Genomic DNA, 70756 nt, shown 5'->3' with positions numbered 1-70756 from the left:
TCGTGTTAATCACAAAGGCTACTTCCTTCATTCTCCTCTCTCTGCCCACCAAGGTCGTGGCACTTCCCCTATCGCCTACTTGCTGAGCCTCAGTTTTCCCAGCTGCACAATGGGGATGAGAATTCTCCGTGTCTAAATGGGCTCTCAGGAGGATGAAATGAGTGGGTGAGTGGAAACGCTCACCCAGAGCCCGCCCGAAGTCCGTGGGAGCCTCCCCGAGTGTGAGTGAGGCTCAGAACTAGTCGGCCACCTGCTCTATCAGAACTAGTCACCTGCTCTGTCTAGGAGCCCTGAGACCCGAGACTAGGCTGACCGGCAGGTGGACTTGAATTTATAGCCACACTCTGCAAGGACTGTGCCCTGGCCAGGGTGTCCGATGTGTCCTGATTCCCCCCGCTGGACCGCAGGAGCCTGGTGCGGGGCTCCAAGCAGGTGTTTGGGCACCAGGCAGTGTCTGGGTAATGGGACTGGGTGGCATTGGGTCCACAGGATGTGTTCACAGAGAGGACACTTGGGTGCAGAATCACCCAGTCTCTCTCTCTCTTTCTCTCTCTCTCTCACACATACTACACACACACAGACACACACACACACACACGCACGCACACACACAGCTAAGAAGCCAAGGTCAGTGTTGGCATCAATCTTCACGGGCTGGCCAAATCTGAGCACCAAACTCTCCGACCCTCTTACATCCATGCAGTGTCAGGACTGGAATCCACTGAGGGCCGGGGTCTTTCCTGGCCCGCCCTGCGTTTCTGCAGTGAGTTTAGCAGAAAGAATCCCCATCTAGAGTCTGCTGACTCCAGGTTGATCTCAGCACGGCATTAGCCAGCCGTGTGATGGTGGGAAACTCACGTCACCTCTCTGGGCTTCCATTTTACCACCTGTGAAATGGAGAGAGAGAGCTACCTGGGTCGGGTCTCTCCCCACCAGGGTCTTTGAGACAAACTGCAGCCCAGGAGAGGTGGGAAAGGCCCAGCACATCGCCGAACCTAACGCCTTTCAAACGTTGATTTCAGCAGATGAAGCTTTAATTATTTTTACTCTGGACCCCAACTTCTTTTCTTTTTTTTTCAATATATGAAATTTATTGTCAACTTGGTTTCCATACAACAGCCAGTGCTCATCCCAAAAGGTGCCCTCCTCAATACCCATCACCCACCCTCCCCTCCCTCCCACCCCTCATCAACCCTCAGTTTGTTCTCAGTTTTTAAGAGTCTCTTATGCTTTGGCTCTCTCCCACTCTAACCTCTTTTTTTTTTTTTTCCTTCCCCTCCCCCATGGGTTTCTGTTAAGTTTCTCAGGATCCACATAACAGTGAAACCATAGGGTATCTGTCTTTCTCTGTATGGCTTATTTCACTTAGCATCACACTCTCCAGTTCCATCCACGTTGCTACAAAGGGCCATATTTCGTTCTTTCTCATTGCCACGTAGTACTCCATTGTGTATATAAACCACAACTTCTTTTTTTTTTTTAATTTTTTTTCAACGTTTTTTATTTATTTTTGGGACAGAGAGAGACAGAGCATGAACGAGGGAGGGGCAGAGAGAGAGGGAGACACGGAATCGGAAACAGGCTCCAGGCTCCGAGCCATCAGCCCAGAGCCTGACGCGGGGCTCGAACTCACGGACCGCGAGATCGTGACCTGGCTGAAGTCGGACGCTTAACCGACTGCGCCACCCAGGCGCCCCTAAACCACAACTTCTTTATCCATTCATCCGTTGATGGACATGTAGGCTCTTTCCATAATTTGGCTATTGTTGAGAGTGCTGCTATAAACATTGGGGTACAAGTGCCCCTATGCATCAGCACTCCTGTATCCCTTGGGTAAATTCCTAGCAGTGCTATTGCTGTGGACCCCAACTTCTAAGACAGAGAAGAACCGAGCTGCTCAGGCTGAGTTGGAGATGGGGGGCAGGGCGGGGAGAGTGGCCGCTGGCCTTTAGGAAGGATGCCTCCTTTTGAGTGAAACCCTGATTATAGAACAGCTGCCTCTTTTTAGAGGTGAGGAAACTGAGGAAACCAATAAAGACCCCCCCCTCCCCCGCTCAAAGTCACATGTGTCCACAGAATCCTAAATCCTCGGAGGCTCCGAGTTCCGGGGTGGGAACGCCCACTTCCGCGCCGCCCCTGTGAGCCCCGGCGTCACCTGAGGCCCCTAACAGCGCCCGGGTTACCAGGCAACCGGCCTTGTTGCCCAGCGCTGCCCGTTAGCGCCTCCCAGCTGCCCTCCCAGCCAGAAGTGGTCCAGCCAAGGCTGCCCGGCTGGCAGGTAGGGACAAAGGGATTAGGCCCCATTTGACAGACAGTGTTCCTCCCATTTGCATGTCATTAAGCTGCAGGCTAGTTAGCAGAGGGGGACACATAGCTTCAGATTCCCTGCCAAGCCGGGGCACAGAGGCGCTGGGCTTCATTTGCATTTTGGACACCTGCCCTGAGCCGCGGGAGGGGATTTGGGGGGGGGGAAGAGTTTTCTTGAAGAGCTGACTGGGGGGAGGGGGGGGGCTGGGGTGGCCTGGGAGGCTGTGCTCATCTCGTGCTCACCCCAACCTTTCTCTGTCTCCCTCCCAAACTGACACAATCTGGAACAGACCTTTCTGGGGTGGGGGGGGGGGGGGGGAGGAGGGTCGTTATTGTCCCTGGGCTTCAAACGTGCCACCAGAAAGCATCTCGGGGGAAGACAGGTACCTTCTAACAACCAGGCTGCACCCCCACCCCCAGCCAGCATCCCCATGCCACACACACACACACACACACACACACACACACCCCAGCCCAGCCAGGGGAAAAGGAAGGAAGAAAGGAACACAGGCTGCATTTTCTCTGCACTCCCCTTCAGAGGCCTCCTGGGGCGCTCCTGATTGACAGGATGCTAAATGCAAGAGGTTTCCTGCGATAGAGAAAGAGATTTTCTTGAAGCATTCAACTCCTGACCTTTAAGAGCTTGGGGAGCAAAATGATTTTCAGTCACTTGGGCCTGAGTGAAAGGTATGTGAATTGATCAACCGCAGGGCTCGGGCCTCCCGAGGTCTCAATGTTATGTCATTAAAATCTTACAATCGAGTTATCCTAATGCATCCGAGCAGCCACCTTCTCGGAGGCGATTAGTAAATAGACTCAAAGTTACATGGTACCGAACGCTTTCTCCCAGGGCCGCTCCAGCTCCAGGAAGGTCAGCAGTGAGTTAGGGGCTTAGAGCCGAAATCTGACCTGGGCTGTTTGGGGCTTTCTTTTTGACACTCCACTAGACTGTGGTAGCGATTGTTGGCTTCCTCTCGCATTTTTTCTTCTGGCTTTCTTTCCCTTGTGGAGCTGCCCACCGCTGTGGCCACAAAGCTGGCTACGGATGTAGACCTGACTACTCACCCGATGCCTCCTTCCCCGGCAGCTGTGGTTGGTCTGGGGTACACCTGACCTGGCTGGACCAATCAGAATCTTCCTTGGGATCACTCTCTCTTTCCTGCCGAGGCTGAGCGGGGAGAGTGTGAAGGTGGGTTGGTGGCAGCCATTTTGCCTGCCGTGTGTGCTCTGTCTGCGGCAGGTGGTCAAGTGCAAGGAGCAGAGGTGACAGGATAGAGTGAGAGAGGGCGGGTTCCTAGATCCTCTGAGCTACCCTCATAGCTTTCTTAGCTCCATGAACCTCGAAACTCCTCCTTGGCTTAAGTTGGCCAAAGTTCATTTCTATGGCTGGAGACCAAAAGCCTGCTGGGCAGAGGGAGCTGGTGGTCCCAAAGTACAGTTGTCTGGGGCTTGGGGAAAATGAAATTGATAGGGAATGGTATCAGGTGTGACGGTGCAAGTCGCAGGTGCCACAGCAGCGCCTCAGGGATGGCCCACTAAGAAGGGAAGCTGCAGGAGGAGAGGGACTTTTGTCTCTTTTCCAGCTTCCAGAACGATGCCTGGCAATAGCTCCCCTCCTCCCTCCTCTCCTTGGCTGCAGGATCTTGACTGAAGGATCACATGGCACCTCTGCTTTCTCTTGATCCGTCCCCTGTCTTTTTGACTCTCTGCTCTTTCCTAACTTCGGTTTGTACCTGGCCACCATGACCCAGCTCTCCTCCACAGCCTCTGCTGGTAATCGCTTCATTCTTGGCATCAGATCCAAGTGCGTTTCCAAGGTCAGAGAAACAGCATCGGACTGGCTTGGCTCATCTTTTTGTACCAGGTTAACTCACAGGTCAGCAGGGTGTCCATGCCTGAGCTCATCAGCTGAGGGGGTGGGGCAGGGAATCACGTGGTATAAAACATGGCCACCAGGGCAGTAGAGATTACAGGTCAACCAGTTCTCCCTGGGAAGAGTCACAGCGTCTCTAGCACAGAATCTTCTGTTCAGACTAGACTGAAGGAAGCCAAGGACTGTCTACACTTCCCCTTCCTGGTTCCAGAAACTTCACCTGAGGCACAGAATTTTTGGTCGGCGGTGGGAACCCTTCCCCCATTCCAAGGCGTTTGCTCCCAGGTGCCTCTCTGGTGTGTTTCTTGCTTGAATTGCAAATGGAATCAGTGCATAAACCCTACATCACTCAGAGCCCCATGTTGGCAGTATCTTATTTTTCAATTTCTTTTTTTTTTTTAATTGAATGAACATATTCTTTGCAAGCCGTTCTACCTTGGTGAAGGCTGTTCCCCTGTGATTCATCAGAGTAATAACTAGAAACACCGTTATTTGGCTCTATTCTCCTGCTGAGAACATCACATAACTGAGAAATGTTCATGCATTTCACAGAGTTGCAGGGAGAGGAAAAGGGAGGCAGCGGGAGGAGGAGGAGAGGGAGGAAGGAAGGAAGGAACAAATGATAATGTACACGCACGGATAGGCATCCAGAGCCGTGGCGAGACATGGAGAGGAAAATGCAGACCCACACGTGGTTGCTGATCACACACACACACACACACACGCACACACACACTTGAAGGCACAGAATGAACCATACATATTTCTCTACTCAGGTTATCTCACACTTCAAAACAATTTTTTTTTTTAATAAACTCAAAGAATTTCAAAGTGAGAAGAGATGTTGGAGAGCTGGTCCAATCCCCTCATGTAACATGCAAGAGAAATTAAGCTCAGAAAGACAGCGGATAGCCCCACGTGTCCCATTTGCAGACACCCACGTTCCTGGATTTCCATCTAGAAACGTATAAATCAACTAGTCTGAGATACGGGGCGCATCTTTATTTATGTTTATTGGGCTCTCGTTCCGGAGTTAATGATTTTGAGACATCCTCATCACTTCGATCGAAGGTGTGCCTAAAATATTCTTGCTCTTGGTGTTTGTTTTGTTTTTGTTAATGACCTCGGTTAGGTTGGCTGAGCACCTGGCCGTATTTTCAAAAGGCTCTTCTCTGAACAGGGAGGCCCCACAATAAATGTCATATAAACTCTAGCATGTTCTCGGGGGCTGTGTGAAGGAAGGCTTTTAGGGTCAGACAAGTCAAACGTTCAACTCAGTCTTCTGGGAACACTCCCATTTCTTCTCCAGTTGTATTGGACGCTTCCTTAGTCCAGCTCTCCTCACCTCCTGCCCGAATGATTGCCTGGTCCACTGACTCATTCCAACGTCTCCTAAAACATGGCTCTCACTTTGCCCTTCTTCGAGTGACCAGCACCCCAAGCTGCACGTGTCCACTTTTGCATCGATCAGTCATCTTCTGGCTGCAAGGGAAAACACCCAACTCAAGCAAGGTGGCAAGCTTGCGGAAGGACTGGGATATTTATGGGTTCACCTAACTGGATGTTCAAGGGGGAAAGACTGGATTCTGAGGTCTTATTGGTGCCATCAAGAACATCTCTTTTCCTCTCTTTCCTTCATTGTAACTTTTCCTCTTGTTTTCAACTTTTCAGTGTCTTCATGATGGATGTGCGTCATATAAACAATCTAGAGCTGAAAAATTGCAATCCAATCTGATAATTTCTATTTTAACCAGAAATCTAAATCCACTGAAATATGTTGTGATTAGTACTCTGTATGGATTTACATGCACTGTTTTATTTTTTGCAATCTTTTTTACTCTGCTTTTTCTATATTTCTTTTTCTTCCATCTATTTGTTGGAGTGATCTTTTTCCTTATTTCTCTTCTTTTCCTTTACTGGTTTGGAGCCTGTACATGTTTTTAGTGGCTGTCTTTAATTTTTTAAACACCTTAGGATACTTTAACCACTATTGGCCCCTTACCGTCTTTTTTCTAAAGGTATTTGGAGATTTTTTTTAGGCCCCTTCCTATCTTACATGCTATTCTTACCCAGTACTTTAGTTTCACATTGTTTTATATTTAATAAAATTATTTAATGTCATCACTGTAGTTCTATACAGGAAATATTTGATTGGATTCTTCCACATGTGTATCATTTTATTTGTTTAACAATTCTCTTTGCACCTCAGTTCTTGCGTCTAGGTAAAATTTCCTTCTTTCTAGGATCATCCTGCCATAAGTCCTTCACAGAAGACCTGTTAATAGAAAACCCAGGGGCACCTGGGTGGCTCGATCAGTTAAGCGTCCGACTTCAGCTCCGGTCATGATCTCACGGTCTGTGAGTTCGAGCCCCGCATCAGGCTCTGTGCTGACAGCTCAGAGCCTGGAGCCTGCTGCGGATTCTGTGTCTCCCTCTCTCTCTGAACCTCCCCTGCTCGAACTCTCTTTCTCTCTCTCTCTCTCTCTCTCTCTCAAAACTAAATAAATAAACATTAAAAAAAAGAAAACTCTGTGTTTCTTTGAAGTGGCTTTCCTTTTTTCTGCCTCTTAATTAGAATTCTAATCTGGCAGGGTTTTTCCTCTCAACTCTTTGAAGATGTTATTCCATTTCCTTCTTGTTTCTATAGATGCTATTAATGTTGATATTGCTCTAGAGTTGCTAATTCCTTTATAATAATCTCTATCTTTTCTCTGTTCTCTCTCTGAAGACCTCTGTGTCTTTGGGGCTCTGAGGTTTTAGTACAATGTGTGGTATTCAAAGGGTGGATTTGTTTTTATTCATCCTGATTGAGACTATCTGTGATTCCCGAGTCTGAGGATTAATGCTTATCAGGAATTCTGAAATATTGTTAGACATTATGTTGTCTAATGTTGGCTTTCTCTCATTCTCTCTACTCTCCTTCTGTAACCCCAATTAGATGTACATGGTGTCTTCTCATCTTGCCGTCCATATCTCCTAACTACTTGTCCGTATTTCTATCTCTAACTCTCTGCATGCTGGGTATTTTCCTCACACATATTTTCAAGTTCACTAATCCTCTCTCCAATTGTATCTAATCCACTCTTTAACTCATCCCCTTTTTTATATCAATGAGTATGGTGTTTTCACTTCTAAAGATTCTATTGGGTTCTTTTGCAGCATGAAAATTATTTTCCCATATTGCCATGATCTTGTTATAGGGTCAAGTCCTCCTTTTACATATGTATTCATTTCAAGCATGCTCATTTTGAGGGACTCAAAATGTTCTGCTACCTAGAGTTTTTGGGGTGGAAGATATTAGGGTCTAATATTGTTCTTTGTTGGGTTTCCTGATTCTCATTCAAGGTGGATATAGATTCCTTGTGTGTTTTGTTAAGTAGGGTTAGGAGACTACTGTCAATGAAGCTTTATCTGTGGAGAATAATTTGGGTTGATGGCATGTTGCCAGGGTCTGAGTTTGCTTCTGTTCAATACCCCACGGGCATTCCTTTTCCATTTTAGCACCATTTTTATGTTCGCTGTAGATTTGGGTATTCCCAGACAATGCAGGTTGTACCACGACATAGCTTAACCCCTCGCACGATACACGCTTGAATTATAAATAATCGGGGAGGGGGGGACGCTCCCCACTTCAGAGCTCAGGTCAAGACACAAAACAGCTTTCCTCTTTTTCCCTTGTGTAAAATGCTATGTTCAGGCTGTATCCAAGTTCAGTGGTTATCTTCGGTGTGGTTCCAGATCCCAAAACAGATATTCCCGCGCACCTCCTTTAGGGAGGGAGTGGTCTCCAGAGAAACCTGTTAGAAAGTGAGGGATGAAGGAGAAGAAGCTGAACCAAGACATGGTTTCAGCTAACGCCTAATCTACGGGGAGCACTGGCATGGAAATGGTACCACAGGGCTGTTTGCCAATGAGGCAAGACCTTTGACGTATCCCTGTGTCAGTCAGTGGCTGGCCATGGCTGACTCTGAAGGTAGGTGGGGAGAGACCGTGACCTCCCGGTATCCCCCCCCCCCCCCCGAAGAGGAGATTCCCAGCTGCTGAGGGACATGTTCCGGAGAAGAGTGCAGCTGGGAGCTATTAGGATCCCAAACTCACAACAGCTGGGAGTTGGAAGAACTGGCCAGGCAAAGAGGATCTGGGCAGGGCACCAAGGGCATCTAAGACAGTGGGAAAGAGTGTTATAATTGATTAACAACAACAACAAGTTATGCAAGCTGTTCTTTGTTGAGCACTTATGTGCCAGACATCATCCTTAGTGCTTTACATGTGTTCTCATTTAATCCTGATAATAACCACAGAGCTAAGTGCTGTTATTTCCCAAGATTCTGGCTAAGGAAACTGAGTGAACCACAGAGAGTCTAATTAGTCAAGGTCACACAGGAGACAGGGTTCACGTTGCACCCTAGAACGAGGACGCATCACCAGTCAGTGACGCCCGGTGTGAGCATGAGGCACAGGAGTAGCCACGCTGGTGGCAGAAATATACCATTTTGAAGACATGGGACTGCCTTGGGCAGGAGTCATCTCCTCCCAGGTGCCTCTGACCTTCACCTGGGTGCTCTATAGCTCACCAGCTCGCACTGTCCAGGACACAGCAGGAAGACGGTGTCTCCTCCCAGAAACTTCCACTTCTAAAGGAAACTGACCACCCAGACACCATTTGGCCTCTTGAGCTGCCAGCCAGGGTGGTAAGAAATTGAGTAATCACGACATATGAAGAATGGGTGAACGGACTGGAGACATTGAACCCAGAAGGGCGTTCTGAGGGGAGTCTCAGGGTCTCAGAGAAGAAGAGGACGGCTGAACTCGTGCATTACGATAGACGAAGGGAGAGACCCAGAAAGGCGTAATGACTTGCTCCAGGTCTAGTGTCTGGTGGTTTTAACCCACGGCCTCTGATTGAGTGGTGCGCTGGTAACTGTTTAACGATCAGCTCTCCGAGAATCCAGATTTGTAGCAATTGCCAGTTTATGTTGTGTAAACACTCCCACTGTGGCCAATTTCAAGCTCCCAACGTGCCATCACGAAATGCAGAGCTGGGGGAGATGTGCACCGTCGGCCGTTGTGAGTTGGTAGAAGCTGGCGTCTGCACACCAGTGATTCCCAGCACAGAGCTTGTTCTGCAAGACCAGTAATTCCCCAACACTAATCCCACAAGGCAGCCCAGCCATTCAAGGAGCATTCTAAGGTCACCCACGTTTGAAATCAGAGCATTCTAAATCCCCTTCTCAGAGCACGGTTTGGTGCGTTAGCTTCGGAAAGGCCCCAAAAGTCCGGCAGTAAAGAAATCTGTGCAACTTCAATTAGCTCAGCATTCTCCAAACCCGTTTGACCGTCCAACCATTTCGTCACATGCCTCTTAGTAGCGTCCCTTGCAACTAGTGTTCAACAGGGCACACTTTGGAAATCACCAACCAACACAACGTCTTCACATAAACCAAGGAGACTCCGCTTGCTGTTCTCTTTGGTTCCAGAGGTGGGAAATGGGACCAATGGATTAAAATCAGGGGAATCAAAATCCAAACTGGTATGAGGAAGTCCTTCCTAATAATAAAGACCACCCACAATAGCATGAAGCTAGGTCTTGAAGGGAAAAGGGAAAAGGTCTATTAACATAGAGGATGATGAAGGATCGTATATCAAGGGATGCTGGGAATGGACTTCTTGTACCAGGAGGAAGGCTCAAAAAGATTCCTTTGAAGGACTACGTCTGTGAAGTCCCAGGATTCCGTTAATTTGAAGCGCATAGATGGTGTCTGGGGTCCCAGAGCAGCGCTCTGTCGGAGAGGGGGCTGCCTATGTATAGAAATAGAGATTCCAACTCTATTGATGGGTGTGATATAATTTTAGAAGGACTAGGATACCGTCACTTTCCAAAATCTATGTCTTCAATGTCTAGTTTCTGCATGACTTCACCATTAGAGCTTTATTTCTTTAGCTTAATACTTTATTCCATGTTTAAATGTACATTCTTCTGGGAAAGGGGTGGTTTGACCTAAGCTACTATTGGCCAGTTATATCATAATCTGCAGTGTGGTTAGGATCTCGGTTCCTCCCAGAGAGCAGGTTTTGTTTGGAAAGAAGGACCAGGAGAGGGGCAGAGGGGACGGGGGTGTCTGGGGTGGGGGCTGCAGAGACTGCTGGCCAGGGGCGCCTGCCGTGGGAGCACCAAAGACAGTCTTGGCTGCCTTCATGAATGTGTTTGGGACCAGGCCTGTCCTGAAGACATCTCAAAACTATTTTAGGAGGCAGCAAATTTAGCTGGTGGCTGGTTTGCAAATCATCCAGCTATGGTAGTATTTCTGATGAGACAATCTGTCTCAGAATGAGACATTTAAAGCTTTTACAACGAAAAGGGATTTGCCTCTCTGCACACTACCATCCAAAAAGCACAACCATTGCCGCTTCTCTCGCTGGCCAAATCCAGCAGCGGGTAGAACGTTCGTGGCCACGCTAGCATCATTTGCCCAGAGCTTTCCAGGTAGGAAACGTGTTCCGTGTTTACTACCCGGCCGAATTCTCAGAACAGCCCCCCAGAACGAGCGGTCTGGTCTTTATTTGATAAACGGGGAAACCAAGGCACTCACCTGGGGTTACCCAAGGAGCAGATGGCCTGGAAGTCATTTTTAAAAATTTTGGGGGCGCCTGGGTGGCGCAGTCGGTTAAGCGTCCGACTTCAGCCAGGTCACGATCTCGCGGTCCGTGAGTTCGAGCCCCGCGTCAGGCTCTGGGCTGATGGCTCGGAGCCTGGAGCCTGTTTCCGATTCTGTGTCTCCCTCTCTCTCTGCCCCTCCCCCGTTCATGCTCAGTCTCTCTCTGTCCCAAAAATAAATAAAAAACGTTGAAAAAAAAATTAAAAAAAAAAAAAAAAGAAAAGAAAAAATAAAACAAAAATTTTGATTTGCATTTTAAACAAGCTAATACACGTATTACCTTGAAACTGTTCGGTAGTTCCACAGGGCTTTTAGTGGAAAGTATCCCTCTCAGCTCTGATTTCCCGAAACCTAGAGGCAATCACTTTTTAGCTATGTCTCCTTGTATTTATCTTCATATTTCTTTTTTATAAGCTTATTTATTTTGAGAGAGAGAGAGAGAGAGAGAGAGAGCGCGCATGCAGGGGAGGGGAAGAGAGAGAAAGGGAGAGAGAGAATCCCAAGTGGGCTCCGTGCTGCCAGCACAGAGCCCAAATTGGGGCTTGAACTCATGAACCTTGAGATCATGACCTGAGCCGAAACCAAGAATTGAATGCTCAGCTGACTGAGCCACCCAGGCGCCCCCGTCTTCTTCTTTCTTTTTTCTTTCTTTAAATTGTTTAATGTTTATTTATTTTTTGAGAGGGAGAGAGACAGAGTGTGAGTGGCGGAGGGGCAGAGAGAGAAGGAGACACAGAATACAAAGCAGGCTCCCGGCTCCAAGCTGTCAGCACAGAGCCCGATGTGGGGCTTGAACCCATGAAGCGCGAGATCATGACCTGAGCCGAAGTTGGGTGCTTAACCCACTGAGCCGCCCAGGCACCCCATATCTTCATATTTCTAAGTAAAATGTTTATACTTTACTTCTTGGTTCAAAAGAAATTTAGAGATGATCTAAAATTTTCCCTCCCTGCAAGCTGGAGATTTAATTTTTTCACATTCCCATTTTCATTCACACCCCCCCACACACACACTTGTCCGACCCACCCTGAGACATACACTCACATACACTCGCAGTCACACACACTCACATGCACACTTATGTTTACGTCACAGCTTTTATTTCTGCAGTGGGAGTTTGAATTTCCAGACTCTCTCTGACTGCTCTTTTTGTGTAGCATCCTGTTTTTGTTGCTTAGACACTGTGTCTTCCTCTGGGATTTTACTTTTCTGTTGGAAGTTTTCATTCGCTCCCTACACTCTTTCTCCTGAGTCCCCCTTTCCAACGCTTCCATATTGACATCTGCCTTTCAAGTTAGACATTGTCTTTGAGTATCTGGTAATTCCTGTCTTCACATCCATGTGTACTTATAAGAAGCTAAAAGGCGTTCAGACACACTCAGTGCCTGGGTGGGTGGCTTCACTATAAGATGATGAGATAGACAGTAGCCAATTCCTTATGGTACTCCCTCCGCCAGCATCTGTAAGAATTTCCTCTTGGGCCTGTTGGTTTCTCCAGAAAGAAAGTCATCCACCGGGGAAGGAATAGGGAGGTGACTCTAAGCCTCGCCTCCAGCATTCTGGGAGCCAAGTGGCAGACTGGCCCTTGCCTCACCCTTGGTGGCACCTACGTCCCCCAAGGCCAAGGCTCTCGTGTTTAGCCTTTCTGAGAGCAAAGCTCCTTTCTACTGGCTGGGAAGACACAGTGGCTTGGTGGTACTAAGAGGGGAGGAAATCCGGGGTCACACTTAGTGGGTTACAGACCCTACCAGAATAGTTCCTGGGAGATAGACTCCAAGTTTTGCCTGCAGGTTGTCACGGTGCCGGGAGAGAGGGAAGCAGGATTGAGCAGAGGGAGGAGAGGAGCCGCAGTCACCACAAAGGACTCAGCCAGTCCCAGAGAGCCCTGGAGCTGGCATGATCTCCCTGAATTGCCTTGCCCTGAGGCAAGAGGGATGGGCCTTTACTGTCTTTCATTGCCTGGCCAGGGGAAGCGGGCTACCCCTGGGAGGGGTGGCGACCTTGGGCAAGAGGATTCCCTTTAATTAAGAGCACGTCCTGGAGAGAGACCTGAGCTGAGAGTCATCAATACTCCCAGCAAGCTGGGGAAGTGAGTACCTGAAGCCTGAGGGGCCTCTGGGCAGCACACCGTGACCACGACCATGGCCGTGACCGCTATGGCGCACCCTACGCTGCTCAAATGACCTGCCATCACAGGGTTCCATTCCCCGGGGAACGTGTTACTGGTTTGCATTTGCTGCCTTGGCCCTGGGTGGGGGAGGCCGTTTGAAGACTTCCACTTGGCCTTCGCTACAGTAACTCTCAACTCCACATGTCAAGGACTAGGTCTGCCAACTGGTAAGTATGTCCACTACAAAGTCTGCACTTGCAGTCTGGGAAATGAACAACGGGTAGGTCTGTAGACTTAGTGGACCTGTCACGAGGTACCTGGGTCAAGACTCCATTTATTACCCGTCCCCCGCTGTGTTCCCCCCACTCCAACAGAGGTGTCACGATAGGCCTGGTGAGCAGCAATGGTGGTGAAAGCGGATCCTGAGAGAGTTTTGCATTGGCCTGCAGGGGAGAGGCCTCTGCATCACCTTCAAGCGCGAAAGGATTGCTCTCTTTTAACAGAAAAAAAAAAAAAAAAAAAAAAAAAGGCACAACTTCTGTGGACCCACAAGGTTCAGGAGGATCTGGAGATTGAAGGCTTTGGAGTGCATCAACCTGAATGGCCCCATCCAGTTCTCAGGGTCCCGCTCTTCCCCAGTCGCGGCCCTGACCTTGGCATGACCGACTTTCTGAGTTCAAGAATTCAACCTCCTCTAGAATTCTGCTACTCTTGTAATTAAGTCATGGATCTGGTCCTCGGCTTCTCTTGCCCTCTAGTTGCAAGAGTTGAAGTCTTTTTATGTGCTGCCGATTGGGCTCGCTGACTTTCAGACTTAGCCTTTAATTGGTGATTGATCACCCTCGGCGTTTTCTTTCTTTCTCCAATGCGTCAATTGCCCTTAGCGGTAGCCGTTTAACTTGACAGTCTCTTTAATTACTACTTCCCCAGAACCTCTCGAATGTCTCGAATATGGCCCCCACCAGAGTACTACCTTCCCCCGGTATCCCATTCTGGTGTGCCATGAGCGAACGTTTTAACAATAACCCCAAGACAGCATGCCAGGGAGTTATCCACGCCAGCTGAGGAGCCCTCCCCACCAGCCAGAGGCCAGCAGTAGGAAATCTAGCCCCACAATCCCATTTTAGAGTCGGCTCCCTTGAACCACTCCTGGGACGCACCCTCTCAGGTTGGGCCCTCTGGGCCACAGACTGAGACAGAGATCTGTATTCAGGAGATGTGTTTGGGAGTGGCCTTGGGACGCACCCCCGGGAGGAATGATGGAAATACTACCATGCATTCCCGAGCAATTCCACTGAGTTCAGCACCACCTCGCCCTTCGGCTTCTAGGGGTCCTCCCGGCTTCCAGCTCCTGAGTCTTTCTGGGGTTCTAGTTTTTAGAATCGGTTTTCGTTAATTTTTTTTTTTTTTTTGAGGGAGAGCCCAACTGGGGGAGGGGCAGAGGGCGAGGGGGAGACAGAATCCCACGCAGACTCCACGCTGTCAGCGCAGAGCCCAATTCGGGGGCTCGAACCCACGAACGGCGAGATCGTGACCTGAGCCGAAGTCAAGAGTCAGACACTTAGCTGACTGAGCCATCCGGGGTCCCCTTTCTGGGGTTTTACAGCGGGGAAGAGTTTGGCCCTTTTTGCCTCCCTGGCCCACCGCCACTCCCCTGCCTTTACAGGGACCCTGGCTGTCTCCCATCTGATGAGTTATCTGTTACAAGTTCTACTTCCCAGCTTCAACAATTTTATTGGGATCCCTTGCGTGATGTCATTTCCTCTTACTCACGCCCAGTGTGGATTTATGCCCCTATTTTTATTCCTTCATTGTTATTTTAGTAGGGTTTGGGGAGGGAGTGAAAGTAAACACATGTTCACTCTGCCACATTTATTGGGCATCTGTCATTGAGGTTGTATTAAACAGCAAACAATCTGAGCCACCCCCCTTCTTCTCAGCACCCTTCTAGTAGCTTCCATCCCCTAGTCTGTGAATCCTGACCTTTCCTCATCTAGGGCAGAGTGTTCTCCTGCAGTCAGAACTTCCCTGTCACCTCCACCTGAAGAGGAGAACGTTGTCCCCAGCCCCACACGATCTGACCCAATAAGAGTTGACTGTATGACGCTGTCCCATGTTGTACGGAAATGACCCTTTGGGGACTTCACATTCCTCCAGGGCGCCGTTCCTCCTCCACCAACACCTCATAGCATCTGAAAAGCTCCCTCCTTTCCCTAGTGTCTCTCACCTGGGGCTCCCACATTCCGGCCCCGACCACGATCCAGCCTGGTCAGCTCCAAAATCATTGTTTCTCAAAAGGATCATGGAACATCTTGGGGTGTGTGCCATTGTTTCCGGGAGCTGGGTGCGGGTGGGGGGGGGACACAAAGCCACAGGGTGAATATGGGGCATTATCTTGGGGCGTCAACATCTGCCCTGTTGAAATAAATAGAATTATGTATGTTACATTTTTCTTTCCCCACCCACTCAGGTCCCTGCCCTCGTGGAACTTCCATTCTGGTGGATATAAGCAGTGAGTACTTGGAAGACAGAAACACCCATCTGGCTGCATAAACGCTCCCTGAATGAGTAAAATGAAAAACTAATTTAAAAAAAAAAGAAAGAAAGAAAGAAAAGAAAAGAAAGGCCTCCTTATTAACAGTCATATCTTTTCTTGCAAAGGGTAAGAAAAGCTGAGGTTGAAAATTCTGAAAGCCCATTAAGAGGCTGAAACCAAGAAACATAACCCCGTGGTTGGGAGATTGAAAACGGGCTTAAGAAACATAACATCAGGACTCTCCGGGGAAGTGGTTAAGTCAGAGCCAAAGGCATTAACACTGAGTTAAGAGGAGCTCCAGCTAATGAGAAGGGAACGGAGCGTGGGGGAGCCCGGGAGGGAGGTGACTGGGGATCAAGTGCAGGACGGGGGAGAAAGGGAGGCAGGAGGCCAGCGCACGCACACGGAGTCATTGACATGCCAGGCACGGGCTCCCCACTGGCGGGAGGAAGCGGCTGCCAGGGAGCAGGAGTGCAGAAGTGAAATGGGGACCCGCGAACGGCCCCCCGGGTCACACTCCGGACTTCTGACTCCTGCCAGGGACTGAACGAGCATGTGGCCAGGGCCTGGGCCGGCCAGATGTGAGGGTGTTACAGGGCTATGCGGCAGGCCCGGGACAGTTTCCTTCACCCTCTCCCTTCCTGGCCCTTGCCCCCTCCCTCTCTCCACCTGGCTCTCTCTGAGCCCCCATCTTGGTCCAGGTGTCAGGTGCTATGTTTCCCCTTCGGGGGGAAGGAAGTAGCTGAAGCCGATCTCTGAATGTAGAGAACAAGCCCTCATTTCCTGGCAAAGGGATCTCGGGGGAGGGCGGAGCAGGGCAGACATCGGACCTCTGGACAGGACAAGGCGGGCGGTGGGGGACGGCCCGTCAGGCTCTCCAGACTCACTCCGTCCAAACCGCAACCTGTTGCGGCTCAGAGCTTTGAAGGCCGAGGCTGGGCCACAGCAGGGACACGGAGGCCCCCATCTATCCCAGCCAACGCATCCCGCACACCTGCTCTGTGCCCAGCCCAGTCTGGGCTGAGAGAGCCCATAGAACAGAACAATTCCCGCCTCTCACAAACTAGCCAGGGCCACAGAGGATCGATCACCTGCTCTGTGACACTTGACCCCCCTGTGGCCGTGGCTTTCCACCCCGCACAGAAGCAGCCCCTCTCTCTGACGGGGAGTCGGAGTGGATTGTTCACACGGAGGGCGCTGGGGCTCTGAGCCAGCGCCCCCAAAGCTTCCCCAGCCCCCAGTGCCCTGGCTGGCACCCAGGGCAGGCGCTCCCTGAAGCGACAAGGACAGCCGTGATGCTAGTGGGAACACTTGAGTTATGGTGTGCCGGGCGCCTCACAAACAAGTTTGGTGCCCGCCTGTCTTCATGAATCACTGCGGAGCCTAATCCTTCATTAGAACATTCAGCCGTAATTGCTGGCGAAATGCCACTTGCCTTTTCCTCATTTTAACAAAACATTTATGCATGAAAGATTTAATGCCAGGTATCAAGCATATCATTGTAAATTTACCACTAATTAAGCCTAATTAAAATAATTAAATGGCTGCGGAGTCACCATGTGAATGAAAATCACTTCTCCACCAGGCTGTTTCTTGCTAGCCAGGCCCCCGGTTTCAGAGACAAATATCTATCTCCCTCTCCATTTTTTCCCCCCGTCGCCCCGCTCAGCCTCACGCGGGGTATGTGCACGGCCAAGGAGATTTGATAATTAAGATAATGCTGCGATTTGACGGTGCGGTTTTTCAATTTCGGGACCCCAGGAGATTTTCCTTTATCTCGGCGAAGTATAGACAATTTGACAAATCTGTTGCTCAGAGCAGTCACTGGCGTTTGCATATTCATTACTCATTGGATTTTTAATCAAAGTAGCTGATGGACCCCTCGCACCACAAATAACTCGGTCATGAATAATTTATCGGGGCTCGCTGGCTGGGCCGCGCGCACCCCCTGGCGCCCCGGGGCTCCTGATTGGCTCGCCGGGGCTGGCCTGCCCCGAGCAGCACATGGCCGCTCCAGATGTTTCGGTATCCATATGTGCACAGCTCATCAAAAACGGCAACGGCCCGCACCCAGGGGCCTCGGCCGTCCCCAGATAGGCCATCTGGAGTTGGAGGGGAAAACAAACCACGGTGAATTGTGGGATGCGTGTTTATCTTCGGTGGCACCGGCTGTGGCTGCGGAGGGGCGCGCAGGAGGCGCGGGGACGCGGTCGATGCTCCCGTCCGGGGGTGCCACGAAGCGCCCGTTCCCCGGGGGGACGTTACCGGCGCCCCCACCCCCACCCCGCCCAGACCCCTCTGGGGGTTCCCCCAGCTGCCTCTCCTGCTCCTCCGGCCCCTGTCCGCAGGACAGCCGTCCCCCCTCCCCCCTGCACGCACATCTGTCCCACAGGCCGCCCCCCCCCCCCCCCGGCCGAACCCCACGGGGTAAGCCCAGCCCCACGTGGGGCTGCGGTTCTTTTCCTCCCCCTGGGGTGGGGGGGGGGGTACCCCCAGCTGGCCGGCTCAGCCGTTCCCCGGGCCCGGCCACCCTTGGGCAGGCCTCACCCCTAATCGCACCGAACCCGTTCAAGTTCACCCACATGCCACATGAAGCGTATTTTATATATAAGCGTGGAGTTGCGTAGAGAAGCAGTTGACTGGGTGACCTAAGAGCAAGCACGTTTTGCAGGCGTTTAATGGACCATTTCCTCATTTTGATTTTGTGGTTTTCTTTTCCTTTGGAGCCCGCGATGATTGGCTACCCCCTCCGCCCCCCCCCCCCCCCATCTCAGGACCTTATGCAGGCTCCTACCAAGCATGGAGGGCTGGCGGTGGGGCCCCAGTGCCCTGTGGTTTCCAAGGCCCCCGGTGTGGCCCACAGGGTAACCTTTTCTAGTTCTTTCAAGGTCAGCCCTGGGGAACCTTGGCTGGGAGCCTTCCGTGACCCTCGCCACCCGAGGCCGAGGTGATGTCCCTCTCCACCCATGTGGCAATTACTCTCCAGGGTGCCCCCACACCTAGCTCACATTTGAAGGGTAAATGAACCTTGGACTTCACGTTTGGAAGAATGTAATCGATGAGCTAAGAGGGACAGGTGAGTCAGAAGAGCAGTGGAAGGCAGGTGTGGACAGCTGGGGGTGACTTGAGCCACAGATCCACGCAGGGTGGGGAGGAGAGGACTTCCCACCCCCCACCCCCCTCCACCCTGCTGCTTGCCTCGCCCCTTCTCAGCCCATCATCTGCGATGAGCACGCACGCGGCCCGATCTGGGTCACACGGGGGTCTCCCCCACCCCGAGGGCTCTGAACCCAAAGAAACAGAACCCCGCCCAAGAAACTGATCTGGTGAAGGTGAACCCCAGCCACGCGCCCCCTCTCAAAGCTGGGGTGTCGGGAGTCCCGTGCCTCTGGTGCCGCAGCTGGTGAGGGGCTGGCAGAAGGCCGCCGCCGAATTGCCAGGCAGGCCAGGAAATCAGTGGGCCACGCTCTCCCTGTGACAATTAAAGTGGAAATATTTCCTGAGAGTTTTTCTCTTTTTTTTTTTTTTAAGGTGAGAGGGAAAGTGTGATTATACAAGTGTGTGTGTGTGTGTGTGTGTGTGTGTGTGTGTGTGTTGTGGCGGGGGAGGGGGTGAGGAAACAGCCTGAGCTCTAAGCAGATATTCCAGAGCACTCCCTCCTGCCATCGGGGCCCACCTGACAAGAGGCGGCCACCCACCCCAATGCCTCCGCTGGAGACACCAGCCAAAATTCCAGAGGGAGCCAGATGGTGGCAGCCAGAGGCACAGCCGAGGCAGAGCGCAGTCTCTTCTCCAGAGCGACAGGGAGACAGTCAAGAGCAGCTGCCCTCAGAGGGCCGACAGACACCAGGGGGCTGGAGAGAGATCCACGATGTGCTTGCACCAGAACCTTCCTCCTCTACCTGTGAGCCTCCGAGGCTTCGCCCATTCTCCCCTGAGAACCCGGCCACCAAACGAGGAGCGTTTGGCACCAGGCTGCCCTACACGTCCTCCTCTTCAGGGACCTAGCCCCCCACGTCACCCCTCGCAAGGGAAGCAAAGACCAGGCGGCGGCTTAAGCAAGGGCCTGTCCCTGACTGAACTTGGGGGTGTGGGGGTGGGCAGAGGAAGGGGCCCCAAGGACTCATGGCAGAGGGGCAGCCAATAAACAGATGGGATGGCGGGGGCGACACCACGACGGGCGACGTCAGCCAGACTTTCCTCCTGGGATTGAATGGGGACACAGAAGACGATCTGCCAGGTGAGGCCAGAGGTCATGAAGCCCCAGAGAAAGGAGCGGTCGCGTGAATGGTGAGGCTTGGGGGAAAACTCTAGAACTCCGCTCCTGAGGGAGGAGACAAATGTAGCTGGTCCCTAAAGACAGCCAGGCTGCTGACAATGGGTATTCCTGGAAGCCGGGCGGTCCCCGTCTCCCCCACCTCCGGGATGCACCCGCACATCCTCAAAGGCCAACTCCACCACCGGGATGTGTTCGTTGCCCCCTAAAGCCCCGAGTCTGCACTGCCTCTCACCACTTTTCTGGGATGCCTCCCCGGGGGCTTCCAGCCTTGCAGATCTCCCCGCCCATGGCCAGGAGCACGCACGGACACGCAGGGGCACAGGAGCCGTCCAAGTAGATGCGATGCTGTTGCAGTTACGCACCTCGCCCAGAGCTCCCCAGTCAGCCGTCGGCGGCCATAACCATTCTTGGGATCCATTTCAGAGCCGGGAACTATTAGTCTCGTTTGTGTTGTAGCCAGAGCAATAATGGGTATTCCCAATTCATTGACAACTGACTTTATTTTTATTGTCTGTGTTCAGCCGTGGAATCTACCGAAGCTATGTCTGATAGCGTTACTATGATTTTCAACGCCAAGGAATATTTTTGCTTCTGTTTCCGACTCAGCGAACGTTTATTGACGATCTAGTGGGTGAGGGGCATGAGGCTGGACACCGGGGACGAAGACGATAATAAGACGGACTCTTACCGAGTGTCTACCCGTTTAATTCGACTCGTGGCCCCATAGACGGATACTGTGAGGATCCCAGTAGTTACCAATTTACCAGTGTTGAAACTGAGGTCACACGGGCAGCAAATGGTAAAGCCAGGAGGCGAAGCTCAGAAATCTGGTCCCAAGATGCTCATAATCACGATTAGAAAAAGAATATAAAAATCCTTTGGAAAGCTTACTGTCCAACCGTGGAAGCAGACCCAGAAACAGATCATCTGAATTCTTTTCTTTTAAGTTTATTTTTCAAAAGTCGATTAAAAAAAAGGAGACGAGGAAGGGCAGAGAGAGAGGGAGAGAGAGAGAGAGAGAGAGAGAGAGAGAGAATCTCAAGCAGGCTCCTCACTGTCAGCACAGAGCCCGACGCGGGGCTCAAACTCACGAACCGCGAAATCATGACCCGAGCCGAAGTCGGACGCTTAACCAACTGAGCCACCCAGGCGCCCCGGTAGATGACAAATTAATAACAAAGGCTACTAAGCCTAGGAATGCCTCTTTCCTGGGCTCTTGGTTTCTTTCATGCTGGGACCCAGTTTCTGTGACGGAGGAATTGATCGGACGTGCATCAGGGAAACCCGGCATCGCGGGTGTCTGTCCGTCTTCCCAGTTAATGACGACACAGGAGCCAGCAACCGATCTCCTCCCTCCCTTATTGCTTTTATTTCATATGCCCAGGGAAACTGTAAGCCCCTTGAGGGCAGAGTCTTTGAATCTTCATTCATTCATTCCTTTATCCTCAAAAGAAAATACATTATATTGAGCAGGTGTCTGTAGTAGGAGGTGCCAGGCCTGAGCTAGTGGCCAGAGGTACGGAGACAAAGAGGGCCGTACATTCCGAAGGAGACGGGCAGGTCAAGCTCCAACGGGTGACATGCTGCAGCCAGGCCTGTATCAGATGTGAGAAAAGGTGCCAAGGGCCCAGAGGAGGGAGTAGCCACTCTGCCCAGAAGGTGGCTGTGAGCTGTCTGCACAGAACAGGGTGTCTGTTGCTATAAAGGTTAAAAGGAGAGGGGCAATGAAGAGTGGCCCAGCTGCCAAGTGGCAATCCCATCCGAGGTCCTGACGTGCCCGGGAGCGGTTTTGTCGCCACAGTTAGGACTTACGGACACACCTCAGCACACCCAAGGTCTTACTCTCCTCTCGAACCCGTGCCTCCCCGACACCCCCTTCTCGGTGCCCCCTTCTCTGCGTAGCCTTCTCTCCCCTCTTCCTCTTCTCACCCCTTCCCTCCAGCGGCCCTCTTAGTGTCCCCCTTTCCCCTTCCTTTCTTAACTGTGGATAACTGGACATGATCGAAAACTCGGATTCTAGAAAGAACCAGGAATCTAGCAGGGCCGAGCCATGGTATTAGCCTCTTCTGCTCAGGTGACATGCCTCTCTCTCCCAGGACCCACCACCTCCTCCTAGAAGGTCCTTCACGGTAGTCGAGAAGGTACCTGAATAGGTCACACACGGATGAGTTATTACCTCCAATACGGGCCTTGAAGTCCACCCACCTCCATTGGACAAAATGTGAGGAGTAGTGCCAGATGGAGCCGTCCGTGTGTCCATTCATCTACCTATCCGTTCACTCAATGAGCAGGACGTCATGAATCCCTATGGTAATGACCAAGGCGGCCAAGATGGACCCAGTCCACTGGTGGAGCACAGCACACAGTGACACTATGATGTAACAGAAAGCAGAGCTGAAAGCGCGGGTCCGTGGAAACAGAGCCTGCAAGAAGGGATCGAAGAGGGATCTGAGGGGCCGAAGTAGGATCGATAAGAGAACGGTGTCACGAAAACCAAGAGAAGGGGTTCTAGAACAGGGGAGGCGCCAACAGGGTCAAATGCGTCCGAGTGGTCCAAGAGAATGAGAGTGGGAGAGCTTCCTCTGGATTTGAGCACAGGAAGTGGTTGGTGACCGCAGTGGTATAGTTTCGGTGGACGGGGATGGGAGTCAGGTAGTGCTGGCTCAAGGAGAGGGCAGGTGGGACAGAAGTGGTGAGCTTCCATGCACGCAGCTCTGCAGAAGTTGGGCTGCGAAGGAAAGAGAGAAGTAGGGCAGTGTCTAGAAAACGACATGGGGATGGAGAGTTTGGGTTTTTTTTTTTTTTTTTTGGATGAAAGAAATCTGACGGATCCCACTGCTTCCACCGGGGACGGGAAGAGGAGAGAGTCGGTTTCCCTCTATCCTTCCTTTCAGAAGGTCCCAGGTCCTTCACCGATGCCCGTCATGGAGAGAGGAAGCAAGCAACCTCTGCTGTCCCTGATTCTGCTAGGGGATCTGGGGCCAGCAGACTCCCCGCACAGTGGCTTTTGGAGAAGTTGCCAGCTGTTGGATCCAATGAGTGCATGTCGTGGTTGGTTCCAAAGGGCTCCCCTGCCCTCGAGACAAGTTGGCTGGGGAGCCAACTTGCCCTCCTCGGTGCTGAGCGACTCTGGCATACCTCTCAGCCACTCAGGTGAGCCCTTCTGAAGGAGTGGGAGTTGCACAACCCTTCCTCCCCGACCCCACAAAGTTGGCTGTTTGGTTTATTTCACACACAGACTTGAGTGCCACCACGTGAAGACGTCTCTTCTGGGTCCCTTCTCCCTGTGGTTCCCTACATATTTGGCAAATGGCCGAAGGGTCCCGGAGCCAGTAGAGTACTGTTCCTTTGGGCCACAGACCCTGTAAGTGCCTGGCTGAGTCACTGAAAGCAAGGAGTGCGGGGAGGCAGGGGACAGGAGCCTGGCGATCAATTCAAATGTGGGCGTATGAGGGCACGCATGTTACGGGTGGTGTAACGTAGAACCCCCAAACCACAGAATTGAAGTGCACAAGATCGTTGAGAAGGTAGGGACTTGCCTGAGGTTGTACAGAGGTCATGGCAGGCCTGGGTCTAGCCTACGCCCTTGACCCTTGGCCCCTCGCCCCGTCCACTGTAACTATCAGAGGCACAGCCGCTGGGCCTCCAATGGCAACACATTTGAATTCAGGATAATTTTCCCGGACAAACGATGGGCTTAGGTGGTTCCGTGTAACCCTAGAGACAACCATGATGGATGACGGTGACAACACTCATTATGATACCGGGAAGCGCAGCCTGAGCCCAAGCGTGGGTCCCTGTCGCTGTCGAAGTCGGGGCACCCGGCAGCCCTTGTTCGGGACCTGGACCTGTTTGTCTTGTTCCCCGCGTGGCCCCAACACTTAGCCCACAGGGGCCCAGGGTGCAGTTCAATTAGTATCTGTTGAAATAATGAATCAGTTAATTAGTTCTCCCCTGTAAGAACCAGCTATCCAGGTGGAAAGGTGGTCAGAATTCTGGCCTCAAACCTGAGGAAGTGCCTTTCTTCGTGGTCTCTCTCCTGCTCTGCTTCCCACGGGGCAGACCCCCCGGCCGGGCTCCCTGCTCCCATGTTTGGATGCTGTGATTCTCCTGATGCTATCCTCCCACACCCTCTCTGTTCTCGGCCATACCACACGCTGAGCTAACAGCTGACGGACTGCCTCCTATTTTGAAACAGGCACCCCAGATTTGGATAGTTGGTGCTGGGGCCCCAAATGTAGGTCTTGATGTCGGTCCTTGTTAAATTTTCTCTTGTTGGATTTGCTGCTTCGATGTAGACGGTCAAGGCATGCATACATGCTACTTTTCCTCTGCTGTGTTTGCTGTCCTTCCCCAACAAATGGGAAGCAGTTGCCCTGTTTTCATAAATCCTACTGGACTGAAATATACACGGGGCAGCAGTGAAGACAGAGTCCTGGGGCGTGTCACGGGAGACTCGTCAGGTTGACAAAGCTCTTTAAAAAAATTTTTTTTTTAATTTACATTTGTTTATTTTTGATAGAGAGAGACAGAGCACATGTGGGGGAGGAGCAGAGATAGAAGGAGACACAGAATCCGAAGCAGGCTCCAGGCTCTGAGCTGTCAGCACAGAGCCCGACGCGGGGCTCGAACCTACAAACTACAAGATCATGACCTGAGCCGAAGTTGGATGCTTAACCGACTGAGCCACCCAGGTGCCCCGACAAAGCTCTTTTTAATTGGCACTCATTGAGCCCTCTCACCAGATTCAAGTGCGTCTAACCATTCCATCAGCCAGCTCTGACTTTTGTCCCCAACCTTGGCCCAGTGACTGGAAAGAAAATGTTATGTGACCTCTGGCCATTCTCTCTACTCATTTTCCTTTATATCTTAATTCCTTTCTGGGCCTCTCCACCTCCTCCTTTTGCTCATTATTGAAATTTTTAAAAAACTTTTTAATGTTTTCATTTATTTTTGAGAGAGAGAGGCACAGAGTATGAGCAGGGGAGGGACAGAGAGAGAGGGAGACACAGAATCTGAAGCAGACTCCAGGCTCTGAGCCATCAGCACAGAGCCCGATGCGGGGCTTGAACTCACAAACCACGAGATCATGACCGGAGCCAATATCAGATGCCCAACTGGCCGAGCCACCCAGGCGCCCCTCATTACTGCAGTTTTTATAAGAAAATATACATTGCTTATAGGTCCACAGTGTTAGTATTCCAGAAACCCTGATCTAGCCCAAATTTCTCTTGTGGGTTTCTTCAGGATTGCCCAAAACTAACATAAAACCATTGTGTAGTAAATGTTTGTGGAAGAAAAGAAAGACAGGTGAGTGAGTGAGTTTGTCAAATTCTTTGTTGGGATTCAAATCTATGTGTGACAGTGCTCTTCTGAAATATGAATGTTTTCTTATCCCAGTTTCTCTAGTAAAAGGAAAGCCTGAGACCAAGCTTGTGCGCTGAAGCTTTATTGGGAAGGACTAAATTCCAGGGCCATCGAGAAGGAGGGCAAAAGAAAAGAATGGAGGGGAACCTGGGTGGCTCAGTCGGTTAAGCGTCTGACTTCGGCTCAGGTCATGACCTTGCGGTTGGTGCATTCGACTCCCGCGTCGGGCTCTGTGCTGACAGCTCGGAGCCTGGAACCTGCTTCAGATTCTGTGTCTCCCTCTCTCCTCTGTCCCACCCCTGCTTGCACTCTGTCTCTCTCTGTCTCTCAAAAATGAATACACGTTTAAGAAAAAAGAAAAGAGTGAAACTGCACTAGATTGAAGAGTGTCTCCCCAAACTCATGTCCATCAAGAACCTCAGAGGGTGATAATTTGGAAACAGGATCTTTAGGGATATAATTAGTTAGGGTGAGGTTCTGCTGGATTCAGATGGGCCTTCAACCCAGTGGCTTAGGGTCCCTATAAGAGGAGTGATATGGAGACAGACACGCCCGGGGAAGAAGGTTGTGTGAAGACGGAAACAGAGATCGGGGTGATGGGGTACAAGCCAAGGAGTGTTAGGAATCACCAGCAACCACCAGAAGCTACACGAGGCGAGGAAGCGTTTTCCCCCAGAACCTTCCAACGAGCATGGGGCTCCTGCCATCTTGATTTAGGAGCTCTGGCCTCCACGACTGTGAGAGAATAACCCCTGCTGTTTTAAGCCAGCACTGTGTGGCACATAGTTAAGGCAGCCCTAGGAAGCCAATACCAAAGGAATTAAATAGAAGGTTGTACGTGCTGAGACGGGCACACATGTACACACAAGAAACTTGAATGGTACGTCTTATGTTGTGTGTATTTCACCACAGTTTTAAACCTTAGGGAACGAAAAGAGACAGGATGTATCTGGACAGGCTGTTTGGAACCACAGCTCCTTGGAATGGCCCGTCAGCAGGCAAGACATAAAAGGAATTGATTCGCTGTCTCCTTCCCGCTTTCGTGTGCTCCTTGGTCAGAGTTTGCCAAAGTTTAACACGGTGTTAAATCCTCTGCACTTCCAGATTGTGTCATCTGTGAGCAGCTGCTGGGGTAGCCAAGTCGACATCGGTGGCAGGGCACCCCCACTGACCCCAGAAATGGTGCTACAAATCAGCCTCTGCTCTGGGCAGGTCGGGTTCATGGCTGAGGGGCACGTGGAGACTGGCCCTCAAACCTCAGGAGGCTGAGACGGAGGGTGGTGTCAGGACATGAGGCATGAATGGCACCCAGGGGACCCTCCTGAGCAAGCAGGGACCAGAGGCAGGTGGGCAGGTGGGCCTAGAGGGCCACACACAGCTGACTTCATGCTGAGTGCATGCGGGTCAGAGTGTCAAAGTCACTGGATCAGGGTCCGAAATCCAGCATCTGACTCAAGAGGTGAGCCCGGTATCCAACTGGAAAGTGGGCAGTGATCTGTCACAGTGATTTTCTGTGACAAGCAAGCCTCTGTCAAGCGGGCAATTAATTGTTACCTAGCAGGACATGGGCTCAGTGTGGCCAGATCTTCCCATTTCCACAAGAAGAAAAAAGAAATCCGTATTTATTATTTTTTTCATGTTTATTTATTTATTTTAAGAGAGACAGGGAGAGAGCACGCACCGAAGGGAAGGGCAGAGAGAGAGAATCCCAAGCAGGCTCCACACTGTCAGTGCAGAGCCCGACGCGGGGCTCAAACTCATGAACCTCGAGATCATGATCTGAGCCAAAATCAAGGGCCAGATGCTGAAACAACCGAACGACCCAGGCGCCCAAAAGAAATCCATATTTAAAAAAATGAATATTCTCAATTCTTCAATGTTTCAGGTATTGGGGGGCAAATACCTAAATGCTATGAGTGCGTAGTAACAAAATTAAGAAACTGAAAATTCTCCTGAGGACAAACTACTCCTAACTTAAACAAATGGAAAAGACATACCATGTTCTTGGATAGGAAGACACAATATCATAAGGGTGTTGATTCTCCTTGAGTTAATCTATGCTTTTAAAGTGATACTTAAAAACAACATGGAAGAAACAGACACATGAATCTAAAGTACATGCAGAAACAGTGAATAAACAATAATAGGAAAATCCTGAAAAAAAGAGTAGAAGACGGGGGAGATGAGCTTCATCAGGCAGGAAAAATAGCATGAAGTTTCAATAGTTAAAGCACTGGTGGGGCACCTGGATGGCTCAGTTGGTTAACCGTCTGACTCTTGGCTTTGGCTCAGGTCACGATGTCATAATTCATGAGTTCAAGCCATGAGTTGAGCTCTGTGCTGACGGTGCAGAACCTGCTTGGGATTCTCTCTTTCTCCCTCCCTCTCTGCCCCTCCTGCTCTCTCTCTCAAAATAAATAAACTTCAATAAATAAATAAATACATACATACATACATACATACATACATAAAAATAAAACAGTGACACGGGCACATGAATAAACAGAGAGAGAGATGGAACCAAAAGAAAAGTCTAGAAACAAACACAAATACATAAGGAAATTTAAAATATGTAAACACGCAGTGTCAAGATGGGGCCATGGATTATATCAATAAATAATGGAGGGAATCGGGTAAACATCTAGAAAAAATAAAGCTAGATTTACCGCTTCACCTCCCACAAAAATAATCTCTCTCTGATACAACACACCATTTAGTTCACTCATATATGTTGTTCGTTGGCTGCTTCTCCCCTCTAGAAGGTAAGTTCCACGAAGCCAGAGGTTTTTGAATGTTTTGGTCATCACTGTATCCTCAGTGCCTAGAACGATGTCTGGCACGTAGTCTGTGGTCAGTACATATTTGATGAATGAGGGAGGCAAACATTAAAATGTTAATAATGAAATCTTTGAAGTAATAGGAGAAACCATTGGAGAAGAGTTGTATAACCCTACACTGCACTGGGTGATGCTTTTTAAGAATTAAAAGAACTTGGTTCCTGGGTGGCTCAGTTGGTTAGGCATCCGACTCTTGATTTGGGCTCAGGTCAAGATCTCGCGGTTTGTGAGTTCGCGCCCCGCGTCAGGCTCTGTGCTGACAGTGTGGAGACTGCTCGGATTATCTCTCTCTCTCTGTCTCTCTCTGCCCCTACTCCACCTATCAAAATAAATCAATATTTTAAAAAGAATTAAAAGAATTCAAAAACCAGAAAAGAACATAATTTGATAAATTTGACCATACAAACATTTCTTCATGGCAAAAGCCATCATAATTAGAGACAAAACGTAAGTGACAATCTGGTAAGCAAACACACAAACTTGTATCTCCTATAATAGACAAAGGGCAAATAAGTTATGAAGAACTCCTTTAGAAAACAGACAACATTACAAGAGAAAAATTGGCAACGAATATGAATAGCAATTCACTGAAAGATGTTCACCGTTACTCATTATATGAAAAATGCAAATTAAGACTCCAACAGGGTACCGGCTTTCATCTATGAGATTGGCAGAATTGAACATTTTGCCACCTCACCGTGCAGACGAGGGTGTGAGAGAACAGACCCTCTCCTGGATTGGCCATGGGAATATAACCTGGCCCAGACCACTGTGGTAGGCAATTTAATAATGCTTTCAAAATTGTAAATGCTCATACCCTTGACCCAGAAACTCCACTTCTAGGAATTTATCTTACAAATACATTCAAACATTTGCAAAACAGGTTATAGAACTTATTAGAGCATTGTTTATAGTGGGAAAAAAAAAAACCTGGAAACAACCCAAATGTCTATCAGTAGGGAGCTGATTCAATAAATGATGGTGGCTCCATACGGCAGATTACAGCACTGGAATGCCATGTGGCCTTAAAACAACAAGGAAGCTCTGATGTGTCTCTATGGAGAGGTCTCCGAATGGAATTAATTGAAGAAAACAAGGCAGAGAACTGTATGTATGATGGGCTACCATTTGTATGATCACTTGGGAAAAAATGTATATATTCACACACATGCACATGTATGTGTCATTGTTTGCAAATGTCTAGAATATCTCTAGAAGTACATACACAAGAAGATAGCAACATCAGTTGCTTCTCAGAAGGAAAACTGAGGGTCTGGAGACATAGCTAGGAGAGGAACACTCCACTGAGAACCTGCATGAGTAAGAATAAACAGAATTGTGGGGCGCCTGGGTGGCTCAGTTGGTTGAGCGTCCGACATCAGCTCAGGTCATGAGCTCACGGTTCATGGGTTCGAGCCCCGCATCGGGCTCTGTGTTGATGGCTCAGAGCCTGGAGCCTGCTTCGGATTCTGTGTCTCCCTCTCTCTCTGCCCCTCCCCTGCTCATGCTCTGTCTCTCTCTGTCTCAAAAATAAATTAAAAAACATTAAATTGTTTTTTTTAATTTGAAACACATAACTGTATTATTCAAAATAATGAAAACAAGTAAATGTGAACAAACAGGAGTCTGGTCTGGCCTGAGAGCTGCCAGTTTTTAATCCACATACAAATGGTATTTGATTATACGATAACGATGGCTAATTGTATCAGTAAGGATTGTATAGACTCTTGGGTAAATGGTGTTAGAAAAACAGAGTAACCACTGGAGCAAAAAAAGTGAGGTTTGGTTTCTTACTTCGTGCCACATCCCACAAAAAAGTTTCTACGGGCGAAACGACTGAATATAATAAACGACACAATCAAAGTATTAAAAGAAAACATAATCTTGGGGGAAGGAAATATCTTTAAAAGATTCAGGTCTCAATGGCAACTGACAAATCTGACCACATAAAAGTGTCATAAAAATGATGAAGAACAACATGAAGTCAAAAGACAAGAGACAGACTAGGAGAAAATATTTGCCACATGAATAAATGACAAGGAAATAATTGCCCACATATATAAATCGCACTTAGAGATCAATAAGAAAACAGACAAATGATCCCGCGGAAAAACGAGCAAGGAATGTGGAAGGAACGTGTGCAGAAAAAGAAATGCCGAGAAGCCACGAGAAGACGCTCGTGTTGACAAGTGATCAGGAAAATGCAAATTATTGCAATAACGAGATATTGCTTATCACCCATCAGAATGGAAAAATCTGGGGGCAGGTTGGAGGACCGTATTCCTCCTGGAAGTGGATTGAAGAAATGGTCTTACGTGTTGCTGGCAGGCATATCGATTGGAATATCATGGTTGGAGAGCAACTTGGCATAGTCTATCCTATTTTAAATATCATATTTTTAAACACCGAAATATTTTTAAATATGCTCTCCAACCAAGGAATTTCTGAGTCCCCGTCCGGGAGAAATACTTGACCAGGCCCACAGGCAACCTGTCTAAGATATTCGTTACTGTATTGCCATAGCAAGAAAAACAGAAGGATCAAACTAAATGTTCATCGAAATAGGGGATTAAAATCATACGTCCGTATCGTAGAATGATTCGCAGCACGGCGGTTGTTGTTTTGAATGGAATAGATCTATGTGAGAAAAAAAAAAAACCAAACAAAGATATTTGCGAAAACAAGAAAAGCAGGTTGTAAGAGACTACATATGCTATTTGTAGACAAACCCAACCATGCATTTCTACATTAACACACACGATCGGAATGCCTATAAAATCGTCTAGGAGAACACAAGCTCCTAACAGCAAGCACTGTCTGCAGAGAGGAACATGACGAGGGAGGCAAGAGCAAATTTTTATTTCTGCCGCATCCACCCTGCTGCGTCGGAATGTGTGATGCGCTGTGATAAACGCGTACTCACTGATTTGTCCAAACGTACGCGCATATTCACATCTGCACATTACACGTGATAACAGGCCTTTTCTTGAGGGCTTGCCATGTGCCCATCACCGTGCTAAGCACTTTACTTGCATTATCTCATTCCACGCTCCCGAGAGCCTTATGATTCAGACGCTGTTATCCCCATTTACAGATGAGAAAACTGAGCCCGTGACACGTTAAATCCATCGCTGCAGTCAGAGCTGAAATACCAGTTCAAGGGGGTCCGACGTCAGAGGCCATGCTCTCAGTCGTGACCTTCTGAGATTGAGTTTGTGGCCCCTGAAGGCCAACCTTTCCCAGCCCGGGGGCTCTGCAAAATATGTGGGTCAGCTGGAAATGCAAGGCAAGGAGCGTGCGCGTGGGGGGAGGCCGATCTCTGTGGCGGGCAGGTCCCTGGAAGGCGGCTCCAGCCCGGTTAGCCTGGGCGCCACCTGTCCTTCTGCTGATGCTGAACACCCGGCTCATGTACCACACCCGGACTTCACGGCGGAGCTCACGGAGCCTTCATCCCAGGCCTGACCTCCTCCTGGTCCAGATGGGGAAACCGAGGCTCAGCGCAGGAAAGGTCTCCATTGGGTGCAGAGGCGGGGCCAGAATCGGGAGGTCGTCTCCCCCTCACCCTCGAGGCTGCCAAACCCTGTGGCCGTCCCTACCCCAGTTCGGTGGGCCATTCAATAGCGGTGGGGGGTGAGGGCCAGAGGGGGCAGGGCACAGACTCTTCCAATGCCTTGATAAACAGGATCGTTTATTCCTGAGGAAATAGCCACGATTGCGTCTGGTGTCTTGATGGATGGCAAGAGATGGGCAAGGACTGATCTGGCCCTGTGAGGCCCAAGGGGGAGGGTCCCCCTCAGATGCCTCTGAGCTGGCCTTCTTCCCTCTCTCTCTGTCTCTGTCAGTCTGGTTTTAAATCACCTAACTGCTTTTGGGCTAGACAGAACAATTACAGCCGATTGATCTGAATCAATCTTTAGGCCACAGGGACCTCCTTCCGGGTTCATTAAAACGGCCACCGTGGTGCCTGGTGAGAGTATCCGATTCATCTCTGGGGACTGAAGTGACAGCACCAGGCTCAGTGGATCTGGAGACTTGGTTCTCAGGCCGTATTAAAACCCGTCCCTTAAAATCCAGCCACCCTTCCCCTCTGCCCCGTCCCCTCTCCCTTTGGGCCTTGTTGCCCTGTTTCTCTCTCTGTAGCATCTCTTCCTCTGCCCCTGTCTCACTGGGGCTGTCTCTCGCCAGGCCTCTGTGCCATCATCTGGACCTCGGGTGTCGCTATAATTTCTCCCCGTCTGTGACGGACTCCCTCTCGGGCACTGAGGACTCCGGGCGGCCTGCTGACCCCAATCTCCCGTGTGGTATTTCCCTCTCATTTGCCCTCTCTTTGCCCTCTTCTTCCTTCCTCCTTTCGCCTCTGCCCTCCCCCAGCCCACCGGGTGCTGCTCAGGGCCGGACTGCCTGTGCCCTGCAGGCGAGGGTGGCCCGGCCCCTGGGGCCCGAGTGTGGCTTGTAACTTGGCTCCCAGGTGGCACTGCCTTCATTCGGAGGGGCAGGCGGCACTCTGTGCGTGATCCCAGGCCCTCTGTGGCTGTGAGCTCTGTCACTCTCCCGTGGCTTTCGTGTAGATCATGACCTTGCCTGATCTCGCCTGTCCTCATTTATTGATCTGAAGCTCCACCGATAGGGAGTTCCTCGGTCTTCCCCTCTCTCTGCCCCTCCCCTCCTTGCTCTCTCTCTCTCTCTCTCTCTCTTTCTTAAAATAAAAAAAAAAAACATTTAAAAAATGCAGATACATACACACAGGGGAAGGGACGGTCACTGTGGCCCGATATCCATTCTCCCTTGTTTTAGCCATCACTGCGCTCCGGACGTGCACCTGGAGCCTGCATTCCGCAGCCCCCCTTCCAGCCAAGGACAAAGTTGTAGGACAGAAGTAGCCTCGGGGTTGTGAGCAGAGTGACAGGTGCATCTTCCCGCTCACGGCCTTAAAAGGGGGCTACTGCTCTTTCCATTCCCTCTTCTGTCTTCCTCTTCTGTCTTCCTCTTCTGCCTGGACTCCCCTTTCGGAGGGTGATGCGTCTGCTTCTGTCATGCAGAGGGGGACAATATAGTGGGAGAAGGCAGAGCAGCAAGACAGGGGGAGCCTGGGGGCCAGGATGAGGTGGGAGAGGCTCACCGTCCACCCAGGGTTACCACCTGCTGAAACTCGAATGTGAGAACCACACCTGCTGCCTGGTTTAAACATCCACTGTTTGGTCTGTTAAAGCAGCCAAGGCAATATCCAAACTAACATCCCTGCCATGGAATACTTCGAAGACACTGAAAAGAACAAAGTGGTTCTAAAAGCACCTCTGTGACACGATCCCCAGGATATATTGTGGATTAAAAAGGCAAGTTGCAGGGGCGCCTGGGTGGCTCAGTCGGTTAAGCGTCCGACTTTGGCTCGGGTCATGATCTCATGGTTGGTGGGTTCGAGCCCCGCGTCGGGCTCTGTGCTGACAGCACAGAGCCTGGAGCCTGGCTTTGGATTCTGTGTCTCCCTCTTTCTCTGTCCCTCCCCTGCTTGCACTGCCTCTCTCTCTCTCTCTCTCTCTCTCTCTCTCTCTCTCTCTCTCAAAATTAAATAAAACATAAAACTGAAAGAGTACACGCCAACTGATAAGGGGGGTGGCTTCTGGAGAGCTCTGGGTCCTAAGGGTTCCAGTGAGAACTACTGTTTTTTTCACTCACTTCTGGCCGGACTGCAGATGTGAATTTCCCAGCCCCCTTCTGGCCATGACGTCTTAGGATCCTAAGTTTGATTTTACGCTGTTACCCCCTACCACCCATCCTTCCTGAGAGACTCCCGAGACATCTTGGTGAACCAAACTTCTGTCGTGGAACGCTTGGTGCTGTAAACTTTCTTCCAAGCCACATGGACCTACAAAGAAGTGATGACTCACGGGGCTTTGAATTTCTATTAAGTGGAAATGTTACCTTTCAAAACCAGATATGAAGCCACCAATTCTTGCTGAAGAACAGAAAAGAGAAAAAGAAGACGGTGGGGTCACAGAGCCCCAGGACAGAGAACACTTCGAGGGACATTTCAAGGGGGCTGGGGGTCAGGTCAACGAGGGCCGAATAAATAGGAGCCTTGGGTTTAGAGATTGGGAGGCCAGAAGTGACCTTTCCAGGAAGGGCATCCCATGTGGCAGGGACACAAACCTGCTTACGATGGGTTACAATCGTCCCTGGTGGCGCACACCCACACACCACATACACACACCCGGAAGACCGTGGGATGATCCGCATGGCACCCTGTTCACCGAACAAAGCGGTTACGGAATTACATATATAGTACGATTTTAATTGCGTTAAAATCAAAACAACAAAAGACTAGAGGAAACCTATCCAAATAGGACCCATTGTGTTTGGGGCCTCCTTTGTCCTATTCTTCTATTTATACATCTGATTTCATGAACACGTGTTACTTTTACAATAGCCGATAAAAAACCCACACCTCCGTGGAGCTGCGTCACAGTGGTGGGGACCAGACCATAAAGAAACAAACAGCATGTCGGCTGAGGTGACCTGGAAGAAAAATAACGCAGGGTGAGGGGGTCAGGGGGTGCCAGGCCGAGGGGATTATTTAGTAGAGGGTGCTCAGGGAAGGGGCAAAGAGCAGGGACCTGAAGAAATTGAGGGGCAAGCCTTGTAGATGCGTGGGCAAAAGCGGAAATGTGGCAACGCTGGGGATAATTTGTGCACGAGGATATTCAATGCAACATTAGTTACAACAGTGAGGAATTAGGAACAACTTAAATGCCGAGTAAGAGGGGAATCGTTCAACAAAATGTGGCACATCCATGTCACGGGTTGCCATGCTGCACTTTGAGAACGTCAACTGCAACAGACAGACGCCACGCCCACTTCCCACGTTAGTAGGACAGATGTGACGATGACCTCAGGGGGCAGGGCCAGTGACCTGGGAGAGGGGTGCTCAAGGTCACCATGGGGCAGGTCCCGCATAGCAGGAAAGCGGTTTCACTACACAATCTCATTATCTGTGTTGAAGGAACAATCCTCCTTCTAGAAACCCATCCTAGGATGATGGTGATGATGATTTTTAAGTAAGCTCTACACCCAACGTGAGGCTCAACTTGCGACCCCAAGATCAAGAGTTGTATGCTCTTCCGACTGAGCCAACTGGGAGTCCCGGTCCTAGGATAATTTTTAAATTGACAAAGCAAGCCACGCTGTTACTTACGACAATGAAAAACTAGAAACGGTCGAAGCATCCAACATTGAGTTAATGGTTAGGTAAAATACAGTACATCCAGATGAAGTTTGATGAGGCCATTAAAAATATGTTTTGAACAGTTTTTTTAATACTATAGGAAAATGCTTGTGATAATAATGTTAGCAAAAAAAAAAAAAAAGGAAGTGAATACTCAAATTGTATACAGCACAATGTCATGTAGGAAAAGAAAAAATATCCTGGGGCGCCTGGGTGGCTCAGTCGGTTAAGCGTCCGACTTCAGCTCAGGTCACGATCTCGCGGTCCGCGAGTTCAAGGCCCGCGTCGGGCTCTGGGCTGATGGCCCAGAGCCTGGAGCCTGCTTCCGGTTCTGTGTTTCCCTCTCTCTCTGCCCCTCCCCCGTTCATGCTGTGTCTCTCTCTGTCTGAAAAATAAATAAACGTTAAAAAAAATTAAAAAAAAAATCCTTCCGTAAATATGAAATAAAGGTGTTCAAAATGTCATTCATGGATGCCTCTAGGTAAGAATATGGTTGTTGTTAACTGTTTTTTTTTTTTTTCAACTTCTTTCCTCTTTCTTGAACTTTAAAAGTTTGCTACGAAGAGCACATATTATTTTGATAGCTATAAAAATCACAAAACTTTAAAACCTTAAAAATCACTTTCTGGGGAAAAGCCAGAATAAACACATGTGGAAAAGTGGGGATAATAATTGCAGGATATTTTTTTTTTCATAAAATGGGCTCTCAAGGAAATTTCTTTTTGTAATTGAATAGTATAAGGAGGCTTGGTCCTCAGGGTGAAATTATGATTTATTTATTTATTTATTTTTAGCTGTTGTTTTCTGTTTGTGTTTTTAGCGATGGGAGAGATTGGACCTGACTGAGGAAAGCACCAGCAGAAATAAAGCAGCGAAAATTCAGGACCCGGGCATTGTGGGCAAATGGGAGGGCAAGCTAATGAGGCCTAGTAGGCCCTTTTCAACTCAGAGTTAAAAAAACCTTTTTTTATGTTTATTTTTTAAGAGAGAGAGAGAGAGAGAGAGACAGAGTATGAGCAGGGAAGGGGCAGAGAGAGAGGGAGACACAGAATCCGAAGCAGGCTCCAGGCTCTGAGCTGTCAGCACAGAGCCCGACATGGGGCTCGAACTCACGGACTGTGACATCATGACCTGAGCCGAAGTTGGATGCCCAACCGACTGAGCCAGACAGGCGCCCTCCCCCCTTTTTTCAAAATGTTATTTATTTTTTTTAATGTCAACTCATGGTTAAAATGTCTCAGCTGATAGAGCAGTGTCACCCTGGACCCTGAGAGGAGGGACGCACCCCCAGGTGGGGGGAATGTCCTGACAGACATAGACGGGGGCTGTTTCTACCCCATCACTGAATCAAAACAGCTCTGAGTCAGCAGGAAAGTCAGAAGGGCATTCGGCTCACCCCAGCGACCCTGTCTGTGTGTCTGTCACCCCAGCCACCAGGTCCGTGCGTCTGTCTCAGGGCACTGGGCTGCACCGACCTGAGGATTGTCCCCCCCACCCTACCTCACTCCTCCTAGTTAGAAATGTGACTCTCAGGACGGATGGTACCCTTGGCACGGTGGGGTGAGAAGGTAGCGGGAAGGGGGTGGGGAGGTTTGGGGAAGGCAGGTCACAGAAGGCACCCATCGCCACAACCCTTTGGCCCAGGAGACCCTAAAAACCGACTGGTGAATGGATAACGAAGCGTCCAAGCCAAGGGACGCTCCTCAGGTAGGTTTAAAGGACCAAATTCCTGGTATGAGCAACTTAGAGGAACCTTGAAGACATTATGTATAGGGACAGACGCCGTTCTCCACAGGTGACGTCCTGCATGACTCCATTTCTGTAACATTCCCAAAGAGACAAAGCTATGGGGAGGGAGAAGAGGTTGGGGTGGGGGTGAGGGGTGGGTGACCGTATGAAGAGTCTTTTCGTGGGGGACAGAACTGACCGATAGCGGTCACGAGAATCAGGCCAGCGGTTGCCAGGAGCTGGTGGCGGGGTGGGCCTCCAGGATCAGCAGGAGGGAATCTGGGGGCAGTGACAGAAATATTTTGTATTTTGACTGCAGTGGCGGTTATGTGGCTTAGGCATGTGCCAAAATTCCTGGAGGTAGACACCAGAGAATTCATTGGACTGAACGCAGGTTAAAAAGCAAATAAATAAAGATGTAAAACTTCAATTAAAAAAAAAACAACATCTTTAACGGGACCCGAGGTGCACACCTGTACTCCCAAGATGGAGATTTTACCCGTTCCTTGGAAAATACACCTTGAAGAAGAAAGCCGAGCAAATGGAGTAAAGTCAATAATCAGACTCAAAACAGAAGGAACCCTTTGTCTTTCATGGTGTTAGAGCAATACCGAAAGACCAAAGACTTATCGCAGGGGCACTTTTTGCAATTTCAAAGATTAAAATATGCCTTAGGAGCATATTTCAGAAGAGCATATTTCCAGAAGGAAATGGAAAAATGGAACCTTTTTTTTTTTTTTTTTTTTTTATGAATCTTGAGGGGGGAAAGTGAAACCCAGAATTCTCTACCCAACCGATTTGTTTTTCATCTGAGAGGTCAAGATACAGACACTTCCAGATATGGAAGCCTCAGAAAATATATCACCCACATGTCTCTCCTAGAAAAAAAATATTTCGAGGCATTGCTTAGTCATTTTGGAGACGAACCAAAATGGAGAATTCAGGAAAAAGAAATGTAATAGTACAAAAGGATTAGGGACACACATTAAAATCAATTAAAATATAATTAAGCAAATTAGTGCAAAAGGAAGAAACAATTCTTCACAGAGGAGATATATATATATATATATATATATATATTTATATATTTATATTTATTTATATATGTATTTATATATATTTATACATATTATTTATGTATATTTATTTATTTATATTTATTTATATTTATTTATACATATTATTTGTATATATTTATATATTTATATATATTTATACATATTATTTATATATATTTATATATTTATATTTAAATATATATTTCTAAATATATAAATGTAAACATTTATAATATACAAATATTTATGAACATATATTTATATATAAATATATATTTCTAAATATATATATATTTTTAAATAACTGAAAAAAATGATCATTAAGCGCTGATGAAATTAACACAACTAAAAGGTACATATATATGTAAAACTTCTAGGTACAGTACAAGCCACTGCATTTGACAGCCTGTTAGGAGAACAGTTCTGCATGATTTACTAGGGTTGACATCAGGAACACGGGAGTCACTTCATATGGAGGGTGGGCATTTCAATGTCAAATTTTTAAAAAGTCTACTTAATGTTTGCTAACAATTATTCAATGGCTTTAAACATACTCTTAATTTAAAATCTCTGAGGAGATTAAGAATAGAAAGACATTGGGTAGCCTGGGAGGGTTAGTCAGTTAGGGGTCCCACTTCAGCTCAGGTCATGATCTTGTGGTTCATGAGTTCAAGCCCTGCGTCAGGCTCTGTGCTGACAGCTCAGAGTCTGGAGCCTGCTTCGGATTCTGTGTCTCCCTCTCTCTCTGCCACTCCCCTGCTAGCACTCTATGTCTCTCTCTCTCTCTCTCTCTCAAAAATAAATAAACATTAAAATATATATATAAAGAATAGAAAGACATTTTTCTAACATGGTAAAGAATATCTCAGGGGCACCTGGGTGGCTCGGCTGAGTGTGCAACTTTGGCTCAGGTCATGATCTCATGGTTCGTGAGTTCAAGCCCCACATCAGGCTCATTGCTGTCAATAGAGAGCCCACCTCAGATCCTCTGTCCCCCTCTCTGTCTGCATCTCCCCAGCTCCCGCTCTTTCTCTAAAAGGTAAAATAAATATTAAAAAAAAACAACAACAGAATCTCTCTCTCTCAAACCGACAGCCAAACTATCCAAATCGGCTGAGATACGACGTGGATGATGTTTAAGGATCCAATGCTAAGTGAAATAAGCCAGTTCCCAAGAGACAACACTGCCTGACTCCACTTCTCTGAGCTACCCTGAGTTGTCACATTCGTACAGACAGAAATCAGAAGGGTGGTTGCCAGGGTTACTGTAGGGTATTTTTTTTAAATTTTTTTTAAAGTTTTTAAATTTATTTTGATAGAAAGTGCAAGTGGGGAAGAGGCAGAGAGAGAGAGAGAGAGAGAGAGAGAGAGAGAATATCCCCAGTAGGCTCTGCACTGTCAGTGCAAGCCTGACATGGGGGTTTGGATTCCCGAATGGATACATAGCCAACTGAGCCACCGGGGCGACCCATGAGAGTTACTGTTTACTAGGTATGGAGTATTTTATAAGATAAACAGAGTTTATCTGGAAATGGATGCTGGTGATGATTGTACCACATCATGAATGTATTTAATGCTACTGAACTATACACTTGAAAGTAGTTAAAATGGGGGTGGAGGGGGTGGGGGGGGCACCCGGGCGGCTCAGTCCGTTAAGCATCTGACTTGATCTCGGCTCAGGTCATGATCTCGGGGATCGTAGGAACGTGTCAGGCTCTGCACTGACAGCGTGGAGCCTGCTTGGGAGTCTCTCTCTCTCTCTCTCTCTCTCTCTCTCTCTGCCCCTCCCCCCATGTATACGCTCCCTCAAAAAAAAATAAACTCTAAAAAAAAAAGTAGTTAAGATGGTCGATTTTATGCTATAGGTATTTTAACACAATAAAAATACCTAAAGACTGGAAGGGAGTAAACAAAAATAATAATGGGTCGCAAGCTATGAGTATGCGTATAATGAGTATGCGTATGACTATGAGTATAATTAATTTCCTTTATCGAACTATTCATGAGAATATGTGTCTTTTATGATTTAAAACCAAGTGGAAAACCCAGCCCCAAAAAATCAGCTCTAAGAGTAGTAATCACAACTCCTGCTAGGAGCCACTTACTGGACAGGTGCCACAGAAGTGGCACAGAGGTGCCATCTAATGTTACAGCCACTCCACAGAGTCGGTGCATTTGACACGTGACAAACTGGGTCTTTCGAGGACCATGTGAAGACATTCGTAAATCTTTTCAAAAGGACAAACGTAAGGGGAAGATGTATTTAGCTCCTAGGAGGGCATGTAATTGAGCTTCTATTATGTGCCCATGTGTTCTGGGTGGGGCAGGCGTTCCAGGTGAAGAGAGCGACATCACAGAAGGTAGGAGGCAGAGCAGGGGTGCGGGAGGGGGCCTCACAGAGCAGCTGAGACCTGGGTCAGCCTGGGAGGAAGGGTAAGCCAGGGGTGCTGTGGAGGCAGGTTGGGGGGGGGGGGGTCCCGCAGCAAAGCAGCGGTGCCTCCAACGTCCACACACATGAAAGCAGAAGTCACTGGATGGTCCCTCTGCAAAGACTTGTGACACTAGGGACCCTCCTTCATGGACAGTACTCTGCAGACGTTTAAGAGAACACAGCCACAAATGTCGACTTAAGTCGAACCATGGGAAATTGCCACTGTCCTTTACAAGGCCGTCACCCGTCAGCAAGTTCATCTGGTTAAGCGAACGTAGAGTGTGGTCTTCCCTTCTTGTAGTGAAGAAGGAAAAAGCAAGCGTGCCTGTTCCCGTGCCAGGGTGGGGAGGGATCGGGTGGGCCCGAGAGGCGGGTGCTTGTATTTTTGCTCTAACGAGACACTTCTACATGGCTGGCTCAAATTCATCACAATTAGTATGGTGATTGCTGTTTTTCTTAAAAAAGGAAAATTAATTAAGTATGGAGGTTGACTTAAGGGTACTTTAGCCCTCCCGGCTGACCTGGTGCTGATCTAGGCTCTGTACACAATGTACGTCCTCAGTCACTTATTTCTTCTTTTGTTAAATTGAGGGGTTGGAGTGGATCAGCGAGCACCCCGAACCTGGACGCACATGAAAATCTCCTAGGGGCCTCCGCAAAACAAAACAAAACCAACAAAAAAATCAGTAGGCCTGGGAAGCTGCACGTTGACCAGTCCCTCCCCAGATGGCTCACATGATCAGTCATAGATCTGGGGACCCCAGACCCGAAGAATGCATAGCTTTGTTTCTAGCGGTGACATCGCTTTATTCCGCTCACTTGGTGTTTCCATCTTTCCCTCTTCGACGGAATCCGGCTCCAACCCGGTAAGACCTCCAACTTCGTATCACAACACTATCTTAAAGAACCCTCTAGAACCCAACCCCTTCAGCAAAGAAGGACCAGAGCCAGATCAGGAGAAAAAGACTATTTTTACTGTCCAAATGCTTCACATGGATTAAGCATTTGGTTTTCCTTGGATTATTATTTTTTCCATGAATATAAACCATTTTGCATGTTGGAACGCTTCTGCAAACAGAGCAGTTTGTCTTTGTGTTTGCTCATTTAAAAACAAATATTTGCCTGTCAAGCAAATACTGTCTCTTAGGATGTGCTATTAATAGGATAATTAGGCAGCCGGTAATGAAAAGGATTGCTGGTAATTATGGCAAGATTTGTTTTGGCATTTGAAGGCAGCGATGGAGGCTGGAGTGCTAAAATCTACCTTTGAGTTAATTAGTACAATTAGAACACACCTGAAAAAATAGCCCGGCTAATGAACACTTCAGTCTGCTTTTAAAGTGACAGCACCCGGTGGTTCCCCAGGCTGCTTGGGCACCCCCTGCCCTGGCGTCTCTGGTGGGACGGAGGCCGGCGGACATGACTGAGACCTTGAGTTTGCCTGGCCTCAGTTTTCGAAAGAGCTCATTGTCTCTGGTCTCCTTGTCGACCCCACCTGTGCTCGTCCCACGTTCTGTCTGAAAGCCAGCTCACCTGTCATCTACTCCTTTGACTTTCATGACAACCCTTTGGTTAGGTTAGGTTGAGCTTGCTTGGTCTGGTTTTGCTGTTTTCAGAGAAGGACACTGAGGACCAGAGATGCCCAGGGGTTGCCCAAAGCCGTAGCTGAGGTCAGCGGTTAGAGGTGAGGTCAGAGGTCACAACCTGAGCTTCAGAGGAATCACAGAAGGCTTCGGAGAAAAGCGGCTGTCTGATTCCTGCAGCGTCCCCCGCGTCTGCACCACATGCTGAACTTGGCCGAGTCACCGTTGGAAGCCTGTGCTTCAGGACCCTCCAGCCCGCGACACTGGTGAACCTCCCTGCTAGCAAGTTACTGGTGTGAAATAACGAACATCATTCAGCTTAGAAGATAGTCTCGGACACATCCTTTCCCCTCTTCCCTGGGTGGTCTTCTTCCTGTGACAGAAGTTCCCTCCGCCAGCAGGCAGGCGTGTGGGCGTGGCGGCGGTAGCCAGTGGAGGTGTGGCCACCTGAGCGCCAGCGGGCCGTGCATGGGAATTTGAGTAGACACACAGACACACACACACGCACACGCCCACACACACCTGGAGTGTGCTCGAGCAGCTGAGCGGAAGCAAAAAAGGCTGTCACTCAATCTAAGGAGGGCTTTGCACTTTACAGCAAATGATTCAGCCTCTTGAAAGGCTTAGTTTCCTCCTCCAAAAAAACGGGAACAAGTCCATATCCGCGTGGAGGTCTGTCATCGAGGGTACAGTGAGGCAAAGGACACAGCCCACCCGGCCCATCACCATCACCATAATTATCACCACTATCGATGCTGCTGTAAAATGGGCTTTCTTGGGGCGCCCGGGTGGCTCAGTGGGTGAAGCGGCCAACTTCGGCTCAGTTCATGATCTCAGTCTGTGGGTTCGAGCCGGGCATCGGGTTCTGTGCGGACAGCTCAGAGCCTGCTTCAGATCCTGTGTCTCCCTCTCTCTTTCTCTGCCCCTCCCCACTCACGCTCTCTCTCTCTCTCTCTCTCTCAAAAATGAATAAACACTAAAAAAAAAATTTTTTTTTAAATGCGCTTTCTTGCGGACCCTATAGGTGAATGGTCCAACCCATGAGTTGTCTCGTTCAGACCTTTGGGGCCGTTTGGTGGGACAGCAAGGAAAGGAGGGTAGAAACTCCAAGAACACCACACCTTTCCCGGATTCATCAACTCTGTTTCCTACACAGGCCAAATCCTAAACCCCAGCATCCTGCCAGAACAGGATAGAGGCTCAGGCCTGGGATCTGGGGCTGTCTCAGTCTGCACTTCACCCTCTACAACCTTTGCCCTCAATTGTAAACAATAGCAGACAGCGATTTCACCCGACTTTCAAACACAGCACTTAATATTCACAGAAACCCCTCGAGGCAGATCTCATCTTTTTAAGAAGGAGGAAATCGGGGCTCGGAGAGGTTAGGTAACATGTTCTAGGCCACAGAGCCTGTCAAGTCAACATTGAACTTGAACCAACTGGCCCCATGCCCAGGCTCTTTCCATCTCACACAAAGTGGTGCCTTGCCCATCGTCCAAAGTCTCCTGTCGAGGACCTGAGGATTTGGGGCTGCTATGGGCACATTCCTGGCCTCTCAACCACCCCATGGCCATTAGCGTTCGAAACCACAGGAATGGGAAGGGCATTTTGTAAACAGAGCTCAAAGAAGAAAACCCCTCCCGTAAACACTGAAATCGATGTCCCTTGCAGGAGCTGGATTTGCACTGATTAATTAGAAAATTGCATTTATATAACCCTTTAATCTGTATTTATGTGTTGCTCAGGGTGCGGTGAGCTGGGTGGGGAATTACATCCAGATTAGCTTTGATCCGTAAGCAGCCTGGATTGGTGCTTTCTATGCTACAAGGGGAGGATCAAGAGTATTTGGGACTGGGACCCCCAGCTGAGGGCTCTAGCCCCCTCTCCTACCTTCGACCCAATGAGTCTGGGGCCTTCCAGAGCTGCTCAGTGAAGCTTGCGTGGCCTCCTTGGTCAGGCCAAGCAGTGAGATTACCCGAAGAGCTAATTTCAAGCTGAGCTGGCCCTTGGTTTCCTAAATAAAATTGTTTTCATTTTGTCTCAACACGTGTTCAGCAAGCTTAGAGATCCATCAACCTGCAGAGCTTAATACGAGCTATGCCAAAAGCAGCCGGTGTCCACCCCAGAGTGGGGGAAGGGAAGCAGCAGGGAACAGGCCTAAACTCCCGCGTGTTAGAAAGACCTTTAGTAGATGAAGGGTATTGACGTAGGGAATCTTAATAATTTGTGATGTTTTGAGGGAGTTATTAAAGTACTTCAGCTTTGGTTGTCACGTTTTTTTTTCTTTTTCTTCTTAAAGTTGGATCCACAGATGGACCTGGCTCGGGGGAGATGTGGCTGTGAGGGTCATGGGAGGCTGGGGAACTGTGGCTGTTGGTGTAGAACTCACCGAAGTCCCGTCTAGGCTGCCAACCGGGGCGGGTGAAGGGAGTCACGTTGGGCTCCATGGCGTCGTGGGGAGGGACGCAACACGGCTGGAGTTGGATTCCAGGGCCAGGAGCCTCCCACTGTCCCCACTGCCGCCGGGAAGTTCAATCCCATTCCTCTAGTGTGGCCAAAAGTTGTCGACCTTGGCCAGTCTGCTGTCCTACCCGGGCCTGCCCTTCATCAGTTGCAAATGGAAGGAATAGACCAAATGACTGATGAGGCTTATTCTAGCTCAACTATTCTGATTTCACAAGCATCTCCGTGGATCTCAGAGCCAATCAGAGCAGCAAGTCCTGACACTCTCTAATACTCCAGAGCATTGTGGTTTCAACGTGCACAGGTTCTGCGGTCAGTCTGGCGGGGAGAGACGCATTCTGACTCTACCGCTTTTGAGCCCTACGGCCTCGAGCAAGCTCCTTAACCTTTCTTTGCTTTGTTTTCTTCCCCCGCAACATTGCAGGGGTGATCCCAAGCACCTTCATCACAGAGCTGAAGTGAGAAGTAGATGAACAAATACGTGTGAAGCTGCTGGAACAGTACCTGGGCCCAGCGGGCCCTCGATAATGGTGGTCACCATCGTGATAATGGTGGTCGTGACCGTCATCACCCTCCCTGTTGCAAACCACAGCACCCTCCTCCCCACCACCCCTGCCCCCACCCACCTGCACTCATATAAGCCTGAGAACACACCCCCCGGACAGCTCCTGGGTTGCTTTTGAACTTGACTGTGCTGCATGGGGCCATGTTTCTTGCAGGAACTTCCAGGCTCTCACCAAGTAGCTGTCGAATGAATAGGCAAGCAACCTTGGCCCGTGAGCAGCACAGGCCTTCTTCCTTCACTCCCTGTCGTCGGATCCTTCGCGAAGATGAAAAGACTAAAGCTTCTCTGCACAGCCAGCATTCTGGATCACACTCCCACTCTCTCACGCCTTGGGTAGTTTAATGGAGGCAGAGAGGGTTTTCTGGGTGGATGTAAGTGGGGCCGTGCTGTGGAAATATGTATATATATTGGGAAATGGGGCAGCTCTATCTCCTTCTTGATGATGAGCGAAACTCATTCGTGTATTAAAGGCCCTGAGAAGTCCTACAGCACAAAGACAAAATTGTTCAGCTTCACCGTATGCAGGGATTTCCAAGAGTTTCTGCCAAGAGTCCTCTTTTCGTGTGATTCCCCTCACTGGCCTCCCACAGGATTCGATGGCAGCTTCTGATCCTTCCTGGTTCCAGCAGACTGTGCTTCCTCCCCCAGGAAACGATCGATAAACATGCAAGACGCAGCCGTCCCAAGAAGTGGTTCAGTGTCCTCATTTCTTGGCCTAAGGGAGAAAGCGGGAAGAGGAAACCAGAACCATGTGGCCAGCCTTGCGCACTGTCGTAAAAGGAGCCCCGGGACCCCTGACCCAGGGCTGCAGGGAGAGAGGTGAGACGGAGTTCACGAAGAGCCAGGAAGCCCAGCATGAGTTGCCCACCATAAATAAATAAATCAGGGGGCCACCCCGCCAAGCAGGTTGTATTACGTTATTTGAGCAAGGCTGCTAGACATCTGGACGTTTCTGTTAGCCCCCAGCCCTCCTGTCGCCATAAATTTAAGCTAATCCTGTGGGGCCCTGGATCACAAGAATAATCCTCACATCTGTGTGGGCTTTTCAGCTTTTGAAAGCTCGTTCACAGAATTATCTCATTAGTTTCCCTCAGGGCCTGTGGGAGGGACTCGGGGATGATCATCTCATTTGGCAGAGAAGAGGCTGAAGCCCAGAGAAGGAAAGTGACTTTCTCAAGGTCACACAGCAAGGCAGGGGAAAAGTAAGACTATTGTGCAGGTCTCCTGATTCCCAGCCCAGAACTCCCATGACCACAGTGCGGTCTTACAAAGAACACCCGGAGACACGGACGTCTCCCCCATGCTTGCCACAGTCATGTGGTCAGTCCCCCTGCCACCACATGAGAATGGAATGTAGGTAGGAAGCCACGGCTTAAAGATCGTGGGCTTCAGAGTCAGACACCCAAGTTCAAACCCTGGCCCCGGCTTCTTGGTCATCAAACCTCAAACAGTGTGGTCGAGTTCTCTGTGTCCATTTCTCACCCCCAAAGTGAGGAAGAAAACCTGGCAGTGGGAGCTATCTGTTCAACTGCTCTCTATCACTCTCTTCTTCTGATAATGATCCCCCCCCCCCAACTTTTGCGACCCATCTCTCCCCCAACTCCAACCATGCGGCTCTGGAAGAAGTTTCCCATCACAGCATTCCCTCCTGCCTGGCTACAGGAGTAGACATCCAACCCAGACCAAGCCAACAGAGGCCTCCCCTGAGATGATTTTCAAAGTGAAATAAAGGAAGACCCCCTTCTTCCCTGGGAGTAAAGATGAGAAGATGTGACCCCAGCCTCCTGGAGAGAGCTGGCCTGTGGGCCTGAAGCTGGTGTGCAGAGGAGAGCAGAGCAGAGATGGGGAGAGAGCCCTGGGAATATCCAAAGCCCGGATGCTCCTGCCCTTCCCCTGGGTCACATGAGCCTGTGAATCACCTGGAATTGCCTCCATCCAGCCCCTAGGACCCCGACTGTCCCGAATGTGTGAAAAGCAGGAATAAGGGACCCTACCAGCACAAGTGCCAGGAAAACAGGCAGTGATCTAGGAGACCCCCGAACAGCACTCCATATAATGAACAAAGGACCTGAGTCTCCTCAGTTTTCTGAGACTCCTAAGAATTCAGAGCTTAAAGGAATTTAAAGACTGGAGTCCTGATCTCTCATTTTGACATCAGGGTGAGGAAACTCACTGCATGTGCCTGGATGTTGAATTCCCACCGAGTTAAAAAGTCATAGGACACAAGGCATCCAGAATTCAGGACCCCCGGCCTTCTGCTCTTTTGGCTTCAACCCTTGCTCGCACACTGAGAGACTAAGAGGGGAAAAAGAGAGTGGATGCACCTGGATTCTTTGCTTTTCTCAGAAGTGGTTATGAGGCTCAAGCCAGATTAGACAATATGTAGCTAGGGAAGGATTTATCAAAGTCTCAGCACTGTCCAAAAAAGCAAGAGATTACTATGGTGAAATTACAGGCTCAAGATTCCCTGGACACAGCCTGACACCCCCCAGGGAATTAATGGTAAGCCAGACTGTGTATGAAGGGTGAGGGAGGCAATTAGAACTGAGCCCAGATCATCTCCCAGTGAGTCTTGGCCAGGTAGCCGTTAACTCAGTCTCCTGCCTCCCCTGCCTTCTACCCCCTCAGCCACCCAGTTACCTGAACTTGGGGAGTCTTGTCGACCTATCAACAGTCCTGGTTTGTCTGTGATTGAGAGTTTCCCTGAATTAATAGCTGCCTGACAAGACTCACTAGCACCTGCCTCATTGCCATGGTTTTTTTTATACTTTGGTCTCCCCCTGTACCCTGAGCCACTGTCTCTCTCACCGGAGGGGCCATCGTTAGCACAGCTAGCCTCAAATACACCCACATCCTGTGCCTCTGTCCGTGGTCCTGAAATATTTTTTTGGTGCACTTAGGACCAGGCTATTTCTCCTAAGCCTGGGACGCTTGCTGGTTTATCCAGGTATTCACTCAGTATCTTCATCAGTTAGCTTTGACTGTCCAAGAAGCCATCCCCAAACATAAAGCATCAAAATTAAAAAAAAAAACAACATTATTTTTTTCTCACAAATCTGTGGGTTACTTAGACCATCTTGGTTTGGGCCATCTTGGCGATCTGTGGTCAGCCAGCGGTTTGGCTGAAGTTGGATGAGCGAGGATGATCTCGCTCATATATCTGATTGACAAGCTGTTGGCTGGGGCATCTCGGTTACCTCCTGTGCAGTCTCTCCAGCATGTTAGCCCAAGCTTATTTGTATGGTGAACTCAGTGCTCCAAGCCCACAAGAGAAGACAGGATCCAATGCTCAAGTTGTTTACATGTCTCTGCCACATTGCTAATGTTCTATTGTCCAGGGCCAATCACCTAGACAAGGTCTGAGTCACTGTGGGAGAAGAGTCCCCAGAGGGAACACATGAAGTCGCATGACTGTGGCTGGTTTTTAAAACCAATCTGCACTCCTTGCACCCTCAAAACACCACGAGGCCACAAGCAACAGGATGACCTTCTGGCGAAGCCACCGAGAGACAAGTTTGTCCCAGAGCTGTTTTAAGCTGAGAATCATTTGGCCTCTGCTGAAATCACTTTCATAATTGTATCACGAACAATTAAAAGTCTCTTTTGAGCCTTCCCTGTAACATTCAAGGCCACACTTCCAGTTCTTGCTGCATCAGAAAAGACCTATTTTTTCACTTCTAAATGAACAAAAACATCTTCTGAATTGCAAGCCTTTTTAACAATATCCAGCAATAATTTCTTTCAGTTGTGCATGGCTAGGCAGTAATCTTAGTAATCTTGGATGAATGCAGAGGAAATCTGAAGTGCAGTAGAATTCTCTGGTCCCCAACTCCCCAGAAGGGAGGAGGCTTTAGAGAGCACCTGCTAGGGGACAGAGCCTTACATAAATTCTCATCTGGTCCTCCCAACAGTCCCTCCTTGAGAGAGCCCATGGAGAAAAAAACACTGATGTTGGAGAGATTCGGTATCTTGGCCAAAGTCACAGAGGTGGCAAGTTGCATGGTGAGAATTCAAAACCAGAAGTTCTGACCTCAACATGCATTCTTTGCAACACAGTCATTAATGACCTCAGGGCTGCAGTGTTTAGAGTCACGGTCTAGGAGCACAGTCTCTTTGATCACAGCTCTGCCTCCAGCTCCGATGTGACACTGAGACAGACACTCACCTGTCCCCTTTGAGCCGCTGTTGTCTCATGTGCAATATGAACATGGAAATACCTGTGCCTCCTAATCTGGGCTCAGGCAGGGCAAATTAAAACAGCCTTGGGCTGCTTCCCTATACCTTGAAGAGCAAGTCTTCTAGAGTGATCCTGGCAGCACCTTTCAAATGTTAAATGTGTGCCCTTGATCTCGCATTTCTACTTCAAAGAATCTGTGTTAAAGAGCTATGTCTATGTGTGATTGGGGTGTATGCACAAAGATGTTTATTTCGGCACTGTTTACAATAGCAAAAAAAAAGCCCAGAAATGATGTAAATGCCAAAACGAATTACATTTATCCATTTTATGAAAAAACTGTTGGTCATTTTACTTATTTATTTGTTTGTTTATTTATTGATTGAAGATCTAATTGGCTTTATTAAGTGATTCATGAATCGGGCAACATCCCATCTAGCAAGTAGAGATGCTTCCTATTCATCTTTTTTAAAGGCAGAGAAAGACTTATGGATGAGGATACATGTCCAGGATATATTATTTTAAAGAGTATAGTAGATCTATAACCAGAAAAACCACTAAAACATTCTTTAAATGAAAAGAATACATTTTAGCTTGGTAAATAAATTTATGTATGCTTGTTTAGGTTCAACAAGAGAGAAGAAAGACTGAAAGAAACCCAACAGATGGTTAACAACTACGGCCTCTGGCAATGTATTAGTTTTTTGGGTTGCTGACTTGGTTTTCCTTTCCGTAGTTCTATATTGTTGAAACATGTGCACCACAAATATTTATTATATTTTTAATGTAAAGAAAAAGCATGGGATGCCTGGATGGCTCAGTCTGTTGAGTGACTGACTCTTGATTTTGGCTCAGGCTATGATCCCAGGGTCATGGGATTGAGCCCTGAGTCAGGCTCCGAGTGCCCCTCTACCACACTAGTTCTCTCTCTCTCTCAATAAAAAAATAAAAAAGAGAGAGAGAGAGAGAAAGGAAGGAAGGAAAGATGGAAGGAAAGGAAGGAAAGAAAGAAAAGAAAGAAGGAAAGAAAGAAGAAAGAAAGGAAGGAAGGAAGAAAGGAATGAAAGGAAGGAAGAAAGAGGAAGGAAGGAAGAAAGAAAAGAAAAGAAAAGAAAAGAAAGGAAGAAAGAAGGAAAGAAAGAAAGAAGGAAAGAAGGAAAGAAGGAAGGAAGGGAAAGAAAGAAAGAAAGAAAGAAAGAAAGAAAGAAAGAAGGAAGGAAGGAAAGAAGGAAAAGAAAGAAAGAAAGAAGAAAGAAAGGAAGGAATAAAGAAAGGAAAGAAAGGAAAGAAGAAAGAAAGAGGAAGGAAGGAAGAAAGAAAAGAAAAGAAAGGGAAGGAAGGAAGGAAGAAAGAGGGAGGGAGGAAGGAAGGAAAGGGAGGAAAGAAAGGAAAGAAAGAAAGAAGGAAAGAAAGAAAGAGGGAAAGAAAGAAAGGAAAGAAAGAAAGAAAGAAGAAAGAAAAAAGGAAAGAAAGAAGGAAGGAAGGAAAAGAAAGAAAGAGAAAGAAAGAAAGAAAGGAGAGAAGGAAGGAAGAAAGAAAGAAAGAAAGAAAGAAGAAAGAGAGAAAAAAGGAAAGAAAGAAAGAAAAAGGGAAAGAAAAAGAAAGAAAGAAAGAAAGAGAAAGAAAGAGAGAAGGAAGAAAGAAAGAAAGAAAGAAAGAAAGAAAGAAAGAAAAAGGGAAAGAAAAAGAAAGAAAGAAAGAAAGAAAGAAGAAAGAAAAAAGGAAAGAAAGAAGGAAGGAAGGAAAAGAAAGAAAGAAAGAAAGAAAGAAAAAAGGAAAGAAAAAAAGAAAAAGGGAAAGAAAAAGAAAGAAAGAAAAGAAAGAAAGAAAGAAGAAAGAAAAAAGGAAAGAAAGAAGGAAGGAAGGAAAAGAAAGAAAGAAAGAGAAAGAAAGAAAGAAAAGAGAGAAGGAAGGAAGGAAGGAAGGAAGAAAGAAAGAAAGAAAGAAAGAGAGAAAAAAGGAAAGAAAGAAAGAAAAAGGGGAAGAAAAAGAAAGAAAGAAAGAGAAAGAAAGAAAGAAAAGAGAGAAGGAAGAAAGAAAGAAAGAAAGAAAGAAAGAAGAAAGAGAGAAAAAAGGAAAGAAAGAAAGAAAAAGGGAAAGAAAAAGAAAGAAAGAAAGAAGAAAGAAAAAAGGAAAGAAAGAAGGAAGGAAGGAAAAGAAAGAAAGAAAGAAAGAAAGAAAAAAGGAAAGAAAGAAGGAAGGAAGGAAAAGAAAGAAAGAAAGAAAGAAAAAAGGAAAGAAAGAAAGAAAAAGGGAAAGAAAAAGAAAGAAAGAAAGAAAAGAAAGAAAGAAGAAAGAAAAAAGGAAAGAAAGAAGGAAGGAAGGAAAAGAAAGAAAGAAAGAAAGAAAGAAAGAAAGGAAGAAGAAAGAAAGAAGAAAGAAAGAAAGAAGAAAGAAAGAAGAAAGAAAGAAAGAGAACAAACACAATTCCAGTGCTGGAAGAAATTTTGAAGAGGACCCTGACCCACGGAGAGAAGCTTGCCATGGTCACCTAGCCAACCATTGGTAGAGTCAGGCCAAGCCCCTGGCCTCTCGATGCCCAGCCCAGGCTGGTGTCACTCATCAGAACAAGTCCTTCAGAAAGCATGTAAGCCACATAAACATGAAGAATAGCTAATGTCGTACAAGGGGAAAATCCTGGTCAGAGTGCAGTGAATGGCATTCAGCCTTGGCTCAGCCACCTACCTACTGGGCAAAGTCACTTAACTTCTCTGAGCCCTATTTTCAGCATTTGTAATATGAGACTGATTATGTCCACCTCCCAGGGCTGTTCTAAGCCTCAAATAAGACAGGCAGCAGGTCCTGGCAGCAAAAGCATGAACTTGAACCCTAAACAGATCTGTGTTCAATTATTCAGTCCCCTTCTCTGAACACTGGAACTCGCAAAACCCACCTTACTGGGTTGTTGGCAAGCTAAAGTGACAAAATTCATGTCAACCACTTGGCACGGTCTAGGGACTCAATACGGAAGCCATCATCATGATGGAAAAGCTCTGTGAGGACTGATGGGCTTGGCAAGGCTCGCGCCAAGCATCGAGGTCTTGTGATTCCTGGGTTGCCTTCCCTCCTGGCCCCCTCATCCCATCTTCCCTCCTCCTTGAGGCAGGATGCAAGTTCCCTGGTGCCCCAGGGCTCCGGCTCAGTGGGGGGGGGGGGGGGGCACCCTCTGACACAGCTGCTCCCTTGGCCAAGGGCAGAAGGCAGCTCTACATTTATGGGCCTTGCCGAGGCACAGCGTCACTCCTGGGGAGAGAAGGGCACGCTTGGAGTCTGGAACCAGACAGGGACAGATTCAAATCCTGAATCGGCCCCTTCCAGGTTTTAGGACCTTGGGACTGCATTCTGCAAGCAATGGGGAGCCACGGCAAGCTGTTAAGAGAGTGGCCCGATTTGAGAGAAAAGTGGGTTCTTTTCTCCATACGTGAACGCTTGTCTCTGTTCCCAGACGCAGGAATGAAGAAGACATAACCCTTCCCTGTGCCTTTTAGGACGGAGGGAATCTACGCCGTGTCTTCCGTAGCCAGTGCAGGACGGGCTAAGTGAGAGCGAGGGACGGGACATTTAGCGGAAGGATATTGCAGCATCCGAGGGTAGCTTGGGATTGGGGACTGGCCAGGGGCTTGGGGCGAGGGAGAGGCCTTCCCAATCCCTTCACTGGGCTCAGGGAAAACAGCCCCCAGGGGCCCGGGTCAGGCCTCTGCTCAGCACCAGCCTCTGGCAATTCTCCCTCATCCCCCCTAGTCCCTGACTTGGCTCTCCTCCCTCGGACTCACTTGACGTACAACACGGATTGCACTGAACTATATGCCAGTCTGGCCCGGAATTGCTGCCTGGTGCCCCCACCCGGTGACCTGCCAGCAGCTGGGTAGAGAAGGAGGACACCGGGGCTCTGTGATTGACTCCGGGCGTGGGAGGGGCACGACTCTGCATTCAGCTGGAGCCTGTTTTGCATCCTAAGCACAAGGGTGGTCCTCCCCGGCCACGACAGAGCCACCACGAACTGCCCCCCTTCACCCCTCTCCTAGGAGGTGTCCGTGGCCTCAGCCCCATGTGTGTCCCTGAGGAGCAGCCTCACACCCCTCCCCCTCCGGCCACCGGCCACTCCCCCCCCCCACCCCCGTCTACCGCTGGAGCTTCTGACTCGCCACCGGGAAAACACGACATGAACACGCGAAGCCACAGTGAGTCAGTGGATGTGTGGTTCTGACGGCGAGGTGGCGGAGAGTCAGAGAAGGGAAAACCCCGAACGGTCCAGCTTGCAGGAGCCGTGGGGCTCTGTCTCTCGCCAAGAGCCTGGCCCCGGGGCCACAGGCCAGGCCGGCCTGATTTTGACTTCCCACGTTGGGTCTTTAAATGAAGGCACCAAGGGCGCGGCCGCGAGGAGAGGCACAGCGGTAGGCCCGCCGAGGCTCTAGGCCGAGACAACAGAAGCTCTCGGCGCATCAAGCAAAGGTAAAGGACACGTGTATTCATTCAGGAGGAAAAAAAAGAAATAACGATTCTCTGGCATTTTCTTCTTCTAGCAAGCCTTCGCTTCTAAGTCGGGATGTGGGTCTCTGCATTTTACTTCCAGTGTTTGCAAGAGGCTTTGCTGCTTTGTTTCTGTTGGCGTGCTACCTGCCCCCCCCTTCCCCCCCCCCCCCCCCCCCCCCCCGCCCCGGAAGGTAAGGGCTGGGAAGCTGCAGGGACCCTTCGTAGTCAAAGTGGGAGGTCCGGGCCAGCCGCACCGGCGTCTCCTGGGAGCTCGTTAGCAATGCAGTCTCAGACCCCACCCCAGACCCACGGCATCAGACTCGGCCTTTTCGTTCGTTCCGCAGGTGTTTCCGGTACAAGTTGGATAAGTCACGCCCCGAGGCGGGTGCGCTCCGGCCACCGGCAGGTACCGACACTGATCGCAGGTAACGCGGGGGGGTGGTCACTTAACGATTTTCATAGCTAACTGGAATGTCCATTTATAGCGAATGATGCATGGCTTACCGAAATGGCCGAGTGACATCTGCTGCTGTCTCAACAGTGAGTCGACTTCAGGGAAACGTCCAGTGTACGTGGATAGTAAGGCATGCTCAGATACCATGATGCCTCCCAGGAGGGAATGAGGTGACTGTTCCCAGGAGGGCTGATCCGGCCGGCCCTCAAGGCGGGTGGTGGTGAGGACACAGCTGCACACAGAGAGAGGGGACTTTGCCAAGGTCACGTGGGGGAACTGTGGCGGAGGCAGGACTGGAGCCCAGGGCTGTAGCCACAGGTCACTGGGGTGTCCCTTCCCCCTTTAAGCCAACTGCCCAGCTGCAGACCTGAGCCCAAAGCGGGAGCTCTGGCCGCAGTGGCCTCGGGAACTGGGACATTTGCAGGTGACACTAGGCAAATCAGCGGCGTAAATGGCTGTTACTGAAAATGAAGGCATCATGTGGCCTGGGGAGGCCAAAGGTGAGTCATTTCAAGATGAGCTGTCTCCCTCCACCCAGGGACCACGGGGCACCCAGTTCTTCCCTCATGAATAAACACTTTAAGCTGTTCTGCGTAGGCTGAGAAGCCCAATGTGTTCTCAGTGTCGTCTGGTCAAGTTTTGCAAGTAGGAAACCCGAGCAAGTGGGGAAGGAATTGGTCACTGATCTTCAGCCTGGCTTGCGGAAGTCTGCTCAGATTTCTGGGATAAGGACATTCAGCTGCATCACCAAATAAAAACAAAACAAAACAAAACAAAACACCCCTGCATAATATTTTAAGGTTTTCTCAGCCCTTTCTGAACGACTTGCGATTCAGGATCGTCGGTATCTGTCCAATTTTGCACTTTTCCTACAGTACGGAATAAAGTGGCAAAATGTGCCATCAAGTCTCCTGTCCCCTCTCCGTTACCTTGTTCCCAGCTCTTTATCCTGACATGCAGTCCTGTCATCAATATGGCCTTAATCTAGCTTTCTGCCCCACACCGCGTTTTAGCCCAAATATACCATGAATCACACGTGGCCCAACCACAGCTGCCTTCTGCAATTTCCCCCACCCTGCATTCTGCAAAAGCCCGGCCCCTCTGTCTAGAACTTCCTCTCGCGTCATTGAAATCCTTCTTCTGCCAGTTGCAGTGTTTAAGTGCCCTTTCTTCCAGGAAGCCTCTTTGGATCGTCCCCAAGCCCTATTGGGAACTCTCGCAGCCCTCTGTTGCGACCTTGTTATGGCGTTTAGAACAAGCCTCGAATCTCCAGGGTTGTGGTTGAGTTTCCCTTACCTCTGCGTTCCTGGCTTCCTTGCCTGACTCCCAGAGACCTTTCCCGAATTAAAGGACCCGGACACGTCCTAGGTTTGATTCCCAGCTCACTGGCAGGACTAGTTAGGGTATGACACCGGGCCAGTTACCTAACCTGATGACTCAGCTGTAAAATGGGAAAATGAATCACTTCTTCGCAGGGAAAGCATAAAAATTAGATGAGGTGGCAGGTACAGAGTGCGTAACTTACAGCTTGGCACCTGCTGGTGGCAAGTAAGTCATAGCTAACATTAGTACCGTGGGTAATAATAAAATTTAACGCTATTTGGAGCGAAAGGCAGATTCTGGGCCCCCGGCACATCCTGCCCACTTCCCACTGGCCCTTCTGCCTGGCTGTGCCTCCCTCACATTCCGGCCCCCAGGCCTGCTCCAAACCCTCCCCCTCTCCTTCACCCCTGTGTCTTCAGTAAAGACCACAGGCACGTAAGGGGTCTGCAGTCTTAGCTGCGCTAGGCGACAATGATCCGGTCCCCCCGCCCCCACCCCCCTGTGAAGGAACCAAGGCCCCAAGGCTGCAGCTCTCAGACCCGGAAGGTTCTGCGGTTTCCAGAGTGTGGTTTCCTCCCCCAGATCTGGCACAGATTTGGACGCCGAAACGCCGCTGAACTTCTCCTTCTCTGTTTTCGCAAAACAATGGCCCTTTCTGAGTCTGCATCGTCCCTAACGAACGTACTCATACGAGAGAAGTATAACTTCCGGGGCTCTCCTCTCTGAGCTGGGAGGAGACCACGGGGCAAGAAAACATTCCCAGGACACACGGAGGGATCCATCCCTGGGGCAGAACATGGAGCAGGCCGGCCAAGCCTGCCCGGGAGCAGCCGGGGAGGAGCTAGGGGGCAGCTCAGGGGACCGCCACAGGACTAACATAGGAGGTAGGATTTTGCAAGGGCTCGCGACGAACGCTGAGAGAACCCCTATGAGGGAGGCTCTCTTTTCATCCCTACATCACTGTGGGGATCAAGGCAACAGACACTGGCTCCATTTTTTTTTTTTAAGTTATTTATTTTGAGAGAGAGAGAGAGAGAGAGAGAGAGAGAGAGAGAGAGTATGTGCATGAGCAGGGGAGAGGCAGGGAGAGGGCGAGAGAGATCCCCAAGCAGGGCTCGATCCCACCAACCATGGGATCACGGCCTGAGCCGAAATCAAGAGTCAGACGCTCAACTGACTGAGCCACCCAGGTGCCCCGACACTGGCTCCATTAAAAAAATTTTTTTTAATGTTTCTTTATTTTGGCAGGTGGGGAGGGGCAGAGAGAGAGGGAGGGAGAGAATCCCAAGCAGGCTCAACGCTCAGTGTGGAGCCCAAAGCAGGGCTTGTGAGATCAAGACAGGTGCCGAAATCAAGAGCCAGACGCCCAACCAAATGAGCCACCCGGGTGCCCCTGTTTCCATTTTAAACATCACACAGCTCCATTTGGTCTAACAGAAAAAAAAACAAAAAAAAAAAACCTACTCAGATGCTCAGGAGAAGGCAGGACAGGGGTGTGGGGCTTGGAGTACAGGGATGTCTGCCCAAGCCCAGCTTGCAATGCTCACTCCTTTGAGTTAAAGCACTGAGTGAGAATTCAAGGAGTTAAGAGGAAGAGGGAGAACGCGCTGTTCTAGCTCCTTCCCAGGACGGGCGATGGTCAGATGCATGGCCCGCCCTTCCCTAGTAGAGCTCCGGGGCCCCCGGGTTAAGTCCAGCTGAGAAAAGGCGGGATCTAGCTCAGAGGTGTGGACACCACACAAGAAAAGCCTGAGAAAAACCCGTAGAATACGCCCGAAGTCACATGCTATCGTTTTCAAGTCTGAGACTCACTGGCCCGGGGAAAAGCCCAGACTGCCTGCTGGAGGATGAGACAGCCAGCAGCAGGGCCCGATCTCCCCAGTTACCAAGGGTGAGGCCATCCTCGATTGGCCAGCAGCCAGCCGACCCCACACACACGAGAACCCAGCCAAGAACAGCGGGGTCTCCTTGTGGCTGACCCCATACCTGAACGTAGTTATTACGTGCCTCCGAGGTTTTCTGGTCGTTTCTAGCACAGCATTACTGGGGCAATAGACAACCGATGCGGCGTATTCATTCTCATCTGATACTTGGCCGAGAAGAACTAAGTGCCGTCCCCTGACAGCTCCCCCACCCCAAGTGTGGATGTCTAAGAAAGCTTAGGCGGAAAGTACTTGGAAGAAACAAGCGATTTGTTGGCTTCTCGTTTCTGAACCGAGGCTAAAACGTTTTGTTTTCGTTCAGAGACAGCACGTGCCCGAAATCGTCAATTACTGCACACGTTAAACATTTTTTTATTTTTATTTTTATTTTTATTTTTATTTTTATTTTAACGCTTATTTATTACTGAGAAACAGAGAGAGACAGAGCATGAGCACGGCAGGGGCAGAGAGAAGGGGAGACAGAATCTGAAGCAGCCTCCGGCTCCGAGCTGTCCTCGTAGAGCCCGACGCGGGGCTCGAACTCGTCAACTGCGAGATCGTGACCCGAGCCGAAGTGGGACGCTCAACCGACCGAGCCACCCAGGCGCCCCTAAACATTCTTAAAACAAACCAGTTGGACATCCTGAGCCTCTCTGCCTCCTTTCAGAAACCTCACTAAAATGACAGACAGGGGTGTAAACAGGATAAACACCGAAAAGGGGGTTGGGGAGGATGATAAGAGACAGATACACCCCTGATAAAGAGCTCCAGAAAGTAGGTCTCCTTGGGAAAAGTAAAATAAAACTGAACTTCTGTCTGACGTTTTACCCATACTTGGAGGAGTTTTGCAATTCTTTTGGAGAATTCAGAGGTAAATTCGTAATAGGGATATAGAACACCGAACGAACAGCCAAGAAGGAGAAATTATTACCTGCAGAAAAAGATAAAGCAAAAGAAAGGAAATGTATTCGTAATTCACGACGTCCGCGGTGCAGCTGTGAGCAATATTCCAATTGTCATAGTAGTGTAAACACTGAGTATGGATACATCACCAACATTTGTGATAGAGAGTAGAGGGGGGAGAAATTGTGTGTGTGCGTGTGTAAGAAAGCTAAATGCTATCCCGTGAAGCCAGGAGATGATGTTTACAATGGGGAAAAAAAATCAGAAAATAGATGTATAATCACAGTATTCAAAAATATGAAAACTGTGGAGAAAACGATCGTCTCGAGAATGCAGGACTGGGGTCGGGGTGAAGTAGGACAGGGGACTGCTTTCTTCGGCCAGCAGCCTCGTCAGCCTTTTGAACGCTAGACATGGGTATGGCCGCGATAAAAATTTAAATTCAGTGTTAAAAAATCACTTGAGGGCCACTTGGAGTAGAATTACAGAACGTACTAAATATTCAGTGATCACACATTTTTAGTCACCTACCAAAACCATAAAGCTGGCGCATCCCCGGCCTCCCCAGCACCCTGCCTGGCTGCTGAGGAAAACAGGTCTACTAACTGTCCGTGACCTTGCAAAACACGTAGGCACAGAACGTCAAAGGGGCGCGGAGGGAGAAAGCGTGGCAGATGAGACGATGCTTACTCTGGGGTTCTTCTTTTGCTCCGCTGCTCCTTTAGCAACAGAGAACTGAAAATCTTTCTAGCTGTGTCCTTAACCTGTGTCGTACAGGCGTCACGGCTGGCTGTCACGACTGTATCAGCATCGACAGGCTCACCAGCTCTTTGTCTCAAAGAACCATTCAAAAGTGGAGCGCGAGTGTGCCCCCAGGTACCGAGACATCCAGGCTGGGCCTCCAAGCTCAGGGGATATTTAGCAAGAAGCCCAGGAAAAGATAGGTGGGCACCCTGCTTGGTGACAGGCTGGACTCACGGACCCCAGGGGCGCCCTCCCTGTGGACGGGAGGGACGCCACACAGCACACAGAGCAGCCCCAACCTCTGCCATCCCCGGCAGCCTCGGCAAGACCCCCGGGGTGAGGCAGCAGCTTCTGACCATCGGCCCTGACCCGGAACCGTGGTGGGTCGGGTTCAACATCCCAAAGCAGTCCTCCGGTTCCGTTTCAAAATCAGACATCGTCCGATCGATCCCTGCTGGGGAGCTATCAGGCCGGCTGCTTCCTGACGTCAGCCAAGAGGAGGGAAGAAATTCATTGGCTGGGTCTGATTGTGGCTAACTGAAATCAAAGACAGAGGGGGCACTTTCTTCCAGGGAGAGAAACTGTTCCCTGGGGACGGCTGCCGAGGGCAGGCAGAAGGTAACCGGAAGGAGGCGGAGACGTGGAAATCCTCAAAGCTATCCTTCCGCACCGCACAGGTGGGGAAACCAAGCACAGAGGGCGGAAATGATTTGCTCAAGGTCACTTCGTAGTTGAGGGAAGGCTCTGACGTATAATGACAACACCTAGCATTTATGGAGTGCTTATGGTCATACAAAGACTTTAATATATATATATTTATATAATATATAATATATATTTATATATTTATTTATATTTATTTAGATTATATATATTTATATATATTTATATATTATATTTATATATATTTATATATATATATATATTTATACCCCCAAAACTGTGAGGCAGGAATCCTTGTACATTATGCAAGAGTCTCCATTTTACAGATGAAGAAACTGAGGCTTAGAGGCTTAATTAAGTAGTGCAATATCCTAAACACCTAGACTGCGGGGAAACTGAGACTCCAACACCGTCTGCTTATTGCAATCCAATTCCTAAGTCGCGGATCTTGGCGCTGGACTTCACTACCTCTTGGAGCTAGAATCAAGTGTCCCTTGTTTCAAGCCACAGCCTAGCCTGTTGCCTCGCAAGGCACATTTGTGCGTGTTTGTGCCAGTGCCCTCCCTCTGGGGGCATATCTGTTTCTCCCTTCACCTCCGTCTCTCTGTCTCTCTCTGTATTTCCTTAACTCCACGAGTGTCTGTTTCCATCACTGCCTCTCCCTGTGTCTCTTTCTCACTGTTTCTCTGTGTGCCTGACACTGGCCGGCTTTGTTCTGTGTATGTGTATCTCTGGGTGGTTGTGTGTATCTGCCTGTCTCTATCTCTCTCCGAATAACTGAGAAACAGAATTCTGCTGTGGATGGATGGGTGGAAGAATGGACAGATGGACGGATGGACGGAAGGAAGGGCGGGGGGCTCCCTCCGTCCACAGACAGCAGACGTGGTAACGAGCAAGCACATCCCGACCCAGGCATCCCGGGCAGCCAAGTCTCACTGGGCCATTGATCTGTCTCACCCTCTAATGCCCTCCCTCCCCAAGGCCTGTGCATCCCATTTCCGTCTTAACCCGAAGCTGCTTCCCCAGGGCTTGGTGGCTTGCATCCAGCTTTATTGTTGATACAGATCTTTATCTGCCTTGGGCTTATAACTGACATTTAAATTACTCTGCAAACAATGAATCAATATTTATGGATTCTTGGACCAGCGCATTTGCCAACCCTAGCGTCCTGCGTTTCTCCCAGGCCAAAAGGGGACGTGAGTCAAGGTCAAGGCTTTATCTCATTAGAAATGGGGGAACTGGGTCTGCCTCTAAGCAAAGGTCTCGAATTAGAGTAGAGCTGGGTGCTTTGAGACCATCTAACTAGACCAAGGCGGCTCCCCGTGGGAAATTCAATTCACTTCACAAACAGTGGGCATTTCCCGTGTGTGCAGAGCACCGCATTAAGCCTGCATGAGAGACAAGGACAATGAAATCAAGCCCCCACCCTTTAGGGATTCCTGCACCGGGAGGGGAACAGAGGCACACACAGGTAACTACAAACAGATCGCATCAAGGGTTGCAAGAGAGGTCCAAACCCAGTCTGTGGGGAGACAAAGAAAGGAAACCATTATTCTAGTAAGTAGGGCTTCTTGGAGGGCTCCCTGGAGGAGGCAGGGCATTCCAGGAGAGGAAAACAGCTGGGGTCAGGCAGACCCAGAGGTACAGAACAGGTGTCAGGGCTTCTGGAAGAGCTCTGTGGGAAAGTGCCATGGGAAGGTAAACTGAGGCCCGACCCTGGAGAACTCTGGACGTGAAACTGAGGCTTGAGGCTTCCCTCCTGCGGGCCAGAACCATGCAGGGGGGTGAGGAGGTCTTTGAGACGGGGAGGCACCCCAAAAGACCTGCGCTCTTTCTCTGGAAGCCCCTGAGGCACTCTATGGTGAACCCCACCAGCCCTGCGCCTCTCTCCCCAGGGCGCGACAGGATGGCTGGGCCGAGTGTTTCTCCGTCTGTAAGCAAGTATGCGGCCCTCACCCGCCTTGAGGAAAACAGCGAACATGAGACGGACGCTTCTGGGCCCTCTTTGGCGCTCTGAGTTATGGGCCTGGCCTTAATCGCAGAGGCCAGACCGTTTATCACCCTGGTGAATTTAAGCTCTGGTTCCGGGAAAAAGGACAAGCAATCTCTTGTCCCTGCAGCAGCACAGACATACGTTCCCAGGCAACGATTTATTTGCCCAGCTGCCCTTGCCAGCTGCGCTGCAGAGACCCTCAAAGCTGAAATTTCCCCTGTGGCATCTATCCCAGCGCAGGGCATGGTCTGGGCATCTCCGGGGACAGGGGCTGCTGAGCTCCGGGAGTCTGGGGAGGTGGCCGTGGGATCTGAAGGAGCCACGAGGCACTTGTCGGGGTCAGCAGGGCTGCTCTCCGTTAGGCCCAGTGGGCACCGTTCCCCAGGCCCGAGAAGCATTGGGAGATCTGTGAGAATGTTGAAAATCCACTTATTTATTTATTTATTTATTTATTTATATGTTTATTTATTTTTGAGAGACAGAGCGTGAGCAGGGGAGGGACAGAGAGAGAGAGAGAGAGAGAGAGGGAGACACAGAATCCGAAGCAGGCTCCAGGCTCCGAGCTGTCAGCACGGAGCCCGACGCGGGGCTCGAACCCACGAAGTGCAGGATCGTGACCTGGGCCGAAGTCGGACGCCCAACCGACTGAGCCACCCAAGCGCCCAATTAAGTTTTTTAAATGAAGAAATGGGGCCCAGGAGGGCAAAAGGCCCGCGGCCCACGGAAGTCCTAACATGACCCCGCTGCCCACACCGAGGCACCTAGTTTCAATTTTCTCTCGGTGGGAATGGAAAGAGCCGGGCTGAGCTGGCCTCAGATTCCACGTCACTCAGTGGCTCTACTCCCCCGTCTGCGCCTCGCTTTCCTCCTCTGTGAAATGGGCTGATGATCCGTACCTCACAGGTGGGCTGAGAAGGCCAGAGATGGGTACAGGGTCTAGCGGGGAAACACCCATGCCTGCAATTCGCGCCTATTTGCTCAAGTTCGGTTTATGTCTCATCCTCTCTGGGAAGTTGTCCTGACCACGCTAAGTCTCCGTGTGGCCTCCTCCTGCATGTCTGGGGCTGTTGGTGGCCAGGAGGCCCCAGGAGCCTCAGCGAGGCTGGATCCGGGCCGCAGGCAGCAGGTGCTAGGTCTGGGGAGGCTGTCCATGTCAGCAGCAGCTGTCACTGCCTTGAAGGCAGGAACCACATCTTACACAGTCCGTTTCTGCAGCGTTAGGCACAGAGCCGTACCCAGGAGGCATTCTGTGACCATTAGCTGGTTGGGGATCTCTAAAATTGAGGGTTGAGGGTCCTTGTAGTTCTCTCTCACGCTTTAAACTCCTCATGGCTGCACCCCTGGGCTTGTCCGACTTGCTAAACCCGCCTTACCCCAGTCTCCCTCCTCCTCCTGGCTCTGGCCACATGCAAGCCTCAGGACCCTTGCACCTGCTGTCTGCTCCTCTGGAAATGCCCTTCGGCCCACAGTCTGCAAGGCACCCCGTTCTTCAGGTGTCACTTAGGCCTTACTGCCACAGAGACGCCTCCCCAAAGTGGATCCTTCCATTATTTCTTTTAGCTCTGAACCTGACCGATTTCTTCACGGTCCTCAACACAAGTTTATCGCCCCTCTGTCTCAACACACGTAAGTTCCTTGGCCAACGTAAATCATTACGTTGTCCCTAACGCAGGGACAGACTCTGAAAAATATTTGTCAAATGAATAAATTAGTGAATGAATAAATCCATTATCTTACTAAGAATATCTTGTTAGTCTATTCTGAGCAGGCGCTGAGAGACCATCAGAGATCGGTGCCCAATCCACCCCGTGTCTTAGCCGGATGCCTCCCGCAGCCCGTGCAGCCTCCCGCAGCCAGGGCGGTGACCCTGTCAGTGGTGCCCCAGGGCAGAGCTTCCCTGTGGGAGGGGACTCAAAGGACCCCGACCCCTCCCACTAGGGGGACACAAGATATTTTGAGGGTCTGCCGTGGGCCCTCCGCGCACGGAAGACAACACTGGGATTTTCACCAAACGCCTGCCGATTACCATACGCTTGTTTGAAGGAATTTGATTTCACCCGTTCAGCCACCAAATGTTTATTTAGTAAGCTCCTCCAATGGGGCAGACGCTGTGCTCAGGTGGAATGTTCAATGATGAACAAAACCAGCCACTGTCTGTTGGTGGCGAGTTAAAGAATATGGACAGCAGGTAAATTGGAAAAAAAAAAAAAAGGGGGAGGGGGGAGCAAGGCCCATCCAGAATATAAGATCTAGAAGGATTCTTGGATGTACGACAAGTACGTTGTACGGAATGACGTGAGGGCCTATGACCTTTCTCTGAGTTACTGCTGCGCCCCCAGACCCGACCACCGGAGGACTGAAGGGCAGGGGTGGGAGAGGGGAGGCGCCCAGGCAGGGGTTAGGGGCCGGTGGGAGGAGCCGCGTGCCCCACGGAAGGAGGACGGCTCTCTGCGCAGGGGTTACAACCTCAGAAGGGAGGGTCCTCCCACCTGGCCAAGTGCTCTGCGGCCATGGGTGCTTGGTATCCCCGCCCCAGCGCCCCTGACCTCGGGCCCGCGTCGACCGGGCAGAGCACTGCGGAAGGTGCCTTGCGGCCTTGTCTGGGCCCCTCGGCCACCCGCACCTCCCGCCCCGACGGGCTGCAGGCTGGTGTGTGTGTGAACGCGTGTGGGCGTGGGTGCAGGTGTATACGTCCACGTGCGAACGTGTGTGAGTAGAAGCGTGAGTGCGTGTGAATAAACGCGGGTGGCTGTGTCTGCGCGCGACCGTGTGCGGATGCGTGTGCGCGTGGGTGCGCGCAGCTGTGGGCCCCTCCCGCCCTCTCCCTCCTCTCTGGAAGGAAGCTGCAGGGAAGGGGCCAGATGGTCTCCTCTGACCTGCTATTTATCATCCCGGCAAAAGCTTATTCAGTTTAATGCTCTTCGGCAATTCATTTAAGGGCTCTGTTTGTTTCTGCTGATGAGGACTGTTAATTTGCACAGCGGTCTCATTAGGCCTAAACCACCAATTAATTCCTTTTGTTCTCATTAAACGGCTGATTCCTAAACATTTCTCGGACAACAATGGGCCTCCCGAGCAGAGCCGCCACCGCGGGGGGTGGCCCGGAGCAGGTACGGGCCCGGGGGCTCTCCTGATCCCCGTCCCTGGCACAGCCAGGGAGCTCTGTAAACCTTTGGGGCCTGCCAGCCACGGCCAGGCCCTGGACCGTAGCCTGGGAGGGTCAGGTGCCCAGCGGGGACCGTCCCCTGGCTCCCCGGGAGCCCCTTGAGTAAGCTAGTAGGAGTCGGACAGACAGGTCCCCCCGGGGAGCCATGACCGCCTGGCAGGGGCTCTGAGCCAGGAGCTTTTGTCTGCTGGAGACGCCCGGCTTATGCCCTGGAGTCTGGGGGCACAGAAGCAGGTGGGGTAGGAGGGTGGTCCTGAGGCAGCGCGGAGCCATCCGCCAGACACCCCGCGGGCTGAGCAAGCTCACCCCCTACCCGCTCCGGGGGTCTGTTTCCCCCTCGGAGCAGAGGGCGTTGTCCCACCAGCAGGATGTTTACTTCCAAACCACAGAGCCATTTTTTGTTCAAGTGCAGGCTCGCGCAGGTGCCCAATGTATACGGTGAGTAAAAGTGGGGGTGCTCTAGTTGGAGCCCCGGCCCTTTTCGACCTCCCCTTTGCAAGGCTCCCCCCCCCTCCGCCCCCCATCCTCTTCCTGCCAAAGACGGGCGCTCAGAGCTTCTCCCTGAATACCCTGAAGGGTTGCTAGTGTGGAAGCTTCTGGACCAGCCGCCGTTCCCTGTGAGTCCAAGGGCTGCGTTTTTAACGGGCTTCCACCGCCTGGTCCCCACTCAGTTTCTGCTCAGCGGTTGCCCACGCCGCCCTGCTAAGAGGAAGGCAGGATAATAGGAAGTGGGAGTGAATGACATCATGCACGGCCAGAGCCGTGGAAAATTCCAGGGAGGTACAGCTGGATCTACACCGGAGTCGGAATCCGCACCCCACCGCTTCCCAGCTATCGCTCGACCTCCAGGTTTGCTCATCTGTAAAATGGGGACAACAGAAGTACCTCCCCCCGAGCGACGAGTGGCGGGGTGAGAATGAAATTAGCCCATGGCCAAGGGCTTGGCAGACTTCCTGGGATGTCGTCATTGGTCTAATAGATGTTAGAGAACAGATACTCCCAACTCCTATTAACTGGACGCTGACCTGCCTCGCTTCCTTTTCCAGCCTTACACCACCCCCCACCCACCCCCGACGCACACACACACACACACACACACACACACCTCCTCCCGCCCTCGGATCCGGATCCCCATCCCCTGGGCTTTTCCATGTCAGCTCGTGGGGCCTGAACCGCCCTCACCCCCACATGCAGTTACCAGATTTAGCAGATACAGAGATGAGATAGTGAGAGTTGAACTTCAGATACACAGCGAAGGGACGTGCCAAACACAAGATGGGGTACGTTAAGCCTAACATTATTTGTTACTTAGCCAAAATTAGAATTCAACGGGGCAGCTCTATTTTTTCGTCTGGCGGCCCTACCCCCAACCCATGTCCAGTGAACTACTACTCATCCACACTCCAGTCAAGCATCGCCTCCTCCGGGAAGACTTCCCTGATGGTCTGTTAGTGCAGCTATCCCTTGCTCGTGCTCTGTCGGTTCTGGTTCCTTGTGCCGGGATGACCCCTACCCGGCTCGGATCACCACTTTTGACGGGGCTTTGTGATGGGGAATCCACAGGCCCGTCCCTCCCACTGGGTTTTGAGCCCCTTGGGGTGGTGAGAAAGGTGCACCCTTGTCCGAACCTGTTCACCGCTGTCGCCCGTATTCGGCGTGCTCTGTACGTGGACAGGGCACTTCTTCCTGTCCCCACCACAAGTCCAGGGGTGGCAACCAGGGCCCGGGACAGAGATTACTAGTTGCCAGCCAACATGGTCATTCTCATTCTTCCTTAGCAGCAAAGCTCTGTCTGGGGCAGCCGTGCGCCCGCCCAGCTCAAAGACATTTCCCAGACTCCCTTGCGGCTAGGCAAGGCCCTGTGATTCAGTGACGGCCAAAATGAGTGTGGCGTGGGAATTCCAGGAGCGCTGGGGGGAGTGGGGAGGTGGCTCTGTCCTTCCCCTCCCCTCCTTCCTGCTGCTTGGAATGCAGATGTGCTGACTGGAGCTCCAGCAGCCATCTTGGGCTATGAAGTAAACTTAAAGAGGGTGGAACAAAAAGATAAAAGGCGCCTGGCCTGGATTCCTTTATGGAGTCCCCATTCCAGCCCTTTACGGTACACCATCAAGGCCTGTGAAATTTTACCCCCCTTGTAAGCTGACGAGGTAGCCCGTCCCAGTTTCATGGATGCCAGCAGAAAACACTAGACTCCCAGGCCAGATAAAAGGGACCATATCACCCACGACACAGCGGGCAGCGCGAGCTGCGTGTCCAGGCCTGTTTGCGTTAGGTCCACTCGTCCCCAAGTCCCGGGGGCCCCGTGGAGCCGTCCGCGTAGACGCTGCAGATGCAGTGGGTTTGTGTCCCAGCTGCGGAACCTCAAGCTTTAAAACGGGGCTGCCGGTGGACCGGCCCAACCTTTGGCACGTTGTCTTTACTACCCTGGCGAGCAAAGAGATCTCCCCTTTGACACGCAGAATAGTGCCGTGTCTGTCTTCCAAGCCCATTCGCTATAAAACACGCTTGCAAACGTGGTCTGGAACCAAAGCCGCCCGCGGCCCTGCGTGTAGGAGCGTAAAGCCGCAGGAGGCCTGCGGGACAGGGTCCCGCCTATGCCCGCAAAGGTGTCTTGGGTGAGCGATGACTCCCGTGCGTTGAAGCCACCACTGGTCAGCTGCTCGGTGCAGCTGAAGCAGATTTTAAACGATGCAACGAGAAAGCTTGTTCTGTGTTCCTCGAATCTAAGTGTGTGTCCTCCGCCCAACGCCTGGCGGGGAGAAATGGTAGAAACTTGGCCTGAGCCGCAAGAGCCCTTCCCAGGAGCCGCTGGATGTGAGACAAGGACGGAAAGGACGGGTGGGAGTTATGGCAGTCAGGACGCTCAGTCTTGTGCCGAGAAAACCGGTTCGGGAGAGGAACGCTGACACGGGATGGAAGAACACAAGGGTTGTGTCGGTGACCGTGGTCAGAGGTCTGGGAGCCAGTGCCCTCGGGTGCTCTCCCAAGGTCAGTCCCGTAAGTCCGCGAAGCCCCTCTGCGGCCAGACTGGTTTGGAATGGGTTACTGCCAGGAACCCTAAGTGAGGATTCAAAGGACGACCTTCCCGGTGGGGTCTGGGGACTTCAGACTTCGGGGGGAGTGGGGGGAGGCGAAGAAGCACACAACCAGCCCACCTGTGTGGGTGATCTGTGCACGACTCCGTGGAGATCACAGCAGTAGAGACTGTGCCTCGGGCCACTCGGTCGAGAGGGGACCAGAAGGCTCCCGGCCCGTCTCCACGCCACCGTGTAGACTGCACCCGGGGAGTGAACCGGGAAGGGAGGCCCCGGCTGACCCCCGTCACCCGCTGGCGGGGAGCCCCATCAAAGCCCGCCCCAGGAAAGCAGGTGCTGCCGGCTGTCTCCGCACGATCCGAATTCATTTCCATATGTTCCTTTCGTCTTCTCTGCAGGATAATCGTTCTTCTGGGGCTCAGGGCGTGGGAGGGCAGGAGACGTGCACTTCTGTTTATTAACTCGCTAAACGCCCGCTTTAAATGAAAACCCACACCACACGCTGGCTCGCACAGGGATAATATTCAGCACGACTGTTTGCCTGCCTTCTGCCATCAATGCCAGTCTGATTTAAACCTGCTTTTCTTTCTTGTCCGGGGATGCCCGTTCTGGAAGCATCTAGCAATAACCTAGTTCCTACAGCTCCCAATCCTTTTTTTTCTTCCTTCATTCCTTCCTTCCTTCCTTCCTTTTCTTTCTTTCTTCCTTCCTTCCTTCCTTTTCTTTCTTTCTTCCTTCCTTGCTTTTCTTTCTTTCTTTCTTGCTTCCTTCCTTCTCTTTCTTTCTTTCTTTCTTTCTTCCTTCCTTCCTTTCTTTTCTTTCTTTCTTTCTTTCTTTCTTGCTTTCTTCCTTCCTTCCTTCCTTTTCTTTCTTTCTTGCTTCCTTCCTTTTCTTTCTTCCTTCCTTCCTTCCTTCCTTCCTCTTCTTTCTTTCTTTCTTTCTTTCTTCTTCCTTCCTTCCTTCCTTCCTTCCTTCCTTCCTTTTCTTTCTTTCTTCCTTCCTTCCTTCCTTCCTTCCTTCCTCCTCTTCTTCTTTCTTTCTTTCTTTCTTTCTTTCTTTCTTCTTCTCCTTCCTTCCTTCCTTCCTTCCTTCCTTCCTTCCTTCCTTCCTTTTCTTTCTTCCTTCCTTCCTTTTCTTTCTTTCTTTCTTCCTTCCTTCCTTCCTTCCTTCCTTCCTTCCTTCCTTCCTCCTCTTCTTTCTTTCTTTCTTTCTTTCTTTCTTTCTTTCTTCCCTCTTTCTGTCTTTCTTTCAGTTTGGGAGCCCCCCCTCGGCATAAAAGGACACATAGGATGGTCCCTTTGTATCCTTTACTCTTCAACCAACGTCATCCCAACAGTGTGTCTGCTTTATCATCATCCAGCCATTATGGTGGCATCTCCGGGCCGGGCTCAGTGCTAAATCCTTCACATACATCACCTCCTCTCATCTGACCCCATCCTCCCAATAAACGTGAGAGAGGTACGATCAGCCCTTTCCAGAGGGGAAAGTGGAGGTTCGGGCAGGGACGTAGAGTGCCCGGCTCAAGGGGGCACAGCTGGCGTCCCTGCCTCGCCGTTAATGCCACCCGCGCTTCCCAGCGGTTTGCCATCCACCTACTTTCCATTACTCAGCTGCTCCCCCTGCTGACTGCGGCTCGTGGGGCAGGAGCATGGCTGTTCTGTATCGCAGGATCCAGCCTTACACGAGGACCCTGCCAGTGGCCACTCCCCTCCAAGGTTTCGATCCACAGGAAGACGGATTCTGTTCCTGCCCCACATCTGAGCTTCAGCTGCTCCCATGGGCGGAGATGTGTCCATCGGTCCTCCGGGCTGAGGCATACGGTCCCGAGACACCTCCTCTCGATCGTACGTATGCTCCGTGTCTCAGCTATCTCTTGCTGCCAGACGAACAGTCCCAAAGCTTGGTGGAGCCAAACCACCCCCGTTCTGTGGGTCAGCGAATTTGGGCTGGGCTTTTCTGGGGGTGCTTTCACCTGGGGTCACTCACCCAGCTGTACTCCCCTGGCGGCTGTCTGGGGCGGTATGATTGAAGATGACCTTGACGTGGAGGCTGGCTCTTATCGGTGCCTGGGGCTCCGAACCAGTGACGGTGGAAGCTGCAGGACCTTCCGGGTGCCTAAGCTCAGAAACCCCACAATATCTCTTCCATTGGGTTGGAAATTTGGTTGGTCAGAGCAAGCCACGGGGCTGGTGAAACAGATGCCACTCCTCGGTGGGGTGAAAGGGCCTACCCACCGAGATGGGAGGACTGTGTGGCCATTGGTCTTTGCAGCCGGCCACCTGAGAAGATCTAGGGCCCCTAAAGGAGGTTTTCTCAGCCTCAGTACTCCCGACGTGTCGGGGAAGGTAATTCGGAGGATTCTTTGCTATGGGGGCCGTCCTGTGCATCGTGCAGAATTTAGCAGCATCTCTGGCCTTGCCCACTAGGTGCCAAGAGCACCCCCTCCACCCGGCACCCAGCAGTGAGAACCAAAAATGCCTTCAGGCATTGCCTGATGTCTCTTTGGGGGCGATGTCCCAGTTCGAGGACTGCCACTCTACGCCGAAGGTGCCAGAGAAGCAATTCCCTTAGCCCCTCTCAGTGGGTCCCCGTGGGTCCTGTGATGTGCGCTCCTCGGAGCTGATCAGTCAGGAGAGATGGGGCTTAATGGTGGGAAGCCACAAGGTGCAACGTGGAAACGCACCCCCTTTATTTGTCAGTGCCGTTTGGCCGGGGTGCTCACACCCCGGTCGGGGCCGGCAGGGCACCGTCTCAGTCCCACCGGCCTGTGGCAGGGGAGGGAGCCCCGTGCAGGGGGTGTGCCTCTGGCTGTGTTCTTGGCCCCCCCGCGTGCTCCTCAAGAGCTGTGGCCTTTCACCGGACGCCCCCTGCCCCACCAGCTCGTTTGGCAAGGC

At 50.2% G+C, this 70756-nt stretch overlaps 4 long non-coding RNA genes across 5 annotated transcripts; 3 read left to right on the top strand and 1 right to left on the bottom strand.

The window, feature by feature from the left end:
- The first annotated feature begins 2212 nt into the window (after window positions 1–2212).
- On the top strand, window positions 2213–15533 carry LOC131516340 (uncharacterized). 2 transcript variants are annotated; one of them, XR_009263998.1, is made up of 4 exons: window positions 2213–2278; window positions 2846–2994; window positions 12627–13173; window positions 15417–15533. It is a non-coding gene; the product is annotated as an uncharacterized LOC131516340 (long non-coding RNA). The 2 variants fall into 2 exon arrangements; XR_009263997.1 differs by lacking the exon at window positions 12627–13173.
- A 5575-nt stretch (window positions 15534–21108) lies between these two features.
- LOC131516339 (uncharacterized) lies at window positions 21109–40276 on the bottom strand. The gene is made up of 2 exons (XR_009263996.1): window positions 40076–40276; window positions 21109–23680 (listed from the first exon to the last, which is right to left on the bottom strand). It is a non-coding gene; the product is annotated as an uncharacterized LOC131516339 (long non-coding RNA).
- Window positions 40277–40345: 69 nt separating this feature from the next.
- LOC131516338 (uncharacterized) lies at window positions 40346–41480 on the top strand. The gene is made up of 2 exons (XR_009263995.1): window positions 40346–40403; window positions 40993–41480. It is a non-coding gene; the product is annotated as an uncharacterized LOC131516338 (long non-coding RNA).
- A 12027-nt stretch (window positions 41481–53507) lies between these two features.
- LOC131518147 (uncharacterized) lies at window positions 53508–54724 on the top strand. Its single transcript, XR_009264945.1, has 2 exons — window positions 53508–53638; window positions 54004–54724. It is a non-coding gene; the product is annotated as an uncharacterized LOC131518147 (long non-coding RNA).
- The last annotated feature ends 16032 nt before the right edge of the window (window positions 54725–70756 follow it).

The sequence above is a fragment of the Neofelis nebulosa genome, chromosome 7, assembly GCF_028018385.1.
Source record: "Neofelis nebulosa isolate mNeoNeb1 chromosome 7, mNeoNeb1.pri, whole genome shotgun sequence".
In the NCBI taxonomy this organism is placed as follows: domain Eukaryota; kingdom Metazoa; phylum Chordata; class Mammalia; order Carnivora; family Felidae; genus Neofelis; species Neofelis nebulosa.
Note: the sequence above shows the minus strand (reverse complement) of the source record. Positions and strands in the feature narration are given on the sequence as shown.